General features: G+C 36.7%; 3 protein-coding genes, 1 long non-coding RNA gene, 1 other non-coding gene and 2 pseudogenes across 5 annotated transcripts; 6 read left to right on the top strand and 1 right to left on the bottom strand.

Annotated features, from left to right (window-relative positions):
* Nucleotides 1–6,784: 6,784 nt before the first annotated feature.
* LOC132615197 (uncharacterized) lies at nt 6,785–11,732 on the top strand. The gene is made up of 2 exons (XR_009572613.1): nt 6,785–7,456; nt 11,436–11,732. It is a non-coding gene; the product is annotated as an uncharacterized LOC132615197 (long non-coding RNA).
* Nucleotides 11,733–12,474: 742 nt separating this feature from the next.
* Nucleotides 12,475–12,580, top strand: LOC132616294 (small nucleolar RNA R71). The gene has a single exon (XR_009573085.1). It is a non-coding gene; the product is annotated as a small nucleolar RNA R71 (small nucleolar RNA).
* Nucleotides 12,581–27,532: 14,952 nt separating this feature from the next.
* LOC132615610 (alkane hydroxylase MAH1-like) lies at nt 27,533–29,318 on the top strand. Its single transcript, XM_060330220.1, has one exon. The coding sequence runs from the start codon at nt 27,643–27,645 to the stop codon at nt 29,155–29,157; it is 1,515 nt and encodes a 504-aa protein (XP_060186203.1). The 5' UTR covers nt 27,533–27,642; the 3' UTR covers nt 29,158–29,318.
* LOC132613328 (alkane hydroxylase MAH1-like) lies at nt 27,811–29,157 on the top strand. Its single transcript, XM_060327345.1, has one exon. The coding sequence runs from the start codon at nt 27,811–27,813 to the stop codon at nt 29,155–29,157; it is 1,347 nt and encodes a 448-aa protein (XP_060183328.1).
* A 719-nt stretch (nt 29,319–30,037) lies between the features above and the next one.
* LOC132616077 (alkane hydroxylase MAH1-like) lies at nt 30,038–31,582 on the bottom strand (annotated as a pseudogene).
* A 3,802-nt stretch (nt 31,583–35,384) lies between these two features.
* LOC132615611 (alkane hydroxylase MAH1-like) lies at nt 35,385–37,310 on the top strand (annotated as a pseudogene).
* Nucleotides 37,311–68,120: 30,810 nt separating this feature from the next.
* Nucleotides 68,121–71,913, top strand: LOC132615153 (uncharacterized). The gene is made up of 6 exons (XM_060329735.1): nt 68,121–68,667; nt 69,103–69,173; nt 69,426–70,152; nt 70,456–70,541; nt 71,367–71,579; nt 71,878–71,913. Exons 1-6 carry the CDS (start codon nt 68,121–68,123, stop codon nt 71,911–71,913), a joined length of 1,680 nt encoding a protein of 559 aa, XP_060185718.1.
* The last annotated feature ends 176 nt before the right edge of the window (nt 71,914–72,089 follow it).

Here is a 72,089-nt window from a genome sequence, read left to right on the forward strand (position 1 = left end):
ATATCGGTTTCCCTGATTCTCACCTGATGGTAACCCGATCGCAAATCTATCTTGGAAAACCATTTAGCACCTTGCAGTTGATCAAATAAATCATCGATTCTGGGAAGAGGGTATCTATTCTTTACTGTCACCTTATTCAATTGCCTGTAGTCAATACACATTCGCAGAGATCCATCTTTCTTCTTTACGAACAAGACTGGTGCTCCCCACGGCGATGAACTAGGCCTTATAAACCCCTTCTCGAGTAGATCCTTCAACTGTACCTTTAATTCCTTCAGCTCTGCTGGTGCCATTCGGTACGGAGGAATAGAAATGGGCTCGGTGTCGGGTAATACATCGATAGCGAAATCAATCTCCCTTTCTGGAGGAAGACCTGGGAGTTCATCTGGGAATACATCTGGAAATTCATTTACCACCGGCACTGTTTGAAAAGTTGGCGGCTCTGCCTCGATATCATGAACTCGAACTAGATGAGAAATATAACCTTTTGCTATCATCTTCCTCGCCTTGAGGTAGGAAATAAACCTACCCTTAGGAGATGCAGTGTTACCTTTCCATTCAAGTGCGGGTTCTCCCAGGAACTGGAATCGGACCACTTTCGTCCGGCAATCAACATTAGCATAGCATGACGCCAACCAGTCCATACCCATAATTACATCGAAATCAACCATTTCTAACTCAATCAAATCGGCTTTAGTCTGGCGGTCACACATAACAACGACACAATTTTTGTATACTTGTCTTGCTATCACGGGTTCACCAACCGGAGTAAGTACCTCGAAGGGCTTAATTGACTCGGGCTTCACCCCAATGCAACCAGCAACATACGGAGTAATATAAGAGAAAGTAGAGCCTGGATCGATCAAAGCATACACGTCACGGGAAAATATAGTCAATGTACCTGTGACAACATTTGGGGAAGACTCAAGATCCTGACGCCCGGCCAAGGCATATACGCGGGGCTGAGCAGTACCTGAAGTAGATACTCCCCCTCTACCTCTGCCTCTACCTGCTGTAGTCTGAAAAGTCTGTACTGTCGGGCGTACCGAAGAAGAACCCACTGCTGAACCGGTGGGCTGAGTCCCCGCTCTACCTCTCGCGGAAGGACAATCTCTCATAATGTGACCAACCTGCCCGTAGGCATAACATGCATCTGAATCCTGACGACACTGCCTGGAATGCAACTTACCGCACTGACTGCACCGCGGTACCGGAGGTCTCCGCTGACTGAAATCTCCCCTGAACTGGGAATCTGAGGCTCTCGAACTCTGGCCCTGTCCTGGCTGAAAAGAACGATCACCCCTTCTATCTGGAAACCTAGGAGGTGCACTGGTCGCTGACTGACCTGAGTGCCTAGAATGCATCTGCCTCGACCCCCCTCTATATTCACTACTTGCTCCCATCGATCTAGCCCTTTTTCCTTGTCTCCTGTCACTGTCATAATCACCTCTCTGTAATTGTTGTCATTCCTCAAGATTCTGTGCATGGGCCTGTATTCGGGAAATATCCATCCCGTCTTGCAAAGAGGCCGTCAAACATTCTCTGAACAAATGTGGCCCCAAACCACTCACGAACCTGTGTACACGATCGCCCATGTCGGCCACTACACTCGGAGCATACCTTTACAGAGAATTGAATTGCATACTATACTCTCGGGCACTCATGTTCCCTTGTTTCAAATTCAGGAACCTGTCCGCTCTAGCTCGGCGAGTCTCGGGTGGCAAGTAATGACGAACAAAGGCATCCACAAATTCTTGCCAAACCGGAGGGGATGCATTTTCTCCCCTTGATGTCATCCAGTTGTTATACCATAGCACCGCCACATCGCGGAGTCTATAAGAAACCAACTCCACGGATTCTGTCTCAGAAGCATGAATAAGCTTTAGGGTTCTCAACATCTCATCAATGAAGTTTTGCGGGTCTTCATCCGGCTTGGATCCAAAGAACTCCGGGGGATTTAGGGTCATGAAATCACGGGCTCTTGTACTAGTTGAACGATCACTCGGGCCCGCACTTTGCCATTGTGCCTGGGCGGCAACCAGCTGAGTCAATAAGTGTATGGCCTCGGTCACTTGTTGACCCAAAGCAACTGGTGGAGGAACCGGAGCCGAGGCTCCTCCTTGCCCTTCTTCATTAGGCAATGCCTTATTTTGGGATTCACCCTCTTCCACATTCGTCGGAGGCTCTCTTTCTGCTCGATTCTTTGTCGTAGCTTTGCCCTTCTGGGCAGCTGTAGCTTTCCCCTTTGGCGGCATTCTGAAATCATAACGCACTTTTAGAAGAGAATAAAATCCTACACACAGCTCTATCGCACGAACTATGGAAAGAAGGATGGTCATTTTCCTAAATGCCCTGTAGCCTCTTGTTTATTGATGTGGCGCGCTACACACCATAAACAAGACTCTACTAGACACGGCTCGTAGACACTTCCTAGGACTGAACCTGGCTCTGATACCACTTTTGTCACGACCCGGCTAGGGCCGCGACGGGTACCCGGGGCAAACCGCCGAGCACCGCTCTTCTTAATACTTATTTCACTCAATAAATACTCTTTCCATAATTTATAGACAAGATATATGAGAATCATACTTTACAAAGAACATACTTGCTTTATATACATTGGCCATACAGTTATCAAAATAGTATATGCATGTAATAATAATATTTTGTGGAACCATCTAACCCACACTACGCATCTACGAGCCTCTACTGACATACTGTACACTGGACGGAACAAGACTCCGTCATGCCCAAAATGGATATATATATATATATATATATACGTACACAAAAGAGATCACAAGCACCTCCGGACAATGGAGTGCTCCCAACAGCTGACTGCCACTATGGATCTGGATCTAGCTCGTCTCCCTGTCTACCTGTGGGCATGAACACAGCGTCCAAAGAAAAGGACGTCAGTACGAACATTGTACTGAGTATGAGAGGCATAAATAATGAAGAGAGAGACAATAGCAACATAAGGAACGTCAATTGAACATGTGAGACTGAATCATAATCATAGGAAGGATGATGCATGTTGTCTTACTCATACCCTTTATCGTATCATGTATACATATCATGCAAACTGCCCGTCCATGTCGGAACGGTGTGATCATCAATAATATAAGCCCGCGTCCAGGCCTCCCGCGTCCGGGGTACCATCTCATGCCGCCCACTAGTGGTGTCTGCCCATGCCCGAGAGGGTCATGGTGTATCCGTATCGCCGCCCGCCGAAGCGGTGTCTGCCCGGCCAACTAGGCACGGTGTAAATGCAATCATGACATGCTTAACATAAAATACTTATCATCATATACTTTAAAAATATGCTTATCTCATCATAATACATGCATAGGCTCATGATCACCTGTACTCTATCGGGGTGACGTAAGGTCGTGATCCCCCGATCTCTTTATGGAGAAATTTCTGACATTCTGCCTCACCTCGAAGGAATTAGTACATGAGGTGAGTGTAGACAATGAGGACATAATCATCACTTTAGCATTATCATATCATATACCTTAGCTCATATAGATGGACATAAATATAGGCTTTTAAATCTTCGGAGTATAAGAGCTCTTGGAAAGAAAAGGATTTTATACTATGGGATTCATGCCATTTGAAGAAAAGGACTAGCCTCACATACCTTGGTTGCTTAGCTAAAGTATCGTCCACCTGCTCTCCTTTAATATCGCGTCGTTACCTTCATAATAGAATTCGAATCGTCATTAGTTAATGGACTATAAGAACGCATCGCTATTCCTAAAGAAAATTGGGCAGCACTTCCGTTTTTTATTCTAATTTTCCCATCGTCTATACCAATTCCCAACATTCACCATAATATCCACAACATTACAATCAACAACCATCATTCATGTCAACTCACCATATTCCACCATTTTCCTCCAATTTTCCCACATTTATTCATATAGCTTATTATCGTGTTTTCGCACCTTTAATACTTATTTCATGGTAAAATCATCATTTCTAGCATATGCATAACCTTAACACTTCAACTCATATGATTCGATTCCATCATCACTCAATAGTGGCACTATTCACCCATTCAAGACCCATTTTTCTATGTCTTTCTACAATTCAAGCTTTCTTATACTTTTAACACTTAAATAACTTAATAAGGTCATGAAACATACCTTGGATGGTGATTGAACAACCCTTGAGTTGAATTACTTCACTCCAACAAAACCCTAGTTCCTCCTTCTAGGAGATTCTTGACTCAAATAATCCCTTTTTGATGTGTTCTTGCACTAGGTTATGATGAATTTGATCTTTGATCTCTACTTGTGTTCTTGGTTTGGAAGTGTGTAGAATATTCTAGAGAGAGAGAGAGAGAGAGAGAGTCGTGTAGTAGAAAATGGGAAATGAAAAATGAGACTTGGATCATATTTTATAAAATTCAACTTCAGTCCCGATGCCATTATACGGCTCGTTATACGGTCCGTATAACTGACCGTAAAAATGGGCTCAGTGATCACCCCTCTCTGTGACCATTTGACGGTCCATTTGTCGGGCCGTATAACTGTTATACGGTCCGTATAATTCACCGTAAAATTGATCTTCCCTCAACCTCATTCTGTGACACTTTGACGGTTCGTTTTACGAACCGTCAAACCATTATACGGTCCGTATAGTACACCGTAAAACTCACCCTTCAGTCAGTGTCTTCTGTGACGCTTCTACGGTCCGTATAATGGACCGTAAAACACTTTTACGGTCCGTATAATGGACCGTATACTCCCAGTTCACTGAATCTTATTTTCTTGACTTTGCTTCATTTCCGATCCTTATGGAACCTTCTTAAAAGTTGTTCAACTCCTCGATACCAATCTACGGGACCTTATTACTCGCCTTCAAAATACCACACACACATTTTATCCTTATTAGCCTATTTTGCACATGCTAACGGAAAATTTCCGAGGTGTAACATCTTTCTCGTCATCATCTCCACCGCCCTGGACGGAATCCATGGCCAATCGGCCATATCTTCTCAGATCTGAGTGTATTTTCAGCGGATTTATTGTATTCTCCATTTTTAAATACAATATATTTTGTATTTTCATCAGAAATTTTGATCGGATACGACTGTATTTTGTATTTTCGCCAAAGGTTTGATGGGATTTGAGTGTAAATATAATGTATTTACTATATGCGTTGATTGATTGATCTATATACATATGTATTCGACTGTATTTGAATATATTTCAATAAAATTTCAGATGCAAAATTTCAAATACACTGTATTTACTCGAAAAATTGTATACCAACACACATATATATATATATAGATTGTTGTAATTCAATTTCTTAAAGCTTGTACTAAGAATAGGTGGCAGAAGCAACACATTCTATGACTTTACAAGATCTTACGAGTTGGTACGGGGTTGACTAACAATTCCTACTTTGTTGGATACAACTAAACAGTGTATTCAAATACATTGAAATACAGTTAAATACAGCGAAAATGCCTAAATGTAGCTACGAATTGTAAATAGCAAAAAGGTAGCTACAAATTGAAAGCAAGCATTAAAAGGTAGATATTTATGTAAGTTGCCCCATATATATACTAGTGATATTTGGCCCGGGCTTGCCGACATTAAAAGTTAAATTGTTAATTATTTTTTGGTTCATTCTTTGTGGCATTAAGTTATCAAATATAAACTCCTAAAAATTAATCATACAAAAGTAGGGAGTTAAAAAGAACATTCTTCTTATTTTAGAGTTTTTTCATTTTATTTCGAACAAATGCAACTGTATGATATAATATTCTTCAATAATTCGACTTGAGCTTTACTATATGCAGGATTAATCATTTCTTCTGAACTAAATCAGTATTGATTAATCAACTTGTCATAGAAAGATATTTTGATATTCAAGAATAATTGAAACGATACCACACTAAGCAGGATTGTTTGACGAAGCTAATCATTTTTTTAACAAGGTTTCTTCTTTATTTTGCTTTACTGATTTGGGTATTTTTATTTCTATTGAAATTATCTCTCAAGTCCCAACTAATTATAAAGCTCGGAATCAGGCAATGGCGGAGTCAGGATTTTCACTAAGGGAGTTCAAAATATGAAAAAGTAAACACATGAAGAAGCCAAAGGGGGTTCAACGTCTACTATATGTTGACACCCGATTTTGTCCCGCCTTTCTTCCACAATATTTATTTACGCTTCTAATATTTGAACAACTTAAGAACAGTTATTTATATCGTCGTTTTCCATTATTCAACTATAGTCATTAACTATTATCAGTGTCATTATTGCTATTACTATTACTGTATTTTTATTTATTTATTAATTATTATTATTATTATTTATTATTATTATTATTATTATTATTATTATTATTATTATTATTATTATTATTATTATTATTATTATCGTTATTACTTTCATTACACTGCTCTCACTTAATATCATAATCGCCCTGATCGCTTTTAACATCTTACGCATCGCGTTCATTTTATATATATTTAGACGATAGCTTTTACTTACTTTTAAACTTTAAAAATATTATCACGCGGCTATTACAATATCGTATAATTTTATTTGAGTACTAATAAATATATTTTTATATTGAGTAATATTTAGCACGCGTTAATATATAATTAACTAAAGAGTGTCTTTCATCTTTATTTTTTTTTTTGGGGGGGGGGGGGGGGGGGGGGCAAATAAATATAAGAAAGAAAGCATATTAAGTCCAAGATAAAAGACCTCATACTAGCCTAATTTATATAAAAATCTGATCCTTAATTTGGCCACTAATGACCCAAAATAAAGCCCAAATTCGTCCATTTAGCATGGCCCTAAAGTTTCAGCCCATCCATCCCAAATAACCCTAAACATTTGCAAACCTAATCTCTACTCAAAAAAATCAGCCGCACCCTTCCTTTCTTATCTTTTTCCTCTTCTACACAAAGATACATCTCTCTCCAACCATGGTCAAAACAACGCACACCTTGTTTTGGAATTTTTTTTTTTTTTTCAAACCAGAAAGTATAGGGACATACATTGCTTTCACTCTTGATTTTCAAATCTTGCCTTTTTTTTCGACCATCTGACCTGCAAATCTGTCCAAAATCTGAACGTTTGGATTTCAAATGGAGTTTTGACCAAGAAATCCCGCCCAAAATCTTGGAACCCTAGCAAACCCTAAGCTCGTCCTATAAATACTATCGTTTGGTTTCATTTAGGGCGAAGGCTTGGCTGCTATTGTCCCTCTCTAAACATCCAAAAAAAAAATACTCTCCGTGTCATACTATTTTTTTTTCCAAACCGAGATTCATTGCACGTTTTCCCTCTACATAGATCTTTGTCGACTCCTAGCTGCGGCAAATATTTCTTTCATTTTTTTAATTGTGTTGCTTTGTTCCTGAGCGAGTTCGGACTACGTCGTATCTAAGACCCCGCACCCGAGTTCACTGCACCCACAAAAGGTAATATTCGATGCCTTTCTGTTTTGTCCTCTTTTATTCAGTTGTGTCGTATTGAAAATCACGCTTTAGGCTCGCAGTGGTATTTAAATGTGCTCACAAATTTTGATAAAGATGTCTTTTAAAAAATTATGTTATTGGGAACTCATTTTATGTTCGAAGAGGACACAAAGTTGCAGTAGTAACTTTAATTATTCGAGTTTATAATTTTTGTATGAATCTGGATATATGCTCCTATGTTTGCTATATTTTGTTACACACTTTCGATCTTGGGCGATACGGCTGTTGTGTTTCTTTCTCATTACCCACTTTAGATGTACTGGTTTAAGGTTACCTCTAGATATTCATATATCTGCCATTGTTTTGGATGAAATTTTAAAATCTGAATTTGTGCTTCCGTATATGCTTAGTTTAAGTCAGTAATATGAAAGCCCGATTCTATAAGTTATGAATCTGCCATGCCATGTTAAAATAAGTGACTCTTCCTCTTATTATAAGTAGCAGTAACTGTTTGGGCTTATATAAAATACAACAAAATGTAGACAACACGTTAGAGTTACTTTCTGTTTTACTAGATCGATATTTAACCATGAAGTTGAACATATGGTGTGTTGATGTTCTTGCACTAAAAGTCCTACCTACGTACTAATCTCTCTGTTAATAAAAGTACACATCTTGCTTGGGAAATATAAATATAGCTTAGGGAGCGAGAAGTGAAAAAAAAGTGGAAAAAAAAACTCTACTGTTAAGTATCAATGTACTCAAAGTACTTAGATATTTTAATTATTCATAGGACTTGAATGTCTCGTTTGTAAAATAGATTGAGACGAGAGAGTATGTCATCATCTATTGTGTTCTATGCTTTAATACTTCTTGGAATTGCTATTTAAATGTCTAAAACTCTTTCATGCTTTATGGATGCTTGTTCTAAAGAACTGAACCGAATGTGCGTATGATTCGCTTTTTTTTTTCCACATTTTGTTATTGTTTTAAAAATCACATTTTCTAATCCTTTTCATCTTTTCCTTTTGTTTACATGAATACCGGAGCCGAAGAGTCTCGGGTTGAGACTCGACGTCATCGCAAGATCTTAACGTGCATCCACTATACCACTCATATCTCTCGTTCTTTTTCGAAACTCATCCGAACAGAAGAAAACGAAGAGGAGTGAAAGGAAATGATAAACAATCGAATATACTCTTCCATTAACGTCATATTTGATAGCTTTTATTTTTTTTCTTTAGTTGTTACCATGTATACTTGTTGGTTTGTTTTGGTGATTTGTTTGAAGCTCGAGGCATTATGAAGTTAACTGAACTCAGGTCTAGACATCTAGGGAAACACCTAGTTATTAATCAAGTCATTTGGCATATAGGATCATCACTTCTAGATAATATTTACTCATTCTATCATATGAAACATAGTATCTAGCTATAAGGACTTTGAATCTATGGTTAAATTAGAGTAGGAGCGGACATAACTTCATTTCTGTTATCCCAAGTTATTCAGAAAGATTTTATATTGTTTTTCCTATGCCAAAAAGTAGCTATAAGCTAAGAATTGATTTTTTTTTCTTTAATCTAGCTCAGTTCATGAGATATTTTATGTATCCAAATGATTTCATAAAAACCAGATTTTCAAAGAGTCCAAATGATTCCTCTAAATTTGAGTTTGAGCTTCTGCCTGTATTAAAAATTTTGATACCATAACATTTTCCATGTTCTCAATTTTCCTTAACGTCAAAGGCATTAAAGTCAGAATTTTCTATTTAATAGAGTAAGTCAACTATTGAAAATTGTTATTTAATGCTAAACCCATTTTATCAACTTTAAGTCCAAACCTTTTCTGTATGTAAATGTCTTTATCTAGTCTAATAACAGATTCAACTTTTTCTTGCTTCGGAAAATGATGCTTTCAAACTTTTTCAAATTATTATTATCTTTGTTTTTTTTTTTTTTTTGAAGTATCCAACTTGAGAGTCTAGTCTTTAAATTTAAAAAGCTGAGTTTTCCAAACACCGTGCAATTTCACTACTTAATTTCAACAAAATGCATTAGCACTTGGTTTTAATTACATTTTTTAAGCTTAGTTAATTCACTTAAGTTTGATTGGTAACCGTAATTAACGGATTCTAATGGATGCCTAAGACCTTCCCATTAGGATATTTAGAACCCTTACCTAGAATTTATTAGGTTAGTAAGACCTTTAAGATTGGAGTTTTAGGCATTTACCTAGTCAAAATAGGTGTCTTAATTCACCGTTAAATTAATTAGGTGGCGACTCCTTAAGTTAAATAATTAGGAATCATCAATATGTTGTATTCCGCTTTGACCCGTTAAAATGGGGTATAACACTATATATATATATATATATATATATATATATATATATATATATATAAAATAATTTTAACCATAAATAAACAGTATAATTATCCACCGAAGGGGGTTCTGATGAATCCCCTTTGGCCCTTCCTTCACCCGCCCCTGGAACCAGGTATGTTTGTTCAACGATTTTTAGTTGAAATCAATAAACAACACAAAACTACATTCACAACTCTAATCTATATATAATATAAAGCTAGGCATAGACAATCCTAGGTGGCATCTCTTTATGACCTTCATTGGCATTTATCTTTTTTTTTTTCTCTTTTTTTTTGACATTTTTTTTGTATTTTCCTTGCTTTTTGTTCCAAATATGCAAAAGAAGTGTGCTACCTTTTTCCTTCTACTGTCTGTACTTAATTGCCCATTCAATTATGGTATTAAATACTCTATATCATCAATATACACACCAATAAAACCTGAAGAATTTGGAGGAAAGAAATAAGGCTTATTAACTTAAAAGTTGGTAACGGAAAATATAATGCTTATTGGCACATTAAAATCTTTATTACTATTATTATTTTACCTCTTCAATTTAACATCAGTTACAAATCAATATAATCATTATACCTATAAATTATCACCTTCAAACATTTTCTTCCTACCTACATGGTTATCTTTTCTCCATATCCACATCACACAAACTTAAAACCTTGGCAAATTATATTTGTGGTAGATTTGGTATTGTGTTGATTGTGAGTCCTTGCCCCCGTCATCAACAATGTAAAAGAAAAAGAAATGTTAGTTGAATAGGGATTTCACACAAAAAATTGGTGAGTTTCGTTTTATTTCTCATAGTTTCACACTTCCACTCTTTGTAACTGATTAATTCTTTTCCTTCTTCCTTTTTAATCTACTTGTGTAATCTTTCTCTCAAGTGTCAAAAGTGTTGGTGTTTTGAAATGGTAATAGTAAATATTAGGAGAAAGAAGTAGATTTTTTAAAATTTTGCAGTATAAAATTGGAGGTGTAGATTTTGAAATGGGGCGTTATTAGAATGAAAAATCAAAAGCGAAGAACATACAAAAAGCTTAAAAGCCATAACAAAAAGAGGTATAGGGAGGTGCTACAGAAACCTATTTCCTATGTATTTTTACGGACTAAATATATATTATGTCCTATTTAATATGTGCACACTCTTATGTAGATATTAAGGTAACATAGGTGACAATTGGCATGGTAACATATAATATATATCATGTATCAAATTACGAATAAAGGTTGGATATGTATATGTTACTTATGAAATAGATATAGGTAAACATCTCTCTTAAGTCATATCTTTTTCTTCCTTTTTTTATTTACTTTTCTCTATATATTTTTTAATTTGTCTTATTTTAAAAAATTTACCTTCATAATATATACAATTCTCTCCATAAATTCTACACTTAATATTGTCCATAAATCTTATTTCTTAAATCTCCATAATTTTTATATTTAATATTATTCTTATTTTTCAAGCATTTTATCTTCATAACCCCCAAATTTAAATATGTAAGTTATTATTGGTGTTCTTTCATTTATGCCTATATAAATAATTCAGAGAATTGAGTTTGTCTTTTTATTTTTGGATACGGATATTATATTTCATAATTCAGGATCAGAAGTTAAGAGAGACATATCAAGATGACACCTAAATTATGAAGGATGGTGATGTCAAGCTGTTTATGGAGCGGCAGCCAGTGATAAATTCGAAGTGGTCAAGGTGGAGTGTAAAAGTAATTAATTCAGTTTTTTATGGATGGAATGTTTCCTCCTCTTTGCTTTTAGGAGTGATATCCTCAACACAAAATATTACATTATTTACTATTTATTAATATTCATTAGTGATTGTCATTAATGATTTCATTGAATTTGGATAGTTGGCTGGATTATACAATATCAGTTGATTACAATGTAGTATTACTCCTAAAAATTTATTTAGACCAAGAGCATTAAGGAATTAAGAATGTCAATATGATGTAATACAGAATAAAAAATATGCTTAAAACCTAATAGTACTCTATATTAAATCCAATAAGTTCCTCATGTTATTAATATTTGATAGAACTAACACTTCTAACACGACAAAGTAAATATGAAAGAAAATCTAATCAAAAACCAAAAGTTAGAGGCGATATTTGAGATAGCGGGACGTCATACGTAATAACAAATGATAAAGCAGAGAAAAGTCAAAGTCAATTAACAACATGATAGTTTTGTCGTTGATAACCCCCTTGCGAGTTATTGACATAATTAGCATCCTCATATTGTGGCTTCCCTTCTAGATAAGTTTCGTCAGAGACTTGGTACATTCCGGGCGCATGAGGTGGCATCTCGTCGACAACATTTACCCCTTTGGCTTCTTTCTCCATAAGCCTTTTCGATAATAAATCCACGGTGGTTTGCAATTGAGCGAATGCATGATCTCGCTCATGATTTTCTTTGGCCACCGCGGCAGCAGAGGGACTACCATATGATAGAACTTCGCTATCACTCGAATGCCAGGCTTGATTGTGGGTAGTAAGCTTGTCGAGCAACCTGGTGATGTTGACAAAGGATTTGTCCATGAAGCATCCCCCAGCTGCAGTATTGACAGCTATTTGATTCATGGTATCTAGCCCCTTGTAGAACTTCTCGGTGAGGATTGCATCCGGAAATTCATGAGTCGGAGATTGAGCTAGATAATATTTGAAACGCTCCCATGCTGCATATAACTGTTCCCCCGGAAGTTGTTTGAACCCAAAGATCTTGTCCCGAAGCTCAGCCTTTTTGCTTGGTGGGAACCATTTTTTTAAAAATATATTGGCCAACTCGTTCCAGGTGTGAATAGTATTGCTGGGTAGCTTTTCATACAATTACCTCGCTTGGCCAGCCAAGGAATATTTGAAAACCCGTAATCGCAGTGCATCAACAAGAACAGCACCTTGAGATTGTTGAGAACATGCATGCACGAAATTCTTCAGGTGTCGAAGTGGACAGTCCTCCGAAGAATTTCGGAAATAGCCTTCAAGTTTCAATAGCTGATAGATAGAACTATCAATTTTGAAATTTGCATTTCCTGTTCTAGGCGGAACTACGGCTGAAGCATAATCAGCTTCGTCGATGAATTCCGCAAATACATTCTCATCCTCCCCTTCTTCTGGTGCAGGATGGTTCACTTGGATTCCCCCTTGGTTTCCTTGATTGCGATGGGGTCTTCCTGCCATGTTCACCTGGTTCACTAAAACAGCAAACGAGGTGTGATGGAATAGAAAAAGTTTTAAAGAATAGTACACAACAATTAGTAATTTCTAAACCGTATTCCCCGACAACGGCGCCAAAATTTGATACGCTCAAATTACACCTATTAATGGCGTAAAGCGAACGTTGTCAAATATAGTAACCCAACAAGGTTGGGGTCGAATCCCACAGGGAATATGGAGAGAAAAGAGTACTAATCGTATGCGATACCAGTCTTTAAATGCTTTAATCCTATTCCGGATAGTTTGAATTGATTGTTGAATAATGTAATTGAATACTTTGACTTAAAATGTAATTAATGTGAGAGAGAGACTAAGATTGTGTTCCCCAATTTGATTAGATATTATGCTTCAGGTTTCAAAGTGATATACTTCTAATGGTTGTTCTATGAATATGCACTTGGTCTCTTAAAGACTTCTTAATGTTTCCCAACAGTTAAGCAGTATTTCCTCTTTATGATTCTTCCGAATATAAAAGAGTTACAATCGAAGAGCGACCAATAATGCCAATTTAGACTTATTCTTATTCCTAAGTTAGTCTATTAAACGAGGGTTAACGCCTCGAGTCATTGTTATTCAATCTTACCAATATTGACTCTCTTTCCCAAGAAAAGTCAATATAATGGCTTCGGCTAATGCTTGCAATCATTACCCAACGTTACAACTCAAAGATAGAATAAATAACAACAACCATTATGCATATATCAATAATAGAACCCATTCACATAATACCCATCATGGGATTCACAACCTTAGAATTGAAATTAGCTACTCATAATGTTTCTTGACAGAAAAAGCTTAAAGATTAACATAATACACTTACAATGCTAATACAAGATGGAATGAGAGTGAAGTTGTTGCCTTAAATGCTCCAACCACTTCAATATTAAAGACCTAGGGTTTGTGCCTCTAAAATAAAATCTGAATAATGAATTAAAACCCTACATTATGTATTTATAGAGCCAAAAATCGCGCTAAGTTTCTGGACAAAAATGCCCTTACGCCGCATTGTTATGGACCGTAACTCAGGTTACGGTCCGTCCATCATTTCGTCATTTGATCACTTGTTGTTACGGCCACAATGCGACGGACCGTACCCTGTGTTACGGTCCGTCCTTCTGAGGCGTCACTTGTGACTTTACTTGGGAACTCTCTGGAAATTTAGGCCCTGTTACGGTGACATGTTACGGACCATAACATGAGTTACGGACTGTAACACTACACCGTAACACTGATGGTTTCATTGAAAACTCTCTGGAAATTTAGCTCCTGTTACGGTGACATGTTACGGACCGTAACATGAGTTACGGACCGTAACATGAGTTACGGACCGTAACACTACACCGTAACACTGATGGTTTCAATGAAAACTTTTTCTGGAAATTTAGGCCCTGTTACGGTTCAATGGTACGAACCGTAAAATCAGTTACGGACACCGTTACGATCCTTAACATGAGCTACGGACACTGTTACGGTCCGTAACATGAGTTACTGACTGTCGCTTAGCTCCACTTTGTCCGTTTTTTCAGCATTACTTCTCATTTCCGATCCTTAGTTAATCAACCCTATAAAACACAAAAATAACATAAGAAACAATATAAAAACACTTAAAATAAAGCAACATTTCTAGTTACAAAGGCATAAAATGTGCCAAAATTCACGGCACATCAAGGCCTCTACAAATCCCTTAACGATTTTAGTTCCACTTTCCATGATATTAGATTTGTTTTTCTCCCCCTCATTTAGAGTCTTCAAGATCTACACAGGGCTCATAGAGTCCTTTATCTGTTCTCGAATGATCGATGGATGTGGGGCTTGCCAGAGTCAGACTATATTTGGGATCTAGTAGTGATATAGTGGGGTTGAGATTCTGGCTAGCGATGAAGGATGATTCAGATTTCAGATATGGTAATTTTTTAGCAAGATCTGAAGAGGAATGGTTTTCTTTTGAGGTATGAAGAGGTTCGGGATGGACAGACATTTAAAGGGCTCAAATCGGAATAGGAAGCGGAACAGTCTTAATGACATGGCATTCTACACAGTTCTAGACATATTAAGCACTGAAGAGACTACTAACTTGAGTCATGGACACTAGGTCCCTTATCAATTTTGAAGACCAGGCAAGAGTTCTGAGATGTGCAATGTCACTTATGCTTGTACTGTCCTGACCCTGCCACGTGTGTGTACTTGTAACGGTACAAGAGTGAGTTAGATGCTTCTAAAAAACACCTTTTAACCTTGTACCTTTCCTCTGAACAAAGCTAAGCCTGAAGAAGTTTGAGGAAGGGCAACAAGTTAAGCTCGATCAAACCCATCTTCTATAGATTGTTGATCCCTGCTTAGTGCCTTGGTGAAGATGTCTGCTACCTGGTCCTCTATCTTGCAGAATCAGCTTTCAGCAAGTGGAGTGATAGAGGGACCAGGTTCCTCTGTGCCACATTTTCAGTTCATGGGAGGATGTCTTACCAATTTGTGCCACGGCCAAGAATGCGACCTTTCTTGCCATTTCCACAAGACACACTCTTTCATTGGTAGGACTTGATTGAAAGGAAATCATCCACTCTTTCAATTATATGTCTTGAGCAATCACTATCCAAGTTAACATTATTAAAGTAATTTTTGACTGCTTCCTTTCACTTCAGCCTTCTTCATTTTTCGAAACTAGGTCGATCAAAGTTATACCTTCTCCCTTTCCACCATCCATGATATTCTCTGTTGGATCTTGGTGGTCTTATGATAGATTCTCCGTTATCTAGGCTTGATGAACTAGCCATGATGAAGATCCTCTCTAGGTGTTAACTTTTTAGAAAGAACCTGCTCTAATACCAGTTTTTACAGGTCGTGCGTCCACCAAACAATATATGAGGGACCTAGTCGCGTACCAGTTCCCTTATGCAATGCAGTACGAGAATTAACACAATATTTTTATGTGGAAAACTCCTTGCTAAAGGGATTAAAATCCACGACCTACCTCTGTTGGATTTCAACTCCACTAACCTAGTAACTCAGGTTACAACTCTATCATAAGCTAGGAATTAACTCCCATAATCTCTCACCCTTATAATAACGCTTATGCAACCCTCACACTTGACTACCTCTAGCCAAGCACACTAATACACCTAGACTCACCCCAACCTGGTGTACCACTCAAAGGCACTCTTTGAGAATTCCAGCATAATGACTAACTCTAGCCACACACTAATACAACTAAGCTACCTTTAGCCTAGTGTACCACTTAAGAGCTTTTGGAAGCAACTTTGAAAATTTAGGACACCTACAAATAGCTTCTTTTTATGGAAGAGTAGGTTTATAGTTTAAGAACAAAAAACAAAGACTGAACAAACTAAGGACCTAAAATATCTTCAGTTTTGGACCTGGTCCTTCGGGTTGTTGTGGCTCTGTTCTTTAGGAACACCTTGAAAGATGGAGACTTGCACTTTGGATGGAGAAAATTTTGGATGGTGCAAGAATGAGTCTTCTCTTGGAAGATGATGTTTTTATATGCACACACAGAGAGAGAAAGAGAGAGTAGAGATGACCACTTATGAAATCTGGACGGTTAATCAATCGGCCTTAATGAGGTACTGTTGTACAGTTGTATTGTACTTTTCATCCGCTCACTTTACAGCAGCATTGTACTTTTTAATCGCTCACTTTACAGCTGCGGATTTGGACTTTCAGATTCAGTGACCAGAACCTTTAATTGGAGGAACCTAGTTCCTCATCTGTTCTTCGAACACGTTGTAAGTACTGGACACACTGTCAATAGCTCTACAGCTGCATTGTTAGCTGAGCAGGCTAGAGACCTGATCCCATCTGGTCCTTTGAATCAACATATCTGGTCTCTCATATATGAGCAATCCCTGCATGCATCTGATCCTTCAAAGAGCATGTTAAACAAGCAGCATATAAGATATCATAAGGTTAACTAATTTCAGACAGATGGACGTAATTGCATCTGGTTCCTTAGAGTTTGTCATGTCATCAAAACATATCTTTCTTATCACACATGTTGTTTTGATTGAGAAGCTTGTCAACTACAACACAATATTAGAGAAATCTGAGGAGTTATCTATATAAGCATGTATAGCTAGTGGCTTTTTAAATTTCCTTTTGAGATATATAGCTAACAATCTCAATACCAGAAAGCTGGAGCCCAAGACGTTCCAAGAAGCAAAATAATATTTGGCAGTGATTGCAAAATAACTAACATTTTAGCCAAATCGATTTGATCAGAAATAAGAGTCAGCTTTAGGAAAATTAGAAGACATTAATTGCCATCAATGCGTATAATCTGGGGGTATAAGAGGGACTCTTTCACACTATAGTTGTTGGTTCAATTCTCACTATCCGTCTATTCCCCTTTCCTTTCTCTCATGTAATAGAAAACAAACTTGACAAAAATACAAGGAAGAACAAGGAGAAGAAGAACAAATTAAATCATTTTTTAAAAGATACCCTTGCTACAATACTAGAATTTATCTTAATCCTCGAATTGCTAGTAGGGGCGGAGCTACAGTTGTGGAAGGGTGGTCAGATGAACACCCTTCGTCAGAAAATTATACCACGTATATAAGCTAAATATTACGTTTTGGCATAATATATCTGCGTTTGAACATCCTTGAGACGAGTAATGGACTTGGTCCAGCGGTGTTGATTGCTGGCAGGAAGGTCGTGCGTTCGACCCGTCATTTATGTATTTTTTTCGTAGTCTTTTGTTTTTAAAGGATTCTTTCAAAAAAAAATAAAAAAAATAAAGCAGACCCAAAAAAATATTTTAAATCTTAAAAGAGCCCAAACATCTGAGCTCTGCTTTCTCTCTCTGCTCTTGAAACTATCTTCCGTTCTGGCTTTTTTTTTTTTTTTTTTTTTTTTTTTTTTTTTTTTTTATTACCAATCAAAAATCAAATGGGAAGATTTCAATTTAAATTCCAAAATATTTTTAGCTCCAAACTTAACCTTCCATGATAATAGAAATTCAAAATTGGACTTAGCAGTTTCCCTAAATGCGACTAAAGAAATTATTTGGGTAATTATAATTTGAAAAAAAGTTAATCCACTAATAACGAATCCTATTAGTTTAATTTTTATAATCGAGAGATCTTTGAGTACCAATAATACATGGTTCGAAACGTAACAGCCAATGACTTTTACATTCTTTTGATGTAAATAAGTAGAGTGCATTTATTTTTTTAACCTTATGTTTAGTATGATATTAAGTTAAACTGGAATCTTTCAATTTTTTTTTTCTTTCCCCCCTAAGACATGTTTATTTTATCCTATGAATGACAGGATGTTTGTAAATGAATCTCGCTTTTTAAAAAGAAATTTTCTTATCAGTGCACCCATTTATTAATTTTTCTTTTGTTCGATGCACCCACTAACTTGGATTTTTTTTTCTTCTTCGAAGTTTGAACACCCTTGATGAAATTGCTGGCTCCGCCACTCATTGTTAGCACATATATTCTTTATGTTTCTTTTGGTAGAAAAAGAGTTATGGATTTATTAAAATCAGACAACAGAAAGTTTTGTTTTTAAACGAAAAATCAATCACATATATGTCATTATATAATATAGAGTTTAATGTGGGATTATTTGTTCTTGTATACTAAAATAAATGACCCCTAAATAGTTACCCCGGCAAGATCTTTAAAATTTTGTCATTTAAACCTCCATGTTTTAACTCCAAGTATTCCATAGCCACCAATAATATGATCTAGGAAGATCAAAATAAATGACCCCTAAATAGTTAACCTAGTGAAAATCAATATTTTGTCTGCCAATTAAGGAAGATCAAAAGTGTTCTTTCACCGTCAAGTATAAAATAAAAAGAAAAAGTAAAAAAGAAGCTTCTATTAAACAACTGAACACTAAAATAAAATATAAAGAACATTGACTTGTTCATGAAATCTTAGGTCCAGCTTCTCTAACGAACACATTCTAAGCAGAATTAATTATGAAAATGACCACTCAGGGAAAAAAAAAAAAAAAGAGATGTCATGTTCGTCACATAAGCGGAGCCAGGATTTGAACCAACGTGGCCTCAAGTACTAGAAGTTGGGTTTCTGTACATATTTAGTACTCCCTCCGTCTTAATTTATGTGACACTTTTTTTTTAGAGTCAATTTGACTAAATTTTGAAGTTAGATGATCAATACTTTAACATTAAAATTAATGTATTTGAAAACTACATGAAAAATACTATAAGTTACAACTTTTCGCATATCAATTTGGTAAAAATATACATCTTATAATGTTGATAAAAATTCATGCAGTTTGAATCTCGAAAAGCAAAAACTATCACATAAATTGGGACAGAGAAAATACTTTTTAATACATATTCTTGGACTAGCTACTGAATTCTATGGAACCTATATGATATATGCTACCTCCGCCCCTGGTTAGCGAGGATCGTAATATGGAGGTTGCAAAGAATGGAACTAGTGAGTGGTGACCATGAAGTTCAGCTATATATTTCAAAACAGAGTGGAAGTATTGTATTGGAATTGTCTTGTAATACTTTTTTTTATGCGGATTGCCCTTCAAATGCACCGGTCTTTATTTTTTGCCGCTCAAATTAGTGGTCTTTAATTTTTACCCTTCGCCTAACATCATGAGGTTTGAGTTCGAACCTTGGCTCCATTAAAAAAAAATCGCAAAACAGAGTTTCCTAGTAAAGTTAGGCCTTAAGGCAGAGTTTTGCAAAATTTCAACCGAGTAAAAAAAAATTGCCTTAATGTAAACCTCTATCTTAAGGTAGAGTTTGCAGTCAAACTCTACTTGATCAGACAAAGTTTGACTCAAACTCAAACTCTGCCTGATAGTTCAAACTCTACCTGAAGGCCTAACTTTGGCCCGAATAGGCCTGACTTTGCTACGTAACTCTACCTTGCGAATTTTTCTTTTTTAATTTTTAACTGAGCCGGGGTTTGAACCCGCAACCAAAGGGTTTTAATGAAGGGCAAAAATTAAAGACCACCAATTTGAGGGGCAAATATTAAAGACCACCGAATAAGGGCAATTGTGCAAATTGCCCCTTATAATATGACATTATTAAGGCAGAATGGCTTGGGACCCCCCCTGAACTTGTTATCTTTTATTTAGTGCACGCCTAAACTATGCGTTGACTGAATTACCCCCTTGAACTTAGTAATATGATAGCCTCGACCCCCCTAGATGCTGATGTGGCAAAGAGCGTGGATACACTCTCTTTTAGGCGCGTGGAAGGGTTAAAAATTGAAAAATCAGCTTCCAAATGGGGTATTTTTCAACTATTAATTGCCACATAATCAATATAATGATTTATTTGATCCAATTGTATTTCTTTTTTATTTTTCTTAATATACATTGCATATTTTATCCCAATTGTGTTTTTGCCTTTTTCGATATGATGATTATTTATTTTAGCTATGCATTTTTTTTTGGGGGGATCCAAATCTAAATAACTTAGTTGAAAGTTTCAACTTGAAACTCTATTTATTTTAGCCAAATAAAAATAAGGTTTAGCAAAAGTAAGGAGTTTAGACGGTGTATTTTCTACAAAAATATTGTGTATTTTTCTTTTCATGCAATTACTATTTATTCAACTGTGAATTATTTTTTTGGGGTCAAATTTGTAAAATTTCTGTTTAATATTTTATTTGATTTCTTTTTTAGATGCAATGATTATTTGTTCAACCATGTATTTCTTCTTTTCCTGGCCAAATATATAAAAATAACTTGATTAGAATATCATTATCTTTAGGTAAATTAAAAAATTATAGTCAAAATGTTTTCAAGTTCTTTTTTTACATATTTGGCCCGAAAAAGATGATTTAAATAATTGTTGAACTTAAAAAGGTAAAAAAAATATATTTTATCCTTTAAAAACTGCCATATGGACAAAAAAACCCATGTGGCAGCGCGTATGTCACACTTCCATGGGTTGTCAGCGTCCGGGGGGGGGGGGGGGTCGTGCCTATCATATTTTCAAGTTGAGGGAGGTAATTAGGCCAATGTAAAGTTTAGGAGTACACTGAATAAAAAACGACAAGTTCAAGGGGGTCCCGATCTATTTTGCCTATTATTAATTACACTGCATATCAATTCGGTCCCAATTACAACGAAATTGGGCCCATATTTGAGGTTCGTTTTTAAAATGGCCCACTGTCTATGTAAAGTTAAAATTACTTTGCATCCGTTAACCCACATTAAGACTTCAACATTTTCATCGCTCACAATATAGTTTCTTTGTTCTTTCTTCTTCTCTGATTTCAACTTCAACAATTATATCTCCATTATCCCTTACACCCATTCGAATCGAATTTGTTGAATAGAATCTATTGGAGAATGTTGTTTGAAGTTGAAAAATGTGGTCATCCAGTGATTTAAGGCTGAGAACTTGAACAGGAAGTATAAACTCCATAGAATGGCCATTGTTGAAGCTCGATGTTTCAAAGTTTGAAAATCGGGTTTCCGCAAATAAGTTCTGTTTTGAGTGGCTATTGTTGCAAAAGATCGGGTACGTATTGAGGAGCCTAAATCTGAATTTTCGGGTGTGGTTTGATGTAGTATTTGAGGTGTTTTGTATGAATTTGGTGCTTGTATTCAACGAAGAAGACGAAGTCTATCTTTGTATAATAGTGTATAATATTGTATACTAGCGCATATGGGTGTATAAACACCTCTTATACACTATTATACAAGATTGATATATTGTTTACAGGTATCTGGTGGATTTGTCACTACTACTACTATTACTATTACTTCTACTATAGCGATTTAGTGTTGAAATTGAGGTGTAATGGTGGCTAAAAGGTATTTTCTATTGTATACATGTATTATCATTATTTTATACACAACTATACAATGTAGATACATCTTTAAATATTGTATATATAAGTGTATATATTTGTATAATTGTATATAATTGTGTATAATTTCGTATGATTGTGTATATACCAGGGTTCAAGAATTTATAAAGGTAAATTTGAACTTTTTGTGTTGTCAATGTTCAAGGAGAGCACAAGAAGAAACTTGATTTTTTCTCTAAGAGGTTTAATTTAAACCTATTGTTTTTTGCCAAAGCTTCGCAATGTAAGTTATGGGTTGTATTGTTACAATGTAAGTCAACCAATTGTATGTTCCTGAAATTTCTTCATATTTAAATTCTCAATTAATTTTAAATGCATAAGTTTTTTAGGTTTTAACTTATTATCAGTATGATACAACTAATTATGGATTTATTAGTAATTTATTAGTGTTTTCTGTTTTTAATTAATGATAAATGAAAATTAATTGAGATTTTAAAATTAACAAGTATATTTTTTTCGTTCATATGTAACATAAAGAGTACAGAAAATACTTGTTTGCGTATTTTTGTTTATAACAGTTTAATGAGATCTAAATATCAAATGTCACCATACATACATAATAACAACTTATTATAGCAGCCAAGGAATTTTCGAACGAATGCTGCCATTACGGAGAAGTTTGATTTGTACGTAGAAACAACACTAATATGTTGGTTGTTAGACGTTGGTTTCTACTCCTTCCAATTTCTAAGAGTTAGACTCCAACCAGTTTCTTTTTTTAAAGTTCCACTAGTTGGTAGTTAGCTGACAATAAGCTAGACCTAGGAAGTAACATGACATGATATATAGTTTATGTCTTATTTCGTGCACACTTCTTATCTATATAGTCTGTCCATCTTTATATTTAAAAAATACTAACTTTCAATTTTATATAGTTTATGTCTTATTTCGTGCACACTTCTTATCTATATAGTCTGTCCATCTTTATATTTAAAAAATACTAACTTTCAATTTTATATTCACTCTTGATGACATGATTTATAGCCACACGAATGTCAATAGTTTATTTTATACCACAAATGTGAAAAATCTTTTCGTGTTTCTTAAATTTATAATCAAACATCATCACATCAAATGAGACAAAGCATGTTTATTTTTGTATGACCCCACAAATTAACAAGAAGTACCTGCACATTTCAATATCACCACGAGATTTTGACCAGAGTTGTATCAATCTTTAAGCTTAGCTACTTATTGGAATAACGGTAATAATTAATTAAACTTTGTATCACGAATTCATATATTAAAAACATCCATTATTTAAATTAAACTTCGAATAGTCAGAAACAAGGAGATGATCCACATTCCTAGTAGTAGTTGCTTATTAGATAGGTTAGTGACCAATACCTAAACATACGAGGTTAAGTAACAGAACCAACATTCCTATCATTAAATATATTTATTACTTGACTTAAATTCTGAAGTTAGTTGAATTAGTTAAACATAAAGTTTGAGTGAAGCATTCGTTAACATAAAGTTGGTTTCTTCCGCAGCTCATCATTGGGCCAACTGGTTTACTGTCAGTCGCGCGTACGCAGAATATTTTATAAGCAATATACATATTTAAAAAAGTAAAAAAAATATAACTATAAATGAATGACGGGAAAATTTTAGGAACATACAATTGGCTGACTTGTATTGCAAAATTATAATTCATAACTTACATTGCAAATCTTTGACCAAAAACAATAGATTTTAATTAAACCTCGTAGAGAGAAAATCAAATTTCTTCTTGTCCTCTCCTTGAACATTGACAACACAAAAGTTCAATTTTACCTTTATACATTCTTGTACCCTGGTATATACATAATTATACACAATTATATATAATTATACAAATATATAAACTTATATATACAATATTTAAAAATGTATCTACATTGTATAGGTGTGTTTAAAATAGCGATAATACATGTATACAATAGAAAATACCTTTTAGCCACCATTACACCTCAATTTTAACACTAAAATCACTATAGTAGAAGAAATAATAGTAGCAGTGAGAAATCCACCAAATACCTGTAAACAATATATCAATCTTGTATAATAGTGTATAAGAGGTGTTTATACACTCATATGCGCTAGTATATAATATTATACACTATTATACAAGGACGGACTTCGTCGTCTTCATTGAATCCAAGCACCAAATTCATACAAAACACCTCAAATGCTACATCAAATCACACACTAAAATTCAGATTTAGGCTCCTCAATACGTACCCAATCTTTTGCAATAATACCCAATCAAAACAGAGCTTATTTGCAGAAATCCAATTTTCAAACTTTGAAACATCGAGCTTCAACAATGGTCGCTCTATAGAGTTTCTGCTTCCTGTTCAAGTTCTCAGCCTTAAATTTCTGGATAACCATGTTTGCAGCTTCAAACAACATTTCCAGCAAATTCTATTCAAAAAATCCGATTCGAATGGGGGTAAGGAATAATGGAGAAATAATGCTGAAGTTGAAATTAGAGAAGAAGAAAGAACACAGGAACTGTACTGTGAGCGACGAAAACGTTTAAGTCTTAATGTGGGTTAACAAATGCAAAGTAATTTTAACTTTACATAGACAGTGGACCATTTTATAAAAGAACCTCAAATATGGGCTCAATTTGGTTGTAATTGGGCATGAACTGATATGCAGTGTAATTAATCCTTTAAATATTTTAAGTTTAACATAAGAATTCTACAATTGTTGGTTGTTTCGTAAATTTCAGTCTCTTACTGAGAATATAATGCTTGAATTGACGAAGATTTTTTAAATTTTCAGCAAAAGGGGATTTAATAGCTTTCCCTTGAAGACCATCTAAGAGCTTAACAGTTGACTCTTCTATCTCCACCCTGAGTAATAGTTGACTCTTAACAATAGCTTATATATATATATATATATATATATATATATATATATATATATATATATATATATATTATTACACAATATTTGAGTATGACTGTTATAGAGAGGTAATTTTACAAAGAGTGTACCGCTATAATGAATGTCACTGCTATTATAGGTACAATACTGTTATAGATAAGTAAAATATAACATGAAAAATCTGTTCCAGAGAAAATCAGGCTGTTATAATGAAATGTTGTTATAACAAATGATAATTATAAAGAGGTTTGACTGTATGGAAACCTATATATGCCACTTACGCTTACTCCCTCCATCTCAATTATGTGATTGTTTAACTGTGCATAAAGTTTAATAATGAAAGAAAGACTTTTGATTTTTATAGTAAAAAATAAATCATAGAAATTTATGTGCCTGTAAATGTCCATCACATTATTAAGGATAAAATGAGAAACTTAAATTTATTAATAATTAGATACTCCCTAGAAATGTGTCATTCTTTTGGACACAGACTAAAATAAAGAGGGTCACATAAATTGAGACATAGAGATTAGGTATCGTGTGGGAGCATGCATAGGTCCGATATGAAGCTCAATTCTTTTCATTTGTAACCCTAATCTAATTTCAAGAGATTCAGAATTTCAACACTTTAATTTTTTTTTTTTTGTCAAATGAATATATTCCATTTTCGAATTACATTATAATTGATTATGAATTAATAATATTGTCGATTCAATGTCTTACAGTTCGTTTGGTTTACGAAGAAATAAATATGCAAAGATCGATGTGTTATGATACAAAGATTATATAAGGTGAATAAAATTATATACTTGGTGTATTAAAATAAAAAGAACATATAAATATTAGGTCCAGCTTCTCTAACGATCACGTTCTAAGTGGAATCAATTAAAATAAAAAAAAAAAACAAAAAAAAAATCAGAAAGAGATTCTCATGTTATTGAGAATTTCGCAAAAGTCAAAGAGGAGACATCGTTTTGGATAGAGTTAGCTTCATTTTTACAAACTAACAACTACCAACCAAGAAATTTCTAAATTTTGTAAATGCCTTTAAGCACAAATTCTGCCTATGACCTCATAACACATCATACCTTATTGAAATTTATGTAGAGTGATGCATAGGGATACATTACGACTTGTCAGCGTTGAATATTTTATATGCCTACATTGAAATAATTCCAATGTAAAATTTGTACTATTAATCGTCATAATTGGACTTGTGTCACCACAATTTCAGGGTTATCATTCGACATAATGTCATAGAGTGAGATTGTCTTCTTTGGATTTTGTTTTTTTCAACGACGATTCCTTTTCCTTTATCGCCTGTTTTTCCATCACCTGCCATTATTTTATGGTTTTTGTGTTCTTTCTAGCGTGGCTCTGATATCATATTAAAATCGAGATAGGGACGAGAATTTAGAGAGACAAGAATAATGAAAGAGTTCTTTCTGCCTATCATTCATCATGATGACCTCCTTATTTACAAGTAAGGTTCTCCGTGCCCTAGTCTAATAAGGTAACCCTATTATAAAACAACTAAAATCCTATTTTACCATAATTACCAATTCCATATATAACTATTACAATTATACTAGGATAGGGTTCCTGCCGACTTAGGGTTTTCCCGACACACTGACGTGACCGGATAAACTAGTCCGGTCACATTCAGTCTCTATAATAATCCTCATTTTAGTATTCGTATTAATGATACCCATGTTAGTTATGTGATGATTCTTGAATTATTTTGTACCTAATTCAATATGGAAAATAGTACATGTATCATTAATAATGCGCAAGAATACATAAATATAAGGTGAGTTGCTAATATAACTATAGTTACATGACAATTTTATAGATATAGTAGCCTACTTTTGTTTTCGAGGAGAGATTTTTTCTCTTGTTTTTTATTTTATGTGATACATAGGCATACTTGAGTTATTTTATGTTACAACTTTTATGATTTTGACGCGATAACTGAATATTGAATGATTATTTGTCAAATTATGCCGCGTATTATAGTTCAAATATTATCATAGTAATTTATATGCAAATCAAAAGCTCAAGTGGACTTTCATATTTTTGAAACTCATATGATATCACCATGCCATATTCATTGATATAATGCAAATCATGATGTATACTTTTTGTTTATGTTTGAGAAAAGGACAACTTAATTGATAAATGTTAGATAGTAGAAGGCAGATCAACTAACTACAATCCAATGCGTGCAGTGTTTCAATTCTTTTTTTTCTCAAACAAACAAGGAGAAAATGAATAAAAAATAAAAAGAAAAAAACCAAGAACGAGGAAATCTCTGTAGAAAATTTTGTTCCCCAACTAAAACCATACTCCCTCCATCCCAAACTATATATCACTTTTCCTTTTTCGGAAGTCAATTTGACTAATATTCAAAACTAAGTTAGATTATATTCGGTCAATATTTTAAAAATAAAATTTGGATATTTGAAAATTATACGAAAGTACTATAAATTGCAATTCTTCTCATATTAATATGGTGGAAAAATATATTTTAAAATGTTGGTCAGAGTTCATATAGTTCGAATCTTGAGAAGCGAAAAATGACAAATATTTTAGGTCGGAGGAAGTATATCTTTTTGTGGCAGTTCAAAATAGGTAGTGTTCCCACTTGAAACCAGAAAAATTAGTTGGTGAAGAAAATTCCAAACATAAAAAAAATGAATGAGAGCTTTCACTCCCAGCTGCTTTGAGAATGTCTATAAAAGCAAGTTTAAGTTTATTTACAGTCACATTATTACAAACGCACACACAAACACACACAAAAACACACTCATATAGTGCCATTCCACGTTGAGATCTTACAACCTTAGCCAAACAAAATGGCACTAATAGGATTAGGTTACATTGAAATTCTCCTAGCTTTGTTCTGTTTTCTCTTGTTTTATTGCTTTAGGGACTCAAAATATCCAATAAATTGGCCAATTTTTGGTATGCTACCAGGCACACTTTACCACATACAACAAATCCATGAAAGGTGCACTATGACAATGAGGGCCACAGGGGGCACATTTTTATTCAAAGGTCCTTGGTTTGCAAACATGGACATATTATCAACAGTTGATCCAGCCAACGTGCACTACATCATGAGTGCAAATTTCATGAATTTTCCCAAAGGTCCCAAATTTAAAGAGATGTTCGATGTTTTAGGTAATGGGATTTTCAACGCAGACTTGGATATGTGGAAGGTTCAGAGGAAGACGACTCGTGCCCTCATCACTCACAATCAGTTTTACAAGTTTTTAGTCAAGACTAGTCGCGATAAGGTGGAGAAAGGGCTAATCCCGGTTCTTGATCATGTTTGCCAGAAGGGTTGTATAGTGGATTTGCAAGATTTGTTCCAAAGGTTCACTTTTGATACTACTTGTATTTTGGTCACGGGATATGATCCTGGATGTGTATCTATAGATTTCCCTGATGTTCCCTTCTCGAAAGCTATGGATGATGCTGAAGAAGCCATTCTTTTTCGCCATGCATTGCCCGAGATAATTTGGAAGTTACAAAGATGGCTTAAAATTGGAGAAGAAAAGAAGATGATTAGGGCTCGCAAAACATTGGACTATACTATAGACAAATACATATCCAAGAAGCGTGAAGAATTGAAGGAATTAGGCAACTTGAAAGAAAGTGAAGAGGGATTTGATCTTTTGACATTTTACCTCAAAGAAGAGAATTTGGGAGTTAAATGTGATGACAAGTTCTTGAGGGACACTATACTGAATCTTATGATAGCAGGGCGTGATACAACTAGCTCTGCTCTCACATGGTTCATTTGGCTTGTGTCGACTAATCCACAAGTGGAAAAAAAGATTAGGGACGAAATCAACTCTGTTATCCCCAATGAGGAAGTCGGAAAATTTAGGCCTTTCAATGTCCAAGAATTGAACAAGCTTGTTTACTTACACGGTGCATTGTGTGATTCTCTAAGGCTATATCCACCTGTGCCATTCCAACACAAGGAGCCTCTTGAGAAAGACGTACTCCCAAGTGGTCACAAAGTTCATCCAAAGATGAAGATCATGTTTTCATTGTATGCGATGGGGAGAATGGAGTCGATTTGGGGGGAAGATTGTTTGGAATTTAAGCCAGAGAGATGGATTTCGGAACGAGGGACGATTAAGCATGAGCCTTCATATAAGTTCTTGGCTTTTAATGCTGGACCAAGAACTTGTCTTGGTAAAGAAGTGGCTTTCACTCAAATGAAGGCTGTGGCTGCTGCTATTATTCACAATTATCAAGTTGAACTTGTTAAAGGGCACCCTGTTGAACCAAATGCTTCTATTATTCTCTATATGAGACATGGTTTTAAAGTTATGATTAATAGGAGGTGCCCATAATAATTAAGGGGATAATATGTTATGTATCAAGTATACGTATTTTTTGTTTGTTTGTTCAATTTGCTGCTATTAGTTTTTTTTGTTATTTTCACAGAAGGATGTAAAATTTCTTTAAAGAATTCTTTGTATGTTGGTGTGATATTTAATTTTACATGTAAGTTGGCAATATGTGGATCTCCCTATGATTAAGAAGCAGAATTATAGAAGAAAGGTTGAATGATATCATTCTAACAAGTATAGGTAATATAAACTTGATTTCATAGATGGTTACTCAACTTTTATTTTTTTGTATCAAAATCACTAGATCATTTTTTGTAACGTAAAAATCATCAACTTTACCAAAGTATCACGAAAGTCACTAAATATTTTTTGTAACCACAAAGTAACTCAACTTTGTCTAAATATCACATAAAGTCATTAGGAGGAAATAAAAGAGACATTTTATATGAGTTCAGGAAAAGTTGAATGACGACTTTTTGGTTAGAAAAAATAATTGTTGAGTGGCTTGCTGTAATATTCTTAAGCACATTTGACTGAATCTTTTGCTTACAAAAAATAATTTAGTGATACTTAAGTAAAATTGAGTGATTTTTATGTTACAAAATATACTCATTATTCAATGTTATTGGTGGAAGTTTTCCAATACCATGTCACAATTACATATCTCATACGACAAGCTAATTGTATTTCAAATAGTAAAGAACACAACAGAGTCAAAGACTTGTTCAATACGTATGATATGGTGTCCGTCACAATTGAGATGAGTCTTGACCGATACCATGTAAAAAATGAAACTTGAGCATAACTCAATCACAATAAACTAACTTATGAGATGTGCATTGTCCAAGATTGTATATGTAAACCATAAAATAAAAATATACTATGCCCACCTCTTCTTAACCCTAACCTTAAAACCATGTTTCATGTGGAGAATGATGGAGCAAGTGGGGTAAACCACATGACCTTTCACCATTTCAATGTGGTAATTATGGATGATAGCAGCAGCCACAGCTTTCATTTGAGTAAATGCAACTTCTTTCCCTAAGCAAGTCCTTGGCCCTGCATTGAAAGCCAAGAACTTGTAAGATGGCTCATGTTTGACCGTTCCCCGGTCCGAAATCCATCTCTCTGGCTTGAACTGTAATGCATCCTTTCCTCATATAGATTCCATCCTCCCCATTGCATACATATTAATCAGCACTTTCATCTTCGAATGAACACGGTGACCACTTGGGAGAATATCGGGTTCTTGTGGAGTCTTGTGTTGTAATGGAACAGGGGGATATAGCCTCATTGTTTCGCACAATGCAGCATGTAAATAAACCACATTTTTCAACTCGTCCACCGTAAAAAGCCTCTGCTTTTCGCCTTCTCCCATCGGGATGATCGCCTTAAGTTCTTCTCTTATAATCTTTTCGACCTCAGGGTGTGTGAAAACTAGCCAAATGATCCAAGCAAGGCAAGCACTAACTCCATCGCGCCCCGCGATCATGAAGTTTAATGTGGTATCTCTCAAGAACTTATCATCAAACTTCAACTCTGTTTTTGTTTCTCCATCATTAAGTGCAATGTATGATGTTAGTAAGTCGAAACCATCTTCATCTTCCTCAATTTTTGCTCCTCTGCTCAATTCGTCGCGTTTCATCGCTATAAACTTAACTATAACTTGGTCAATGACTTCCTCTGCGTTGCTTAGTTTCATTTCAGGCCCAATTCCTAGCCATTTTTGCAACTTCCAGACACTTTCGGGGTATACATGGCGTATGAGACCGACATAATTAATATCATCCATGACTTTCGAGAAGGGAATGTCAGGGAGTTCGAGAGAGAGGCAGCCAGGATCAAAGCCCATGACTAATTTACATGTTGTATCAAATGTGAATCTCTTGAAAACATCTTGCAAATCAACAATTCTGCCTTCTTTAGCCACAAATTCAAGAACTGGAATCAAACCATTTTCGACTTTGTCCCAACTAGTTTTTATCAAACACTTGTGAAATCTCTTATGAATGATCATTTCTCGCGCGAGCTTCCTCTGATCCTTCCACAAATCCAAGTCAGCATTGAAAATTCCATCGCCTAAAATGTCGAAAATCTTCTTGAATTCTGGCCCTTTTGGGAAATTAGCAAAATTTGCACTCATGATATAATGCACATTTGCAGGATCCACTGTGGCAAGAATGTCCATGTTAGTAAACCAAGGGCCTTTTAGCAAGAAAGTTCCTCCAGTTCTTGAAAGAACCTCTGTAGTTTTTTCATGGATATTGTGTATATGGAGAAGAAGGATTGGGAGCATTCCGAAAATCGGGTAATTCCTTGGCAGGACATTGTTATAATCTGCTAAAACCCAGAATACAAGAAAGAAAAAGATTGCCATAAATATTTCAAGATAGCCTACTGAGGACAATAGAGAAGTGAAAGCCATTATTTCTTCCATAATGTTTACTTTTTTTTTTTTGGTGTTTTCTACTTTGATGCTTATCTAATGACAACCCTCTATTCTAATTATAGGTTTACAAGATGGGGAATAAGCGCATAGCCATGTGGGATCGAGATTATAGTATTATCCTTCTTGCCTATATTTTTTGTAATGTCAACGGGGTAAAATTCATAAATAGCAACTTTTAGTCTTTGTAATTGAAATACAAATTACTGTGATGGAGTTAGAATATTACTATGGAGTTTCACATGTGAGTTTTGAAACTCCATATTAGTGATTATTTTTCAAAAAGAAAACAAAAAAAGAGAGACTGAAAAGTGGTTAATGAGACGCTATTTCTACGTAATATACACCGGATAAACAAGGAGCATTATTTATTTTTGTCTCTATATTATAGGGTAAAAATTTCCAGGTATACCCTATTTGGACATTGGTATTTAACATCTACCGATTTTTTAAAATTATTTAACATTTTTTGACGAATATCAGACAAAACATGTTGCGTCCTCCTTCTTTTGCTTAGTTGTTGTACAATAATATTTTCCGAATCTATAACAATTGAAGTATAATGCTTTGAATAAGTGAATCTTGAATTTTAATATGAAAGTGAGTTCAAATAAAGTGGTTATTGTTGGAAAAGCTTTGAACAATTGGCAAATTACGAATTGTTAGATTTGTTGTTCTGATGATAAGTTGATGATTGAAGTTTGTTCTTTATGATATTTGAAACTTATGTTACATATAAGCTCATTTGGAGTAGATTTGGACATTGAATCTAGTGTTGGATTGTTGAAATTCAAATAACAAGTTGTTTCTCAACAAAAGTTTGTTCAGCTGCATATCAGGCATAAATTCGCTCAGTCGTATATGTGACATATGACCGCCCACAACAGGCGTGTTAGCTTTACAACTTGATTTTGAAAAATATATGTATATGTGACGTACCAACTTCAGACAAAATTTGTAAGTTCATACACAATTTTTTGCAACTTTGAGTCCCGTATGTTTGAACTTTGAAGTTGTTTCGAACTGCATAAACTTACAAAATTTTATAAACGTAAGGCATGGCATAAACAATGGCCCAAAAATCGGCTATCTGTGCACTTATCCCTTTTATAGGAAACTACAACATGTAGCCAAGCCCTTATACGCTATAGAACTATGAAATTTTAGAAGTATTCTTATGGCAATAAATTTCATTGGTTAAGACTTGATAGTCACTTTAGTATTTAGTGCCAATTAATGATTCTTAGAATGAGGTTTCTTGTGGAATTAGCTAACTATCCCCTCATATTTTGGAACAGTAGGTTGGAAGTTGCTTACTTCATTGTACTCCTCTTAATTCTGGTTTACCAAAAGAAAAATATCAAAGACTGAAAAATATCAAATCTATCAAAACAAAAAATGAGGTTTTTCTGTGGCAACTTCATGTTTTTTAGTTGCTCCGAAAAGTAAGGATTTCATCTAATCCAAAACTTTGATAGTTAAGGGTCGTTGCTTCAAGATCTAATAAACCAATATTATTTTGATAGTTCACAATTAAGAACATGTCACTAATGAATCATGTGAGATAAGCTCTATTATTGTCAATAATAATGTTAAAAGGAAAGCCATACCCCATTAGTTTGACTTTGTTTGATACTATTTTCTTATTAGTTCGTTTAAAAAAAGAATGACACATTTCAGTATTTACATAAACATTTCAATATTTCCATAATGATAGACTTTTATAGCCACACAAACATAGCCAGTGGCAAAGTTAGGACTTTTTCTAAGAGTTTTCAAGATTTAATATATATGTCAAGCAATTTTTTACGTATTCAGTTAGTAATTCATCTTTATACACAATATATATAAATTTGTGATGAAGGATGTTCAACTGACCACCCTTTAATGTATGTGGCTATGCCACTACTTATAGCCATACACAAATATTAACACATGTTTAAGATCACAAATTTAAGTTTTGTTTACTTTGTTAAACTTGTTGCAACGGAGAGTGTACAAAAGAAAGACTGTTGTAATTAAAATGACAAGTCTTTCTTTCCTGTAAAATCCTTAGCAGAATGTAGTAGGGTCAATCAGTGGCGGAGCTAGAAGGGGGTTCGTGCGAACCTCCTTCGGCGAAAAATTACACTGTATATACAATGTGATTTTTTTTTTATGTATATATAGCAAACGTTGAACTCCCTTGGCTTCTTCGTTTGTCTGCTTCTTTATATTTTTGAACCCCCTTTGTTAAAATCCTGGCTCCGCTATTAGGGTCAACCATGTAGGATTGTTTCCAGCTAGCAATTAACTGGGTTATTTTTGGAACCCAACAAAGTAGGAAATATCAAAATATTCCAATTTCTCAATATAATGATTCTTACATTTACGACTAGTTGTAATTAATTGCCTTGTTTGAACTATATAGCTTATCTTCATTCTTCTAAAATTTTTCCATTCCTCCAACTCATTTAGTTTAGTTCAACAACTTGTCATCTACAACATATTTAATTGGCATTCCCTCCGTCTCAATTTGTTTGAAGGTTGACCAGTTTGGCGAGTCAAACAATTATTTCTTTAACTTAATTTTAAACATAGAGTCTTTAAGTATTTTATAATAAAATTTACATATTTGAAAACTACATGGAAAGTACTATAAATCTGCACAATTAATAATTCACAATATATGAAAAGAGTTGAATAAAATCATAGTTAAAGAAAGAGCAATTTGACTCCCTAAACTGATCAACCTTCAAACAAATTAGGACGGAGAGAGTAATACTTATTGTAAAAGACATTAATTTGTTAATTAACTTTTCAAGCTATCTTCTTCACTGATCATTACGAATTTGTGAACACTCTAAATGAAATTTTTGACTTTGCTAGTAATAGTGACAACTAAGGAAGATGAAGATGGTTGACTTACTAAAATCCTAAGAAAATTTTATACTGAAAGTGTATATTACTAAATACATACTAATATATTACAAGATAAACCTTATAGTCGACGTTGTTTGATCTATGGACTATCGACTGAGCTTAACTGGCCACGTGATATCTCACGATGTCGTTGAGTAAGGGACACAAATAGAAGCATTAATGTATGTGTGAAGATATTCAAGGATAAGGAAGGCTTAAAGATTTTAATAATTTTTTCAAACCAGATCCAGAAGAGGAGTAAAATGAGTTCCAAATTAAACAAACTGACGTGTTTAAGTACTTCGCTAAAATTTCATAGTTTTGCGCAAACAAGGCTTGGCTATATGTGGCAATGTCAACATATATAGGAGTCACACATTTTTCTTTTCAGTTTGTCAAAAAAAAAAAAATGATGGTTTTCGTTATTTAGAAACAATTTAGTTTTAAACTTCTCAATTTATCGGTGATTTATAGCCGTACAAATATCTATAACTTATTTTTAGATCACAAATTTTAATTTTTTCTTTTTTTTTTATTAAACTCTGTGCACAGTCAGATATGTCACATAAAATGGACCAAGAGAGTATTGCATAATAAGAGTATATTCCATGAGCACATCAAGATGGACTTCTCTAAATCTAAACCGTTACAAATGTAATTGTTGCTACCAGTGTCAGAAATAGAGTTTTCACCGAGAGAGTTCATCATCTACTATATATACGTAAGAAAACTTTTTTATCTTATATATATACGGTGTGATTTTCCGACGACCATGGGGTTCGAATGAACCGCCTCACATTCATTTAGCTCTAACCCTTGCTACTACCAAAGATAAGCAAAAAAGATTTTGAAATGGTTCTTGATATTCAATTCCACCAATGGCTATGCCATTTTGAAACCTTTTATATGAATAGAATAGAGGGTTGTCCATAAACCATATGAAGTAGAAGCTCCAAAGAGAAAATAAACATTATGCTAGAAATGACTTTTACTTCTCTATTGGCCCCAATGGGGTACCTTGAAATTTTTATAGCAATCTTTTTCTTTCTTGTATTCTGGGCATTAGCAGATAACAAAAATGGCCAACCAAAGAATAGCCCGATTTTCGGAATGTTCCCAAGCCTTCTTCTCCATATACACAGAATCCATGAAAGAAGTACAGAGGTTCTTTCAAGAGCTGGAGGTACTTTCTTGCAAAGGCCTTTGGTTTACTAATATGGACATTCTTGGCACAGTGGATCCAGCAAATATGAACTACATCATGAATTCGAATTTCCCAAATTTTCCAAAAGGGCCAGAACACAAGAAGATTTTTGATGTTTTAGGTGATGGAATTTTTAACGCGACTTGGATCTGTGGAAGAATCAGAGGAAACTCGCTAGAAAAATGATCATTCATCAAAGATTTCACAAGTGTCTGGTAAAAACCAATGTTGCAAGATTGAAAATGGCCTGATTCCGGTCCTCGAATTTGTGGCTAAATAAGACAGAGTTCTTGATTTACAAGATGTTTTCAAGAGGTTTACGTTTGATACAACATGTATACTACTCACAGGCTTTGATCCTGGCTGCCTCTCTCTTGAACTCGCGCACGTTCCCTTCTTGAAAGCCATGGATGATATTAAAGATGTATATTTCGTTCGCCATTTATTGCCCTGAAGTGTCTGGAAGTTGCAACAATGGCTTGGAATTGGGCCCGAAAAGAAACTAAGCAAAGCAAGGGAAGTCCTTGACCAGTATATATCGATGAAACGTGACAAATTGAGCAATGCAACATAATATAAGGAAGATGAAGAGGGTTATGATTTATTAACATCATACATAGTCAATGACGGAGAAATAACAAAGGGTTAAAGTTTGACGACAAGTTCTTAAGGGATACCATTCTAAACTCATGTTCACGGGGAGTGACACAGTTGACTCGGGCCTTACTTGGTTCATCTGGCTAGTTATCACGCACCCCGAGATTGAGAAGAATATAAGGGAGGAACTTAAGGCAATTGTTCTGGTTCAAGAAGCCGAAAAATGGAGGCCTTTTAAGCCGGATGATGTGAAAAATGTAGTATATTTACATGCTGCATTGTGCGAATCATTAAGGCTATATCCCCCTGTTGCATTCCAGCACAAGACTCCACAAGAACCTGATATTCTCCCTAGTGGACACCGTGTTCATCCGAATATGAAAGTGATGATTCCTTTATATACAATGGGGAGGATGAATTCCATTTGGGGAAAAGATGCATCGGAATTCAAGCCAGAGAGATGGATTTCAGATCATGGAAAGGTCAAACACGAGCCTTCTTACAAGTTCTTTTTTTTCAATGTAGGACCAAGGACTTGGCTTTTACTCAAATAAAAATTGTGGCTGCTACTATCATTCATAATTACCAAATTGAAATGGTGAAAGGCCATACAATTTGTCCCAATTTCTCTGTTATGCTTTACATGGAACATGGCTTCAAAGTTAGGATTAAGAGGAGGTGGGCATAGTACTTAATATTTCTCCTTTCATCCCCCTTTTTTTTTTTTTTTTTTTGGTTTTGATCTGCATGTGGAAGGATATAGTCCATCTTCATGAATCCCCAAGGTATAGGGTTACTTGTATTTCATTTTCAAATAATGTTAAGTTCATTAGCCTAAAAAGGAAAGAACAATAAACACATGTTTCCTATTTTCATGGTACGGTTGTGTTGGGATCGAAATAGCATGACATCATGCGGAAGCTAATAATTGCAAACCTTTAAGGCGATAAATCAGAAGACAAAGAACGTATACTAAAAAGCATAAAATTATAATATGATTTTAAGTGAACTACATGTAAACTACTATAAAAAGAAAATATTAAAACTATGAGAGAGTGAATCTCCCCCTAAACAAAACTCTTTTATTGACTACAATGTGGATGCTATGGTGTTCTCTAGTTGTGAGAAGTAGGTCTTCAATTTTCTAGATGTCCAAAACTTTTTCTCCAAGAAAGGGGCTACTCAAATATGGAAGATTTATATTTTCCTTTTGGAAAAAGTAAAATCAATTATGGTAAACTCTTTGCCCTTCCTTCAAGAAAAGGTAAAATCCAAATATGGTAAGAAAATCAGGGGAAAACCCTAACAAATCTCCCCTTTTGACGTGAATTTTCTTGATAAAACTTGATCCGACTTCTTCACGTAATCTTCATCACTGCTGCTTGTCATTGTTAAAAATAAGGTTAAAAATATTATGGGTTAAAAATTAGTTTAAAAATATTTTACTTTATTTTTAAAGATGCAGCGGATGTTGAAATTATGGTTGAAATTTATCTCCATATATAGCTGTTAAATTGCACGCACATTTCAGTTGACTTTTTGTGAAAATAAATAAATGCTTGCTTCATTGAAGTAGCAGCAACAGCTAAGAGAAAAAGAATAAATAAGAAGAGGGAGAAGAAAGAAAAGCTGCAGGAGCAGCAATAACAGGGAAATTGCATGCACGCTTCAGAAGCTTCAGTCGACTTTTTCGTGAAAATAAATGAAGGTGCTCGCTTCATTGAAGGAAAAAAAGCTGCAGGAGCAGCGACAAGAATATCAAATCAGAGAAAGAACGAAAAAAGCTGCAGAAGACATAACCATACCTGAAGAAATTGAGCGCATACTTCAGTCGACTTTTTTGTAAAAATAAATGAAGCGCTCGCTTCATTAAAGTAGCAGCAACAAATAAGAGAAGAAGAGAAAAGAAGAAGAGGAAGAAAAAAAAGCTGCACGAGCAGCAATAACAGAGAAACCGCGCGCACGCTTCAGTCGACTTTTTGGTGAAATAAATGAAGCGCTCGCTTCATCGAAGTAGCAGCAACTCAGAAGAGAAGAAGATAAAAGAAGAATAGAAAGCAAAAAATCTGCAGTATGAAGTTCACACTTGAGTCGTTTCAGAAAAAAAAAAAATCTACAGTCGAGTTTTTGATGAACACGCTTCAGTTGCTTCAGTTTACAACCAGCAAAATCAAGCCTTTTGCAACTAAGGAATTAGCCCACTAATCCCTCCCCTTACAATAACTCTATTGCAAGCACTCCCTTGACTAACTCTAGCTAAGAACCAACTGATTCATCTAACTCTAGCTGAACTTCAACTCATCATAACTAACTATAGTCAAGCGTTTACACAAAAAACTTAATAAATCAAAACACTTACAAAAGCCCTTCTTAAAAGAAGTGTAGGTTTACAATAATTAGATCAAAAAGACAAAGACTAAACAACCTAGGACTTAAGACATCTTCAGTCTTAGGATCTGGTCCTTGGAGCTAATTAGTCTTGATCTTGAAAGCTCAAGAAAATAGTGGAGGCTGCTCTTTTCAACAACAAGAAGAATATATTTTCAAGTGCTAGGTCAAACAAATGCCAACATGTTGTTTATATAGGGAACCAATGAGAGCATGTGAAGATCATATGAGTGGCATGTGATATGGATAGAGACGTTGCAATGATCCTTGTCTTTTACCCGACATGCAGCTACTGTATTTCCGCTGTGGCTCTGCAAGTCGGAACGGTGCCACAACTTTACAACTGTCGCGTTCGTACAATGCTGTAACACCTCAAACCTTTAACTTAAGCTTTGACCATAATTCTAGACTTAGAAAACCAGATTAAGAATATAGGAATTGGAAATTTCTCTTCAGTTGTCAGATGGGGATTTACGCCTCAGAATATGGACCGTATTTCAGTATACGACCCGTATTTCAGATCATAATTTGGCATCTAAATCACTGTGCATTCTGGAAATTGACTCAGGAAATTTTATAGTTAAATAGGGACCGTATTTTGAATTACGTGGCCCGTATTTGAGGATAGTATTTGGGAAGGAGGTGCTACAGTGTTTCTGTTTTGAAATATGCTTAATTACGATCCAGGTTTACGGACCGCAATTCAGAATACGGATCGTATTTTGGTCTGTATTTCCCACGTCACACCAGAAACTATAAATACCTCGTTTCAGTTCTAATTTTACTTTTACAAGTTCCTAAAACCCTAGCACGACTTATTTCTCCTCTCCAACCCCAAGAACTCTAAGGTAAGCAAGTTCTACCCATTCTAATCAAATTCTATCATGTATTTAGATAATCTAAGATAGAATTCATTGTTCTTAACCTAGGGTTTTCATGAAAACCCACATATAAGGTTTGAGACACAAGCTTTTGAGTTTTTCTCAGCATTTAGATTTTTTGGATTGAGGATTGTGAAACAAATAAGGTATGTGAGGCTAACCATCTACGTTAGCGAATGTTCATGATTCTCCCTACACCTTATTCTTCATGCTTATCAGTAAATTGACTCAGAATACAGTTTAGCCTTAGTTTATTGAATAGTTGTAGAACTGTTACCTTCTAGGCTTATAATTTCATAATTCGTTCATGGTGATTAATTTGAATATCATGAAACCAGTACATAATTAATATAGACTTGTGAATTGTATCTCATGAGTCTCAGTATGAATACTTAGAATTATTATGAACAGTTACCAATTTTATCTCCATAATTAGTAATCATCATTATGTTATTAGTTATATCTCAGTCTCAGTGCTTGTTATTGAATACCTGTATTAGGGCATCAGACCCACAGATATGGACCTAAGGTCACATATTATGTATACATATACTTAGGCATCATGCCACAAATTTTGCATGCATATTATTATTACTGGACCTAAGGTCACAGACAGTAAACAGGTTATTCATTATTCAGGATAGGGTGCATCTATATCTTTACTTCTCTGTTTCAGTCCAGTTATCAACATCTTAGTTCAGTTTCGGTTCAGCTTATTACAGTTGCTTTACATACCAGTACAATTCCTGTGTACTAATGTCCCATTTGCTGGGGGCCTGCATCTCATGATGCAGATACCGATATATAGGGTGCAGACGCAACTTGCTAGGAGGCTTTCAAATTTAGCTAGTCAGTGGTGAGCCTCAGTTCTTCGAGGCCCTACCTTTATCTTTATATTCAATCAGTTAGCAGACAGTATTTCAGTATTAAGGTATGCAGGGGCCTTGTCCCAGTAGTCAGTCAGTATTTACTTATTCAGTAGAGGCTTAATAGATTATAGTCAGTCAGATATTTTAGTATTTTGTTGTATTATTGAGTTAGCCCTTTGGCTATTACTTATTCAGTATTGCAGACTTTTAGTATTTCTTCCGCACAGTTATTTTTCAGTCAGTTATTCTTACTCGATTGGCATGTGTATATCATAATTAGATATCAGTATACCAGATCCAGCCAGCCAGTTGGTTTGCTCGGTTACATGCAAATAGGTACCGAGTGTCGTGTTATGCCCAGGCCATAGGTCGGAAAGTGACAAAGCTTGGTATCAGAACCTAGGTTCAAGAGACTTAAGGGGTCTATGAAGTCGTGTCTAGTGAGGTCTTGTTTATGTGTGTGTGTGCTCCACACATGTAAATAGTTGGCCACCAAGATATGCAGTATTGTTTCACTTATTTCATACTCTAGATCGTGTAGTTAGAACAGTACCTCAGGAAAGTCTTCTAACTTTGTGAAATTGCGTATTTCAGAAAAATGCCTGCCAAGAAAAAGTACACCAAAAAGACTGCAACTACTAGTCAGGAGGCTTTCACCGAAGCCGATCAAACTATAGATTCACAGGCTCGAGGGATGCGCACTAGGGCTCAGGATTCAGGCCTCCCAACTTAAGGGAACCCTCCAAGAGTTGTGCCCCCAACTACACCTCCCCAAGCGCCAGCTCAGATTCCCCGCTCTTCCGAGATGGGTGTTGGCGGAGCTATTCCCAGCGTCAGGGGTCATCAGGGTCCAGCTCTAAGACTCGGGAAATTTTGCGCATGAAGCCCAAGGAGTTCACAGGAATAGATCCAGATGCAGACCCTCAGAATTTTATCGATGAGTTGCAAAAGATTTTCAGGGTCATGCAAGCTACAGACAGGGAAGCAGTGGAGTTCGGTACCTTCCAACTCAAGGAGGATGCTTCTCATGCTACCTGGGAGGAGTTCGAGAACGCCTTCATTGACCATTTTCTGCCAGAGGAAGCTAGAGAGGCTAAAGCCTGGGAATTTGAGTGCTTGAGATAGGATAGCATAAGTGTGACCGACTATTATGTCAAGTTCTCATCACTGGCCAGGTATGCTCCTCACATGGTCAAAGACATGAGAGCCTGAGTCCGACGCTTTGTGTTGGGACTCAGTCCAGAGCTTTACGGTCCTGCAAAGTAGCGGCTCAGAACAAAGACAAGACAATGACTAAGATATTGACTTTTGTGAAAGAGAACGAAGATGATATGAAAGCAGTAGAGGTGAGACAGAAAGAACAATATAGAGAGTTCGCAAAAACGGCCAAGTCCGCAGGCCATTTCAGTCAGGGAGGTGGTGGCAGACCATTTCAGAAAGGTAAATCAGTAGGACCTGCCCCATCTACAGCCAGTGCCCCAGTCTCGAATTTCAGGAATAATCAAAAGAACAGGAATTCTGGAGCAGCAGGCTCCCAATCTCAATCTAGTGTGGGTAACAAGGGTTTTAGCACCCCGTCTGCAATAAGTGCAACAAAAAGTATCCGGGAGTTTATCGTTCAGGTATGGATGGTTGTTTCGGATGTGGGCAGCCAAGGTACTTCTTGAGAGACTGCCCATCAGCGAAGCAGGGCAGCGTAGCACAATCCATTAGTTCAGTAGCCCCTCGTGCTTCTCAGGCCCAGTTAGGGTGTGGTGCCGCTAAGTCTGGTAACACAGGCCGCATGTATGCTTTAGCCGATCATTAAGATATAGTGGCTCCTGCAAACGTAGTCACAGGTATTCTATCAGTCTTCAGTTTCAGTGTTTTTGCCCTTATAGACCCAGGCTCTACTCTTTCTTTCGTAACCCCTTTCGTTTCTAAAAAGTTTGGGGTAGAACCCGAAAAGTTGCATGAACCTTATGAAGCGTCTACTCCAATTGGAAAATTAGTTTTAGCCAGACACATCTATAGGGGCTACCTAGTCAGAGTTTATCATCGTCTTACCACATCAAATCTAGCAAACTAGAAATGGTAGACTTTGATGTAACCATGGGCATGGATTGGTTAGTATCCTGTTATGCCACAATAGATTGTAGAGCCAAAACAGTTTAGTTCAGATTTACTAACGAGTCAGTCTTAGAGTGGAGTGGTGTTTCAGTAACACCCAGGGGTAGATTTATTTCCTATCTTAGAGCCAAAAAGATGATTTCCAAGGGGTATATTTACCACTTAGTCCGAGTCAGGGACGCAGATGCCCAGACTCTACTCTTCAGTCAGTACCAGTTGTCAGTGAGTTTCCAGATGATCTACCCGGAGTCCTTCCCGATAGGGAAATTGACTTTGGGATTGACCTACTTTCCGACACTAAGCCGATATCTATTCTGCCGTATAGAATGGCCCCAGCAGAGTTAAAAGAGTTAAAAGTCCTATTGAAGGATCTTTTTGATAAGGGACTTATAAGGCCAAGTGTCTCACTTTAGGGCACACCGGTCTTGTTTGTCCGAAAGAAAGATGGGTCCTTACGTATGTTCATAGACTATCGCCAGTTGAACAAAGTCACCATTAAGAATGAGTATCCTCTTCCCAGAATAGAAAATTTATTTGATCAACTTCAGGGTGCTCAGTGTTTTTCCAAGATTGACCTCAGATCAGGTTACTATCAGTTAAAGGTTAAGGGAGTTGATATCTCGAAAATCGCTTTCAGAACCCGTTATGGTCATTTTGAGTTTCTTGTTATGTCCTTTAAGTTAACGAATGCACTAGCAACTTTCATGGATCTTATGAATAGGGTATTCAAGCCGTATCTTGATTTGTTTATCATTGTATTTATTGATGATATTCTGGTATACTCCCGTAGTGAGGCTGACCATGCAAAACACCTCAGAATAGTATTACAAACACTCAAGGATCGCGAACTTTATGCAAAATTCTCAAAGTGTGAGTTTTGGCTAAATCCAGTGGCATTCTTAGGCCACGAAATTTCAGGAGAGGGTGTTAAAGTCGATTCTCAGAAAATTGACGCTGTTAAAAATTTGCCCAGACCCACATCAGCATCAGATATCAGAAGTTTCTTGGGTCTGGCAGGCTACTACAGGTGTTTTGTAGAGAGTTTTTCCTCAATCTCAGCTCCGTTGACCAAGTTGACTCAGAAAAAAGATAAGTTTCAGTGGTCCGATGCATGCAACAGAGTTTTGAAGATTTGAAGGAAAGGTTGACTTCTACTCCAGTTTTGACGCTACCAGAGGGAACCGAAGGGTTCGTAGTTATCTGTGATGCTTCAGGAGTTGGCCTCGATTCTGTTTTAATACAGCGTGGTAAGGTTGTAGCTTACGCATCTAGATAGCTTAAAGTTCATGAAAAAAATTATCCGACTCATGATCTAGAATTGGCGGTAGTAGTCTTTGCACTGAAGATATGGTGTCATTATTTGTATGGAGTGCAAGTTGATATCTTCACCAATCATAAAAGTCTGCAGTATATCTTCAAGCAAAGAGAGTTGAATCTTAGACAGAGAAGATGGCACAAATTGCTTAAGGACTATAATGTAGATATTCTCTATCATCTAGGGAAAGCGAATGTTGTAGCCAATGCTTTCAGTCAACATTATATGGGAAGTTTAGCCCATGTTGATGCAGATAAGAGAATTATGACCAAGGAAGTTCACCGTTTGGCCAGTCTTGGGGTTTGACTTTTGGACTCCGAGGATGGTGGTATTGTTGTTAAAGATAGATCTCAATCCTCCTTAGTCGTTGAAGTGAAGGAGAAGCAGTTTCGTGATCCCTACCTGTTGCAGCTGAAGGAGTGGATTCATAAGCATAAAATGACTGCTTTTGAACAAGGGGGAGATGACGATACCCTGAGATATCGAGCCAGATTATGTGTTCCAGACGTTGATAGGCTCAGAGAGGGAATTATGTCAAAAGCTCACAACTCCAGGTATTCCATTCACCCAGTTTCCACTAAGATGTCGAAATTTATTGGTGGAACGACATGAAAAATAATGTAGCAAATTTTGTGGCTAAGTGTCCGAACTGTCAGCAAGTGAAAGCTGAACACCAGAGGCCTAGTGGCTTGGCTCAGAATATTGATATTCCTATCTGGAAATGGAAAATGATCAATTTGGACTTTGTATCAGGTCTACCTCGTTTAGCTAGGAGACATGACTCTATTTGGGTGATCGTTGACCGGCTTATTAAGTCGGCACACTTTTTGCCAGTCAAGACCACAAATTCAGTAGAAGATTACGCCAAATTGTATGTTACATGGGACCCCAATGTCTATTATTTCAGATCGTGGTGCTCAGTTCACATCGAACTTCTAGAAATCCTTCCAAAAAGGATTAGGTACCAAGGTTAATCTCAGCACAACTTTTCATCCGCAGACAGATGGTCAGACAGAGGTACCATTCAGACTCTTGAGGATATGTTGAGAGCTTATGTTCTTGATTTTAATGGTAATTGGGATGATCATTTGCCTCTCATTGAGTTTTCTTATAATAACAGGTATCATGATAGTATTGGGATGAAACCGTTTGAAGCTCTTTATGGGCGGAGGTGTAGATCACCAATTGGTTGGTTCAAAGTTAGTGAAGCAGAGTTGTTAGGACCAAATTTGGTGTATCAGGCTATGGAGAAGGTCAAGTTAATTCAAGAGAGTCTGAAAACGGCTCAGAGTCGCCAGAAGTCGTACACAAATGTGAGGCGGAGAGATCTAAAATTTAAAGTTAATAATTGGGTTTTCCTCAAAGTTTCACCTATGAAGGGTGTTATGAGATTTGGGAATAAAGGGAAGCTTAGTCCCAGATATATTGGACCATATAGAATCCTAAGAAGGGTTGGTCAAGTGGCTTATGAGCTTTAATTGCCACAGGATTTGATTTTTGTGCACCCAGTGTTTCATGTGTCCATGTTGAGAAAGTGTATGGGAGACCCGTGGTTGGTTGTCCTAACTGATAGCATTACAGTTAAGGATGGTTTGACTTATGAGGAAGTCCAGTAGAAATCCTTGATCTTCAGTTTCGCAAATGGAGAACTAAGGAAGTAGCATCAGTAAAGGTTTTGTGGAGAAGTCAGAAAATTGAAGAGGCTACATGTGAAATCGAAGAAGACATGAAGTCCAAATATCCCTATCTCTTTGAAGAGTTAGCAGAAACTGGTAAAGGTAACGTACTTTCTCATATCAAATTTATCCTTTTATAGTTTTCACGTTCTCAGTATTCTGCCGGTTAGATAGTCAGCTTAGTAGTTATTCAGTTCAACAGATAATTTAGTTCAGCCCCTTTAAGTTCAGTATGCATTAGGGCTGCATATCGGTCGGTTCGGTTCAGGTTTCAAAGTTATCGGTTCAACTTATCGGTTATCGGTTTGTAGACATGTTAAACCATTAAAGAACCGTTAAGATATCGGTTAATGGGTTATCGGTTAATCGGTTGTTGTTTGTTATCGGTTCGGTTATCGGTTTAACCGTTAAGATTTCACACAAAAAAAATTCAAGAACAAGGAACCCATCTTCAAAACTGAAAGTCGCTTCATCTCCTAAGACTATGCCGAACAAAAAAAATTCAAGAACGAAGAACTTTTTCTGCTAGGAAGTGATTTCCCTAATTTCCCAACCCCAACAAACACCCCAAAACAGAGAAATACAAAAACACATAAAAAGAGTGAGAATTGAAAGCAATGTAGAAGAAGTAAAAAATTGTTTAGTAAGTTTACGTTTTCAAGTCGGGCTTGCGTCTTGCGAGTTGGAGGAGAAGGGTTTCTGTTGTGATACGCCTCTTGAGAGACTGAGTTTATGAAGTGGAAATCAAGTGAACCCTAAATTTAGTCAAGTGACTTTATATATGGAACGGTATAATTATAATTAATAAATGGTTATCGGGTTATCGGTTCACCCGTTAACAAAAATGACCAAACCGTGACCCGACCCAATAAGCCAATAACCACAGGGCACCACCCGATACCCGAACCAGTAATCCATTAACCCGAACCATTAACCCAATAACCCATTAATTGGTTCGGGTTATTGGTTTAACCGTTAATATGCACAGCCCTAGTATGCATGTGCTCATGCCAGTTAGTGTGCACATGTTTCAGCAATTACTTTTAACCAAAATCTATCATTCGAGGACGAATGATCCCAAGGGGGGGATATTGTAACAAATCAGACCTTTAACTTAAGATTTGACCATGATTCTAGACGTAGAAAACCAGATTAAGAATATGGGAATTGGAAATTTCTCTTCAGTTGTCAGATGGGGATTTACGCCCCAGAATATGGACCGAATTTCAGTATACAGCCCGTATTTCAAATCATAATTTGGCATCTAAATCATTGTGTCACACCCCAGTTCCGCTGGGGTGTGATGGGCACCCGACCCCACATTCAGAGCCGAGCGAACCCACAGATCTTTGGGACACACAAATTCTTATTAGACTTTTAAATCAAATAAAAATAAAATACATAATATGCTCTCAAAATATTCTTTTCCGGTGCTTTCCAAATCAAACAAAATCTGTGATTATACAAAATTTAACACATAATACAGAAGGACGTATCGGATGATGAAGCCGCTTACACGACTGACATACTGTACCCACGACTCTGTCTGCAAAGTCTCTAACATCAATCCAGAAAGCATACATACAAACTCTGACTCGGCAGCGCTCCAGGAGCAAATGGAGCTTGGCAACTCTGCTGGAACATCCTCTATAACAACGTCACAACATCTGGGTGTACCTGCGCGGCATGAAACGCAGCCCCCGAAGAAAGGGGTCAGTACGGAATATGTACCGAGTATGTAAAGCATAAAGTACAATAAACAGAATCATAATCTTAACAAAGGGTACAAAATATAAATACAGTAACCGGAATGTCAAAATGCTTACTCACAGAACAGAGATAATACATGTCAGAGCATATGCCATATCCGACCCCCATTATGAGACTCGGTGAATAGAACGTGGTCGCCACCCCGTCACTGGCGCCACAACACAGCATACTCCAGAGTAGGGAATAGCTCCGTAACATATCATATCATATCAGAATGTGCACATATCAAACATATCAGATGGCCATATCATATCATATTATCATATATCATAATATGTGTACATGGCACAGCATACTCCACAACCCATGTACATGTATACCTGCCCCCTCACATCGAGGCACGGCGAACAATGCAGTGGAATACGCGTGATAACATATCCTGGCCCGGGCTCAGTGAAAGCAGCATTGAGTCATCCACGAATGGAGTAGTGAGAAACTAAATGCAATATAAAACATAATACATTTACAGAGACTCAATAGGACATATCGAATGACAAATCGTAATGATGAAATCGGACATAATCATAGTAAGTGTGTTTCGGAGGTCATAACGAGTTACGTAGAAATCATCTTTCTAGGATCGTTTCCATGTTCCAAAATAGTTTATAAGACTCAAGGGAATATTTAAAACAATTATTATTTAGTAGTTAGAAGAATGGTTAAAACATTCCTTTAATATTACTCGAAGATAAGACAATAATACAATAGGGGACAAATCGGGCATAGTGGGCCCACCTCGGGTCAACTGAAGCGATGGGCTCAAAGTACGTATATTAAGCCTATAGAGTCACCCATGGAGGTCCTAGGGAAATTCCCTAACTTTCTAGGCAATTTGTGAAAGCTTACACAATTCTTTCAACAAAACATGCATATAGGATTCAATTCTATTGAATGAAAAAGGGACATTTTAAAACTCGGATTTCTATGAACAGAATACTCCCCGAGGCTCAAATCCAACCCGAGTACACCTAGGACATGCCAAGAGAAGGAAAGGGACAACTTTACATACCTTATTCGCCTTTTACGTTTGTCTAAATTCAAATCCCGTTTCGTCCAAAATCTACAATTGGTCACATTTACCAAATATTAGTCATAAGGTTTTAAGAGTTCAATCTTAACCAATACTCGTCTACAGAAATTTGGGTAGCATCTCCCCTGTAAATTCAACATCCCCGAGATTTTAACTCGGCCAAAATAATCAACAACAACACCAGCAACATCAACAATCACTACAAAACACATTCTAGCACAAATAGGCTTCTTTCCAACATAGTGCGACAACTTCCAATTTAACTTCGCACTTCCAAACCAATCTCAATGTTTTCATATTCATTACTAATCAAGATCATTACAATACCATTCGGAAGCATTTCATATCATTTTACCAAATATTCACAAAATATACAAAAATTTCACCAAAACCATAATTCGTTCGAAACCTCTAATCTTCAACATAAATATTCATAACACATTTTCATCTTCCAATTTCATCAACAATAATCATAATTTGCACCTTAACACTTTCATTTTCATAATTACATAAATCTACCATAAAATCACAAAACTTCTTATAACAACTTACCAACCAATCTTTCATGCCAATATGGATTAGTATCCTTCCAAATTCACCAATCAACATAACAATACACATTTAGAACTCCACTTCCATAATTACATAAAAACTACATTAAAATCACATAAGTTCCTATAACCATTTTCAACAATTTTTCATGCCAACTTAAACCATTTTTCCTCCATTTCCATCACAAGGCTTCAACAACACAATTAATATAACAAATAAAATTTTAATCATCCCTTTCCATGCATACCATTTTCGGCCATACATATATATATATATATATATATATCCATAACACAAAATTTTCATACTCTACATTCCTTTCCACATTCCACAACACCTATATATATTTCTTCCAAGACAAAAGGAGTGAAATCTTACCTTTTTCTTCTTATCTTCTTCACTTGTCCAAAGTGTTAAATCGACGAAACAAGCGGTCTATCTTCCGAAACAACTATACCACGTTGTAGAGGACCCTTGAATTAGTAGAAATACCACAAGAAAATAATTTTTGGGACAAGATTTTAAGGGGTCAAATTTGGAGGGTCTTGGCCGTATGGCCTTCAACTCTTGCTCTCCACTCTTTTGTTTTTCTCTTCCAAGTTTTTCTTGAATCTTCTAAGGATAAAGACTCCTTATATTTAATTTGGCACATGGAAAAATTAATAAATTTTGTGGGCTTGGGCCATGCATGGCCGGCCACCCCTATCTATTAGGCCTTAATTTTCTCCCCTTTTTTTTGGGCCAACCCGGTTGGTCCCGAGTTGGGCCTAGCCCACTGCCCTTTCGACCTTAAAACGTCCGTATCTCCTTGTAGAGACGTCACCAGGGAACCAACGACCTATGGTTGGAAAGCTAATTCAATTATGTACAATTTCTATTTCTTGGTATTTTTCCAAAGTCCAAACTTATAATACCGTTTTTGCCCCTCAAAGTCAGGTCACCCGAAAACGTTTTCTTAAAAATATTTGTTTGGAGGACTTCCACTTTGATTTGGCCCAAGGGTCCTTCTTGAGTTGTGTTTAACTTCACATATGTGATTCATATGACTTTTTAGACGTTCCAAAAAAAAATCTCGATGTGTGGGCCCCACCTCAGCAAATAATCTGACGTTCAAAAATACGGGATATAACACATTGTGCATTCTGGAAATTGGTTCAGGAAATTTTATAGTTAAATAGGGACCGTATTTTGAAATACGGCCCGTATTTTGAAATACGGACCATATTTGAGGGTCGTATTTGGAAATGAGGTGCTACAGTGTTTCTATTTTGAAATATGCTTAATTACGGTCTAGGTTTTCGGACCGTAATTCAAAATACGAACCGTATTATGGTTCGTATTTCCCACGTCGCACCAGAAACTATAAATACTTGGTTTCAGTTCTAATTTTATTTTTACAAGTTCCTAAAACCCTAGCACTACTTATTTCTCCTCTCCAACCCCAAGAACTCTAAGGTAAGCAAGTTCTACCCATTCCAATCAAATTCTATCATGTATTTAGATAATCTGAAATAGAATTCATTGTTCTTAACCTAGGGCTTTCATGAAAACCCACAGACAAGGTTTGACACACAAGCTTTTGTGTTCCGCTCAGAATTCAGACTATTGGATTGAGGATTGTGAAGCAAATAAGGTATGTAAGGCTAACTACCTACGTTAGGGATTGTTCATGTTTCTCCCTACGCCTTATTCTTCATACTTATCCGTAAATTGACTCAGAATACAGTTTAGCCCTAGTTTATTGAATAGTTGTAGAATTGTTACCTTCTAGGCTTATAGTTTCAAAATTCATTCATAGTGATTAATTTAAATATCATGAACCCAGTACGTAATCAATATAGACTTGTGAATTGTATCTCATGAGTCTCAGTATGAATACTTAGAATTATTATGAACAATTACCAATTTTGTCTCCATAATTAGTAATCAGTATCATGTCATAAGTTATATCTCAGTCTCAGTGCTTGTTATTGAATACCATTATTAGGGCATCAGGCCCACAGATATGGACCTAAGGTCACAGATTATGTATACGTATACTTAGGCATCATGCCATAGATTTTGCATACATATTATTATTATTATTGGACCTAAGGTCACAGACTGTAAACAGGTTGTTCATTATTCAGGACAGGGAGTATCCATATCTTTACTTCCCTAATTCAGTCCAGTTATCAGCATTTCAGTTTAGTTTCGGTTCAACTTATTATTTCATTCAGTTGCTTTACATACCAGTACAATTCCAGTGTACTAACGTCCCATTTGCTTGGGGCCTGCATCTCATGATGCAGATACTGATATATAGGGTGCAGACGCAGCTCGCTAGGAGGCTTTCAGATTTAGCTAGTCAGTGGTGAGCCTCAGTTCTCCGAGGCCCTCCCTTTATCTTTATATTCAGTCAGTTAGCAGACAGTATTTCAGTATTAAGATATGCCTGGGGCTTTGTCCCGGTAGTCAGTCAGTATTTCCTTATTCAGTAGAGGCTTCATAGATTACAGTCAGTCAGATATTTCAGTATTTTGTTGGATTATTGAGTTAGCCCTTTGGCTACTACTTATTCAGAATTGCAGACTTTTAGTATTTCTTCCGCACAATTATATTTCAGTGAGTTATTATTACTCGATTAGCATCTGTTTATCATACTTAGATATCAGTATACCACATGTTGATCCGGCCAACCAGCTGATTCGCTCGGCACATGCAGACAGACACCGAGTGCCGTGTTACGCCTAGGCCATCGTTCGAGGCCTGACAAGTGCCCAGGGGACCTGATCAAGGACCTGGTCCTTGGTGTAACTGTCGATCATCAAAAATATGAAGTGTCATAACTTATCACATGATGATACTCCCAATGGACACATATCATAGTCACGATCTAATTTGACACATGGACATCTAATTTCATGCAATTCTTCTATTCTTCTAAAAGCATAATCCAAAAACTTCTGCACCCTGATTGAGTAGGCTCACCAAGTCAATTATCTACAAGTTGCATCCATTTCTTTCTTGGTGTCGTAACCTTGGAAGATATACAAAAATTAGATTTTTTTTTAAAAAAAAAAAGGATAACAAAAGTACTACAATGCACATAAATTTTACTTATTAAACTTGCTAACAAGTGGCGCTAACTATGGACAATCATGTATGCGAATCCCACTCATCCCGGTTTTACAATACCAGATATGACATGTGGCCTTCAACTAGATTATGATTGTGGGTGGGTTGGGTGTATGAGTCTGATTTTTTACTAATTTGGTATTTAAAATTGGCCTGGTTTAATTAAACGACGTAAACCTCTAATTGGAGGTCACGTGTCATATATGGTATTATAAAATTGGCCTTAATGAAAAATGGCATGAATGAGTCATTTTGGTAACGGGCGATGGATAAATGAGTCAAACTATTGATGAGTGGCATAAATGAACCATTTGCAATAGTTTGATGACATATATGAGCCAAACTATTGACGAATGGCATAAATAAGACATTTCTGATAGTTCGATGGCATATTTGAGCCTTTTCTGTTTTTTAGTTAAGCTACATCCCCGTGCTAGCAAAAGTGAATCACATTGAATACAAATTCTCTTAATAAGTTTATCTTACAAACATAAATCCAAGCATTTCCTAAATGAATAGCTGAAAGTTGCTGCTACGTAAATTAATATATAGCGCACATAAGCTCCAGAGGAAGAAATGGCTTGAAGGTAAATATTTAATCACCAATGCAAAGGTGAATCTAGGATTTCTAGAATATGGGTGCACCACCAAAAAGGGAGGGAAAATGGTATTTAGTGGGATTCGATCCATAATACTGGGGTGAATAACTTAGCATTCAACAAATTTCTCTATTCAGCACTTTTGGAGCATGGGTTGTTAGGTTTTAAGTGATAGATGAATGGGAAATGGAGGGAAGTAATATGGAGGGAAAATAAATTTTTTGAATTGTTCCTTTTTTTGCTTTTTGGATGAAGCATTTCTCCTACATTGATTGTGGAAAGGAAGGTTCTCGTACTTCTATGTAGAAGCACATCTTCTAGCTCATAAAGAGTTGAGAAGAGGACCTCCCCTCACGCCGTTGTCACTCGGCTCGGCTCGGATTTGGATTTGGTTTGATTGATTCATAATCTTTTTGGACCAAATTTAATTAATTTTAATTGTTTAATTATTAATTAATTATTCAAATCATGATCCGGTCTTCCATGGCTATATATAACCTGCAGATCTTCAAATATTCCTTACAAATTTTCTGATCTTCTCCTCTTTTCTTTTTTTTGCACATTAAATTTTTGTGTGATTTACAGCCTTCGAGTGAGTTAATTTCCTTAAGGACACACTGTGTATTCAGTGAGCTCGATTTAATTCTTATACATTTTCAGATACTGTTTTTCTAAAACTTTCAGTTTCTGGTTAAAGTATATTTTTGGATACAGGTTTATAGCAATCTTAAGGAAATTACTTTATATATTTTTTTATAATCTGTATTCTGTTTCTAAAGATTAAAAGCTTTCTTGTTTTCTACTCTGTTTGAATTATTCTATTCCGATTTGAAGAACATAAAAACTTCGTCGGATTATTAAAGTTCGTAATTGTGAAACGATTTAAAGAACATAAAAAGCTCATCTTTAACTTGTGAAACAGTTTGAACATATAAACCTTCATTGTTTACTATTCTATTTTTATTTGCCATTAATTGATTAAATTGTTTATCAACTATTGACAGTGAAAAAATGGCAATAGAAAAGGATGTCAATGTTTTTACCAGAATGGAGACTGTTGCGGCGACGACAGTTGCATCGTCAAGTCGTTCAACTGCTGCACATACAATAGTACTGGCAGAGAAACCAGGAAAATTTTCTGGAATTAACTTCAAAAGGATGATAGCAAGCAATGTTCTTTCAGTTGACCACTCTTGGTATGCAAAAGTTCACAAATGAAGATCCTCCTGTTCATGAAGAAGGAATGCCAGAAAATCAACACTTCATGGTTATTGAGGCTTGGAAGCATTCAGATTTCTTGTGCAAGGGTTACACCCTTAGTGCTTTAGAGGATGACCTATACAACATCTACAATGCTACGAAGACTTTAAAAGAATAGTGGATTGCACTTGAAAAGAAGTACAAAACTGAAGACGCAGTGCTTGAAAAAAATTATGGTTGCCAAGTTTCTAGACAATAAAATGATGGACAGTAAAACTGTTGGAACCTAAGTTCAAGAGCTCCAAGTTCTTATCCATGACCTAATTTTTGAAGGTATGGTAGCTAATGAGGCGTTTGAAGTGGCTTCGGTGATTGAAAAGTTGCCTACGTCATGGAGATATTTCAAGAACTGCCTAAAACACAGGCACAAAGAAATGATATTGATCTTGTGATTCGTCTAAAGATTGAGGAGGATAACAAATGTTAGGGTTCGCTTTTACGGTGGTGCATAAAAGCTACTAAGAGTTTGTGGACTCTATTCGGATTTTATGTTTTTAAATTCGTCACCTAATTTATTGGTAAACTGGGAAAACCCAGTAAAAAAAGGGTTTATTCAAACAAAGAAAATCCTTTTAAACCAGAGTTCGAGTTAAGGGTTCTGGTGATTCCCTAGGAAAGGTTTTAAGCACCCTAGTATTAAAGATCTGTAGAATATGATTGACCTTTTGTGGTAAGCCATCCTTATGGATATTGAAGCCTAGTCCTCTATGTAAGAAAAATATTGTGCTTGTAGTTCTTGCTGTCTTGCTTGCTATCTCCTTCTCCCTTAATATCCCTTAGTATCAGAGACAGTTCATCATTTTGGAAAGAGGAGCAGTTTAGTAAAAAAAAAATGTCTGAGTCAATTCCATCTTCGTCCAACCCTTGTAAACCCCTAGCGAAAATAAATATGTCCCGTACTCTTTATAAAACACTTTCTTGTAAATATGATTACCTTTATGAAGTAGATATCCTACCCGATGAAAATAAAGTGTCTCTAGCCGATCTACCCTTCATAAATCCATATTTCGCTTTTGTCAAAAAGACATTTTCCCCGTGGTCACAAATCCGTTCCCTGGTCCAACAAAAACCTTAAGGAGCTAAAGAATATGTCGGTGCCTCAAAACAAGACCAACACCCTATTCTTGCAACTTAAGAGGAATAATTTATCACCCTACAAATTCCAGATGATTTTCCTAGACAGTGGAAAAATCATGGTTTTACCCATATCCCTAATTGTCCATTACAACAACCTTTTCAAAAAGTTGGTATAAGCTATGTTTAAAAAATTCCAAAGCAAAATGTTATGCTGCCTACTGGAGAAAAGCCACCAACAAGTGATGTAGAAGCAACAATCAATTGACAATCTGAAAATGCTATCTGTCAAAATAAAGTATTAACGAATATTGGTGGTTCCATCAGAAATGTTGCTCACACATAAAATAAGATGATGAGCAGAGTTGAGAAAATTGAGAAAAAAGTGGAACAAGTATCCTCTCAACATGCTGGACTTATCAAAGCCCTGGAATTGAGATTGACAAACATACAGTATGAGATTTGTCCACCAGGCACTCACTTTTTCACTTTTTTCAACAACAGTAAAAGGAAATGGCTACCATTAGAGAACAAATACAACAACTGAAACATGATCACTTTGAACCACAAAGAACCAAAGGCTAGCCTACAAAACCCACATTTTCCCCATGTCATCACAAACTTACTCACCACCTAAATTAAACCACTCTTATATTACTTTCCCTTCCATTTCACAAGATCCAATGTCCTTTACTCACAAACAAAAAGATGAACCTGAGTTTAACATTGCAAAGATGGTGTGGGAAAAGAAGGACTCCATTGCAGCCCAAAAGCAGTCCAAATGAAACAAAGAACTTGGAGAAAGTTCAAAAGACCATGACCTGGAAAACTTGATGATCTCAGATCAAGAAGTTCCTAACCTCTATATGGACAAACCAAAAAATGGCATAAAGGAAGAGGATATCCAAGGATCCAGTGCTTAGGATTCATATGATAGTGATCCTACGGATGAAATCCTTGAGACAAGTGAGAATTCCTCACTAGACTCTTCTGAAGAAGACAACACACCAATATTCATGAATCAACCAAGAGGACTAGAAATTTCTGAAGTAGATGATATTCGTGACGGGATGACAGATGAGCCAATTTCAGAAAGTAGACCAGAACCAACAACAGCAAAAACTACCTGAAACACAAGTGCAACGAAATGTCGCTTAAAGATCTTATGATTCGCTTAAAGATCGAGGAGGAAAATAAAGTGGCCGAAAGGAAGTCGCGTGGAAATTCAATGATTATCAGAGCTAACATCGTTGAGGAAGTTGTTCCAAATAATAAGAAAAGGAAGAAGCCTTCAAGATAGAGGAAGGAACAAAAGAAGAAAAAATTCAAAGGCAACTACTATAATTGTGGGAAAGCTGGACATAAGGCTCCAGATTGTCGAGCCCCTAAGAAAAATAAGAAAACAAATCACGCAAACATGGTGAGAAAGAATGATGATATTGATGATCTATGTGTTATGCTCACGGAATTCAATTTAGTTGGAAACCCAAAAGAGTGGTGGATTGACTCTAGATCCACTTGATATGTTTGTGCTGTCAAAGAAGCATTTGCTATATATACTCTAGCGGGACCAGAAGAAGAACTTTCCATAGGAAATACTGCAACAGCCAAGATTGAAGGATATTGGAAGATATTCCTAAATATGACTTCCGGCAAGGTGTTGACGCTCAACAACGTTCTTCATGTTCCTACAATTACGAAGAACTTTGTTTCAACTTCACTATTAGTCAAGAATGGATTCAAATGTGTTGTTGTTTCTGATAAGGTTGTTGTTAGCAAAAATGATATGTATGTTAGAAAGAACTACCCCACAGAGGGCCTTTTCAAACTCAATGTAATGGTTGTTGACAATATTAATAAAATTCCAGCTTCGTCTTATTTATTGGAGTCAAGTTATTTAAGGCATATTCGTTTAGGACAAGTCAACTACAAAAACTTATGGAAATTGATTAATTTAGAAGTATTGCATAAATTCGAGTGTAATAAATTAAAATGTCAAATATATGTTGAATCTAAGTTTGTTAAACATCCTTATAAGTCTATTGAGAGGAATTCCAATCCTTTAGACTTAATTCATATAGATATTTGTGATATGATGCCAATACCATCTCACGGTGGGAAAAAGTATTTTATAACTTTTATTGACGATTGCACTCGACGTTGCTATGTTTATTTGCTTAATAGTAAAGATGAAGCAATTGAAGCATTTAAGCAATACAAAAATGAAGTTGAAAATTAATTGAATAAAAAAATAAAATGATAAAAAGTTATAGGGGTGGAGAGTATGAATAATCTTTTGCAGAGATATGTTTAGAATATGGAATTATTCATCAAATCACTGCCCCTTACACACCACAATCTAATAGAATTGCGGAAGGAAAAAGCGAACATTAAAGGAAATGATGAATTTTTTATTAATAAGTTATGGTTTGCCATAGAGCTTATGGGGGGAAGCCATCCTTAAAGCTAACCGAATACTCAACAGGGTGTCCCACAGCAAAACACAATCTATTCCATATGAAAATTGGAAAGGAAGAAAACCCAACTTGAAATATTTCAAAGTGTGGGGGTGCTTAGCTAAAGTGAAAGTTCCTATACTCAAAAGGATCAAAATAGGACCAAAAACTCAGGATTGTGTTTTTATTGGATATGCTACCAACAGTAAAGCATTTCGCTTTTTAGTTCACAAATCCGAAAATCCTGACATCCATGTTAATACAGTAATTGAGTGAGATAATGCTAAATTTTTTGAAAACATTTATCCATATAAAAATGAATGTGAGTCCTCAATTGAAAGATCTAAACGACCACGGGAAAAACCTAAGGAAAATACACCAAGTAAAGAGGATCCAAGGTGTAGCAAAGGACATCTTCTTCCTTTGGCCCGAATTTTGTGACAATATTGCTTGAAAATGAGCCAAAAAAATTTAAAGAAGCCATGTATTCTTCAGATTCACCATTTTGGAAAGAGGCAGTCAACAGTGAGATTGAATCAATCTTGAACGACCATACATGGGAATCGATTGATCTTCCTCCCGCAAATAAACCCTTAGGTTCGAAATGGATCTTTAAAAGGAAAATGAAAGTTGATGGCACTATTGACAAATATAACACAAGACTTGTTATTAAAGGTTATAGTAAAAACAAGGCCTTGATTATTTTGAAACATACTCGTCAGTAACAAGGATAACATCTATTCGGGTATTACTAGCATGGGCGGCCGTGTATGGTCTTGAAATTCATCAAATGGGTGTCAAGAAAACTTTCTTAAATGGAGAGTTAGAGGAAGAAATTACATGAAACAACCTGAGGGTTTCGTGGTTCCTGGTAAGGAAAGGAAAGTGTGAAAATTTGTTAAGTCACTTTATGGACTAAAACAAGCACCTAAACAATGGCATACAAAATTTGACCGAACAAAGTTGGCAAATGGATTTAAGATCAATAAGTGTGAAAATGTGTTTACATTAAAATACTCCAAATCATGAAGTCATTGTTTGTTTGTATGTTGATGACATGTTGATAATGAGTAGAGATATTATCAACATAAATGCTACTAAGAGTATGTTTGCTAGCAAATTTGACATGAAAGACTTAGGAATTGCTGATTTGATCTTAGGAGTTAGGATCCATAAAACTCCACAAGGTCTAGCATTATCACGGTCTCATTATATTGAAAGGGTACTTGACAAGTTCAAGTATTTGAATTTCAATGTTGCAAAGACTCCAATTAAGGTAAGTTTTGCACTTCAAAAGAATGAAGGTAAAAGTGATTCATAATTGGACTATGCATGAGTATTGGGAATTTAATGTATATCATGAACTGTACATGACCAGATATAGCAAGTGCTATTAGTAAAAAGAGTCAGTTCACAAGTAATCCTAATCAAACTCATTGGATGGAAATGAAATGAGTTTTGGGTATTTAAAACACACCTAAAAGTATGCTCTGCACTATTATAAATATCCCACAGTATTTGCGGGATATAGTTATGGAAATTGGATCACCGGATCATTTGAAGTTAAATCCATAAGTTATCACGCCCCGAACCATGGCTTGGGCGTAACACGACACTCGGTACCTTACTGCATGTGACCGATCGAACCAACTGACTGGCTGAATCAACATGTGATATCAAAACATATTTGAATATGGAAATAACATTAACACATGTTATTCTACTAAACTCTGACTGTGATATAATAAATGCAAAAATAATGAATAAGTCTGAAAGTCTGAATAAGGAGCTGACAAGGCTAAAACAAAAGCTGCTAAACATCTGACTGACTAAACTATAATCTACGAAGTCTCTAAAGAGTACTAAACTACTAACTATTTACTGGGACAAGGCCCCAAACAAACTTAACTGACTAGAAATACTGAAAAGACTGTAAAGTGTGACAACGCTCCGAGGGAACTAGGCCTCACCAAATAGCTGGTATGATAACCCTAGCGCTCTGAATCGTCAACCTGAAAATCGTTACTTGCATCATGAAATGCAGGCCCCCGGGCAATAAAAGGGACGTCAGGACATTTGAATTGCACTGGTATGTAAAGCAACTGAAAGAAAGAACTGTAAGTGGGGTGCTCGGGAAAAGGCTGTCCAAATCAATAAACATGTAAAAAGTGCTAAAACTAAAACTGATATCTGATAACTGAAATGAACAAAAGAAGTAAAGATATGAATACTCCCTGTTCTGAATGGGGAACCACATGTTTGACTGGAAATCATGGTATGTGGCCTGAGGCCCAGTATATAGGTACCTACATAATTTGTGGCCTTGTGCCTAAGAATAAGCATGCAAAATATGTGGCCTTGTGCCCATTTACAAGTATTCGACATTCAACAATTTGTATCAAGGAACTAAGGATTATGCTGTAATGCATAACTCTAAAATACTGAACATTACTATACTGAGACATGTATTCATGAACTGATTATGACACCTGAAGCTTTACTATTTATAAACATGCTGACTATATTCTAGACTGAGACTCATGGGTATCAAACACAAGTTTATATTGATTACGTACTAAGCTCACAACGTTTAGAATGAAAGTCATGAACGAATTACGAAACTAGAGAATAGAAGTTCTACAACTATTCAAGGAATTAAGCTCAACTATATTTCTGAGGCAATTAGTAATGTTGTAAAAGAACATGGCGTAGGGAGAATCATTAACATTCCCAAACGTAGAGAGTTAGCCTCACATACCTTAACTTTGGCCTTTGAGCGTAATACAACGTTTTTCAACCCCTTTCAACCTTAATCTATAACAATACAAGTCAAAGAGATTCAATATTAGCAAGTATACTCATGCTTTGGTCATCTATGCATTTTATCAAACATTTGGTTGGCATAAAGCTCCACAACCTTCGTTAATGGTGTTTCATCATCCAATTACCCAACCTCTTGCTTCTAAGTGATTCTACAACCTCAAATAGATATAATTAACATTATTATTCATCACCTATATGATTGTAACAACCCTAAGTCAACAATCCAAAACATACAATAGTTCATACGCTTCTTACTAACTAACCCATTAAATTATCTCTCAAGAACTTAGAGTCCATAATCACCAATTCAAAGCTATAATCGATTGAAAATAGGAAAGTATTAGATATCTTAATCGCTCCAAATCTTTTGGAGAAGAATCCCAAAAATATGAATTTGAATTCTTGAGAAGAGTTTTCTTGAGAACCTTAGGATTGTAGAGTAGAATCTTGTTAACAATCCGTATATGGGTGTTAATCCTTGCTAATATGATGGAATAATACTTGGGTTTGAGGAAAAATTCACCTTCGGAGGGTTTGGGGAAGTTCTAGGGTATTTTTCTCCTCTAAAAGTCGGTCAAAGATGAAGTAGAGTGGAGGTTTAAGAAAATTTCATGTTCTGGGGGTTTGGACGAGCAAGGCGCATGACACATCCCGTGAATCGTACGTTTGACTAGTGAAACATAGTCCTGATGCACGACGTGTTAGAGGGGCATGATTTTTGGTGTTCAATCCTGTGAAACGCGGGAAGAACCACAGGATGATCCTGCGAAATATAGGTTAGTAAAACGGTCATAACTTTTTACTCATAGGTTCATTTGGGCTCCACAATATACTGTTGGAAAGGTATTTCAAAGGGATACAACTTTTATGTTTTGATTTTTCTCAAATTCGCAAAGTATTTCCACGAAATCGGGATGGAAGATATATATATAGAAAACTTAGCCGATTCTACCGAATCTTAAGCGCCTCACTATTTGTCTTGATTCACAATCAACTATTTCGACCCAAACTCATACCTATGAGACTTCATATGGATAAAATGTCACGTTAACACTTATTTAACACATTCACGCCTAATCCAAATTTACGGAGTGTTACATTATTTCCCCCATGGGATCATTTGTCCTCGAATGATTATGTTGGTTGTAACTACGGCTAACTTTGGATCATAAACGTGACTTATGGAAACATGTGGACACTAAATTGACATGAACACATGAATATTGAACTGAATGAATGCTAAACTGAATAAATACTGAACTGAAGGACTACTAAACTGAATAAACACTAAGTTGACTGAATACTGATAGATATGGAGGTTATAATATAAGGTCTAAATGAAAAGGTTAGTTACCTTCAATATTTTCTGCTTGCTCTTCAAATAGATGGGGATATCTGGACTTCATGTCCTCTTCGGCCTCCTATGTACCCTCTTTAACTTTCTGATTTCTACATAGTACTTTCATTGAAGCAATATCTTTAGTTCTCAACTTGCGGATTTGACGATCAAGAATAGTCATTGGGAACTTCATAAGACAGGCTATCTTTAACCCTTGTGATTTCTGTAGGAACTACAAGAGACGGGTCTCCCATGAATTTCTTCAACATAGACACATGAAACATTGGGTGAACAGAAGCTAATTCTTGTGGCAATTCTAACTTATAAGCCACTTGGCCAATCCTTCACAGGATTCTGTATGGCCCAACATAGCGGGGACTAAGATTCCCCTTCTTCCCAAATCTCATGACGCCTTTCATAGGCGAAACTTTCAAAAACACCCAATCATTAATTTGGATCTCTAGGGCTCTATGCCACACGTCTGAATAGGACTTTTGGCCACTCTGAGCTATTTTTCAACCACTCCTGAATTAACTTGACTTTCTCCATAGCCTGATAAACCAAGTTGGTCCTAACAACTCTACTTTATCAACCTCAAACCAACCAATTGGTGACCTACATCTCTGCCCATACAAGGACTCAAACGGTGACATCTAGATACTAGAATGGTAGTTGTTATTATAATAAAACTCAATGAGGGGTAGATGATCATCCCAATTTACTTTTAAATCGATAACACAAGCCCTCAACATATCCTGATGAGTCTGAATGGTAGCTCTGCCTGGCCATCTGTCTGAGGATGAAAAGTTGTGCTGAGGTTCACCCTTGTGCCCAATCCTTTCTGAAATAATTTCCAAAAGTTTGTTGTAAACTGAGCACCATGATCGGAAATGATGGACAAAGGAGTCCCATGCTATCAGACGATTTCCTGAATATAAACCTTGGCATAATGCTCTGCTAAATCTGTAATCTTCACTAGCAAGAAGTGAGCTGACTTGGTAAGTCAATCTACAATCACCCAAATTGAATAATGCTTTCAAAAAGAGTGAGGTAAACCTGTTATCAAGTCCGTGTTTATCATCTCCCATTTCCAAACAAGAATTTCTATACTCTGAGCCAACCCACCAAGCCTCTGGTGTTCAGCTTTCACTTGTTGGAAATTTCAACACTTAGCCACAAAATCTGCTACGTTCTTTTTCACGTCGTTCCACCAATAAATCTCCTTAAGATCGTGATACATCTTTGTGGAACCTGGTGAATAGAATACTTGAAATTGTGGGCTTCAGATATAATCCGATCTCTGAGCCCATCTACGTTTGGAACGCATAGTCTGCCACTGTACCTCAAAGTACTATCATCTCCCCTTTGTTCAAAAGTTGTAGTCTTGAGTTTGTGAATCCCCTCCTTCAACTGCAACAAAGAGAGATCACTAAACTTCTTCTCCTTCACTCCAGCTACTAAGGAGGATTCAATCCTGTTCTGAACAACAACTCTAACATCCTCGGTTTCTAAACAACCTTCCTTATATTCTGCAATTCTTTGCACTTTACGTCACTGACGACTCATATTTCAACTCACTTCTGAGCAATCTTTCTTACTAGAAAAAAAACTAAGTAATATACATAAACGGAAACTTAATGTATTCGCAACTAAAATATACTCTTAATGACTTAACTTTACTCACACTGTCAATATCAGGGAAACCCTTTTTCGATAACTCTTAAAGGCTATTCATCTGTATTTTGCTGTCGTACGGCTAGGCTGATTTCTTCTTCCACTAATCACTATACTTCGAACTTAACTTAAACCCTTGGGTTCGAACAGGCATCTGGTGTATTCAAACTGTTACTTACTCACTAGCGTTAACTTGACTAAGTAAATCAAATCGTACTTCTACTAACCTTGCTGAAAATTGCTAATTCATTGTATCTATTCAAAACTTACTTACTATTCTTTTGCTAATCACCTGTTAGCATCATATTTTCTTATTCTGCTCTGAATACTATAGTTAAGCATAAGGTTATTTCTAATTCCCTCATTATCCGACGCTATTCTACGGTCGTATACTATCTTTTCTGAACTACAAACATGGATCACACTTAGGGAAATTTCATATGTTTTAGGCAAGAAATTAGAACAACTAACCCCAAATTTCTATGCACTTCAAAATCGTATCAGACTATAACCATATGGGGTAAATACTTAGTCACATAACCTAAGAGGGAACTGTTATATCTTTTATCTCAAAGTAATATCTGCTTCTTGTAGTAACTTACTATCGAATTACTTTCTAGTTCTAATCTGAATAAACTTGAACAAATTAAACTTATTCAATATCATCTCCTCTTGGTTCCCATTTCGTACGCTATATCTTCTTAGTCATAGGTATGAGTCTTATGAAAAAAACTTATCTTTGTAAAACGTGTCAGACTCCTATGTATTCTGCCTTAGGCTCCATTCAGAACCATGGTAATCAATTTATGCCCGACGTGGCTAAGATCAGAACATGTTTCCCTATAGGGTCTGACATTAGAGTTATCATCATCATACTTGTGGAGAAATCTCGGAAAGCTTCTGAGTACTGATGACCTGCTAAAGCATATAATTAAGTGGTTCTGACCTCTGTCTATATTACCAGCCTTAGCTGTACTATGCCCTTCTTAGGATTATGACTTACGGAGGACTATTGAATTTATGGACTGAGCCACATTACCTCTGGAGCATTGTCTCACTGATCGGCAGTCCCTCAGATAGTGACCCTGCTGGCCACACCCAAAACACTCATCCATTCCTGAGCGACATACCTTTACACTTGCTGTAGATAGGATTCTGAAAACCCTTTTTCCCACCCTAACCTGTGACTTGGAACTTGGTGCCCTGAGATTCTGTTTTAGGCTAGACTGACCTTTTCGATCATACTTGAACTTTTGAGCTGGTGCACTAGCGGTAAATGGAGCAGGCCCTGATGTACTCCTATTAAAGAATTGTACACCTCCACCTTCTTGAGATCCTTCAGGGTGAACGTTACCTATAGAGTTAGCTCTTTTGCTGAACTCTCCAACCCTGGAACTGACCCACCACTCATGCGCATCAATGTTTGGAGCCGCTTGTAACACCTCGTAACTTCGGACGAAAGTTGACTCATAAGATGATAATATAATGGAACCAATATGAGGGTTATAGGAAGTTTTTTGAAAATCAATTAAGTCATAAGAAATATCTTTGGGCAAAGAAAAGTTAGAAGCCACTCTACGGGGCATGTTTGCAAGTGAGTTTATGGAAGGTCTTACTTCCAACGACCATAACCCCTCTATTAATTTGAATTTTGGGAAAACCTCCTTGATAACAGTTGTATCCCCTTGAAATATCTTTCCAACGGTATATTATGGCCCTCAAACAGACATCTGTACAAAGAGTTATGTCTATTATACGACAAACTGTCCGAGCAGAAAGTTTCGACGGACCATTTGACGGTCCGTAGAACATTTTGACGGTCCGTAAAACAATTATATGGTCCGTCAAATGGTCATAGAAAACCATATTTTGCTAGGAAGTTTTACGGTTCATTTTGACGGTCCGTAAAACAATTATACGGTCCGTCAAATTGACTTAGGCCAGCGTAAAATGGTCACAGAAAACCATATTTTTGCTGGGCAGTTTTACGGTTCATTTTGACGGTCCGAAAAACAATTATACGGTCCGTCAAATTGACTCAAGCCAGCGTAAAATGGTCACAGAAACCCAATTTTTGCTGGGTATTTTTACGGACCATTTTGACGGTCCGACAAACAGTTTGACGGTCCGTAAAAATGGGCGTAGAATTGCCCGATGGGTCAGATTTTAAGATATTAATAAGAGACCCAAACTCATTTTTTTCATTCCCATTTCTCCTACATGACTCAAGGTTTCTCTAGAGCCATCCAAACACTTCATATGCAAGAATCCAAGTGAAACTAAAGATCCACTTCATCAATCCACAAAACTAAGTGTGAGAAACACATCAAATCCATTCAAGTCAAGAAATTCCATGGAAGGTAGAACTAGGGTTTTGTTCAAGTGAAGCATTTCAACTCAAGGATTATTCCTACAATAACTAAGGTAAGTTTTATGATGTTTCATGATGATTAAAGTGTTGATAAGTTCTTGGGAGAATAGTAAATGGATTTGATAAAGAGAATTATATGAACTATGCTAGAGTTTTTGGATTGTTGACTTGGGATTGTTGTATTCATATGGGTGATGAAGAATGATGTTAATTACATCTAATTAAGATTGTAGAATCACCTAGAAGTAACAGAATGGGAATTGGGTGAAGAAATCACCATTGATGGAGACTGTGGAGCTTCATGCCCACTAAGTGTTTGATAAAATGCTTAGATGACCAAAGCATGAATATTATTGCTAATATAGAATCCCTTTGACTTGTATTGATATAGATCAAAGTTGAAAGGGTTGACGAACATTGTATTACGCTCAAATGTTGTAATTAAGGTATGTGAGGCTAACTATCTACGTTAGGGAATATTCATGATTCTCCCTACGCCTCATTCTTTATACTTGTCCGCAATTTGACTCAGAGTATAGTTTAGCCCTATTTTCATGATATGACATAGAACTGTTATCTTCTAGGGTTGCAGTTACAGAATTCGTTCATGGTTGTCACTTTGAACATCATGAACTCAGCACGTAATCTTTATAGACTTATGCATTGTTATCACATGAGTCTCAGTCAGCGTATAACCAGTTATTTGTATAAGTCCTATAATCAGAAACAGTTATCATGCTATCAGCTATAGCCAGTCTCAGTCTTGTAAATTGTTAACATTGAACACCTGTATATGTACTTTTGGGCCCTAGGCCACAATTTATGCATACGTATTTCTTGGGCCAGAGGCCACAGGTTTTGTGTACAATATTTAGGCCCTAGGCCACAGTTATATTTACAGTTTTACAGGTGATTCTTCATCCAGAACAGGGAGTACTTCAGCTTCTTGCTTTCCTGTTTAGTTCAGTTTCAGTTTTCAGTTTTAGTTTCAGTTCCAGTATTTTATTGCTTCAGTTGCTTTACATACCAGTACAATTCAAATGTACTGATGTCCCTTTTTATTGCTCGGGGGCCTGCATCTCGCGATGCAGGTAACGATACACAGGTTGACGACTCAGCTAATTAGGAGTGCACGTATCAGCTACTGGTAAGCCCCACATTCCTTCGGGGCGTTGTCAACTATCCAGTTATTTCAGTTTATAGACAGCTCTATCATTCAGTACTCTTAGAGGCTTCATAGACACAGTCCACACAGTCAAATATTTATTATGTTAGCCTTGTTGGCAGTTGTTCAATCGTTTTGTTTAGCCATGTTGGCTGCTGTCAGATATATTTCAGATTGTCTAAGTATTTCAGCATTATGATTTCAGTTAGACCTTTAGTATATCATCATGTGTTTGGTTGTTTCCACATTCAGTTATGTTTTGATATCACATGTTGATTCAATCAGCCAGTTGGTTCGCTCGGTCACGTGCTGTCAGGCACCGAGTGTCGTGTTACGTCCAGACCTAGGTTCGGGGCGTGACAAAGCTTGGTATCAGAGCCCTAGGTTCAAGTGTCTTAGGGAGTCTATGAAGCTGTGTCCAGTGGGGTCTCTTTTATATGTGTGCGGGCGCCACACATATAAGCAGTTGACCACCAAGACATTCAGGATTTGTTTCACTTCTTTCATACTCTAGGTTGTGTAAGATAGAGTAATGCTTTTAGGAATTCTTCTAACTCGTGCGAATTACGTATTTCAGAAATGGCTCCAAAAAGGAAGTACAATAAGAAAAATACGGCAACTAGCCAGAGGGCTACCGTTGACGCAGCAACAGAAGGGGGCACTCAGGCCCAGGCAGCCGCCACAGCTAATGTCGATGCTACGCCTTCCAATACTTCTGATGCAGATGTTGGAGGAGCTATTCAGCTACTCACTCAAATTTTGGCAAATCAGGCCCAGTGACAGGAAATGACCCCTAGCTCAGGCGCTAGTAGTGGGTCAAACAGTTCTAGGACTCAGGAGTTTATGCGGATGAAGCCGCCATTGTTCACAGGGTTAAAGAAGGAGGAAGACCCCCAGAATTTCATTGATGGACTCCAGAAAAAATTTCGTGTGATACATGCTACTGATTCAGAGGCAGCAGAATTCGGGGCTTTCCAGCTGCAAGATGTGGCCCATATTTGGTATGAGACATGGGAACAGTCCCGAGGGGAGGATGCACCTTCTGCTACTTGGGACGAATTTGCAGACGCTTTTATTGAACATTTCATGCCAATTGAGGTTAGAGAAGCCAAAGCTATAGAGTTTGAGAATCTAAGGCAAAAGGACATGACTGTTCAGGACTATTACCTCAAGTTCGTGTCATTGTCCAGACATGCTCCTCACATGGTTCCTGATATGAGAGCCGTGGTTAGGAGATTTGTACTTGGGCTTAAACCCGAGTTGCACAGGGATGCCAACACAGCTGCTCAGAACGACAAGATGACTATTTCCAAGGTACTGGCATTCGTGCAAGGTAACGAGACAAGAATGAAGGAAGAAGAAGCCCTACAGAAGCAAAAAGATAGAGAGTTTAGTAAGAGGGCTAAGTCTGCTGGTAATTTCAGTCATGGGGGATCTCAAGGTGATGGCAACCGTCAGTTTTTTAAGAATAGGTCATCAAGACCTACTCCCTCAACAGCTAGTGCTCCATTTCAAAGGTCCAAGTTTAACCAGAAAGACCGGAACTTCGGAACGACAGGCTCACATTCACATGCCAGCGTGATCAACCGAGGTTTTCAACACCCTACATGCAACACTTGTGGTAAGAAACATTCAGAAGTATGTTGTTTGGGCATGGATAGTTGTTTTGGGTGTGGTCAGCCGGGTCATTTTCTGCGGGATTTTTCGTCCGCAAGACGGAATACCGGAGGTAACAATAATGTAGCTCAGTCTACAAATTCAGCAGCTCCCCGAAATTTCCAAGCCCAGCAGGGGCACGGAGCAGCAAAGCCCGGTAATACGGGCGGTGATCAGAATTGTCTGTATGCACTGTCAAGTCGCCAGTATACAGAGGCTCGTAGAGATGTTGTCACAGGTATGCTAACAGTCTTCACCTTCGATGTATTTGCTCTTATGGACCTAGGATCCACTCTATATTATGTAACCCCATATATTGCTAAGAAATTTGGGATAGAACCCGAAAAGTTGCAAGAACCTTTCGAAGTATCCACACCGGTTGGGGAATCAGTTATAGCTAGGCGTATCTATAGAGGTTGTCCAGTGTTAATCTACCATCGCAGCACCATAGCAGACTTAATAGAATTAGAGATGGTAGATTTTGACGTGATTATGGGCATGGATTGGTTAGAGTCCTGTTATGCCTCTGTGGGTTGTAGAACCAAAACTGTGACATTTGATTTTCCCGATGAACTTATAGAATGGAAAGGTAATTCAGTAGCACCTAGGGGTAGATTTATTTCCTACCTTAGATCCAGCAAGATGATCTCCAAGGGGTATATTTATCACTTAGTTCGAGTCAGGGATGCAGATGCCCACACTCCAGCTCTTCATTCAGTACCAGTTGTCAGTGAATTTCCAGAAGTCTTTCCAAATGACCTACCCGGAGTCTTTCCCGATAGGGAAATTGATTTTGGAATTGACCTACTTCCCGACACTAAGCCGATATCTATTCCACCGTATAGGATGGCCCCAACAGAGTTAAAGGAGTTAAAATTTCAGTTGAAAGATCTTCTTGATAAGGGATTTATAAGGCCAAGTGTCTCACCTTGGGGCGCACCGGTCTTGTTTGTCCGAAAGAAGGATGGATCCTTGCGTATGTGTATAGACTACCGCCAGTTGAACAAGGTCACCATTAAAAATAAGTACCCTCTTCCCAGAATAGACGACCTATTTGATCAACTTCAGGGTACTCAGTGTTATTCCAAGATTGACCTCAGATCAGGCTACCATCAGTTAAAGGTTAAGGAAGTTGACATTTCGAAGACCGCTTTCAGAACCCGTTATGGTCATTTTGAATGTCTTGTCATCTCGTTTGGGTTGACGAATGCACCAGCAGCTTTCATGGATCTTATGAACAGAGTATTCAAGCCTTATCTTGATTTATTCGTCATTGTGTTTATTGATGACATATTGGTGTATTCCCGTAGTGAGACAGATCATGTAGACCATCTCAGAATAGTGTTGCAGACTCTCAAGGATCGTGAGCTTTATGCAAAATTCTCAAAGTGCGAGTTTTGGCTCAAGTCAGTGGCATTTCTAGGCCATGTAATTTCAGGTGAAGGTGTTAAGGTGGACCTTCAGAAAATTGATGCTGTCAAGAACTGGCCCAGACCCACCTCAGCATCAGACATCAGAAGTTTCTTGGGTCTGGCAGGTTATTATAGGCGTTTTGTTGAGGGATTTTCCTCTATCTCAGCTCCGCTAACTAAGCTGACTCAGAAGAAAGTCAAATTCCAATGGTCAGAGGTATGTGAGCAGAGTTTCGAAGAGTTGAAGAAGAGATTGACTTCTGCTCCAGTTTTGACGCTGCCAGAGGGAACTGAAGGGTTCGTGAATTATTGTGATGCTTCGGGAGTTGGTCTCGGATGGGTCTTAATGCAGCATGGTAAGGCTATAGCTTATGCATCTCATCAGCTCAAGGTTCACGAAAAGAATTATCCGAATCATGACTTAGAGTTAGCAGCTGTAATTTTTGCACTCAAGATATGGCGGCACTACTTATATAGACTGCATGTGGATATTTTCACCGATCATAAAAGCCTGCAATATATTTTCAAGCAAAGAGAGTTGAATCTTAGGCAGAGAAGATGGCTCGAATTGCTTAAGGATTATGATGTGGATATTCTCTATCATCTGGGGAAAGCGAATGCTGTAGCTGATGCTCTTAGTCGGCGTTCCATGGGAAGTTTAGCCCACTTGGACGTAGGTAAGAGAGTTTTGATAAAGGAAGTTCACCGTTTGGCCAATCTTGGAGTTCGACTTTTGGACTCCGAGAATGGTGGTGTGGTTGTTCAGAACAGGGCTCTTTCCTCTTTAGTCGTGGAAGTCAAGGAGAAACAGTTTAATGATCCCTACTTGTTGCAGCTAAAAGAGGGAATTCACAAGCATAAGACAACGGCTTTCGAACAGGGGGGAGATGATGGTACCTTGAGGTACCGAGGTAGATTGTGTGTTCCAGATGTAGATGGGCTCCGAGAGCGAATCATGTCAGAAGCTCACAATTCCAGGTATTCCATTCACCCAGGTTCCACTAAGATGTATCATGATCTTAAGGAGATTTACTGGTGGAACAATATGAAGAAGAATGTGGCAGATTTTGTAGCTAAGTGCCCGAATTCTCAGCAAGTGAAAGCCGAACACCAGAGGCCTGGTGGCTTAGCGCAGAACATTGATATTCCTGTCTGTAAATGGGAAATGATCAATATGGACTTTGTATCAGGTCTACCTCGTTCAGCTAGGAGACATGACTCTATTTGGGTGATCGTTGACCGGCTTACTAAGTTAGCGCACTTTTTGCCAGTCAAGACCACAGATTCAGCAGAAGATTATGCCAAGTTGTATGTTAATGAGATTGTCAGATTGCATGGGACACCAGTGTCCATTATTTCATATCATGGTGCTCAGTTTACAGCGAACTTCTGGAAATCTTTTCAGAAAGGATTGGGAACCAAGGTGAACCTCAGCACAACTTTTCATCCACAAACAGATGGCCAGGCAGAGCATACTATTCAGACTCTGGAGGACATGTTAAGAGCATGCGTTTTGGATTTCAAGGGTAATTGGGATGATCACTTGCATCTTATTGAGTTTTCCTATAATAATAGTTATCATGCTAGCATTGGGATGGCACCGTTTGAAGCTCTCTATGGGCGAAGGTATAGATCACCAATTGGTTGGTTCGAAGTAGGTGAACCAGAGTTGTTAGGACCAGACTTGGTTTATCAAGCTATGGAGAAAGTCAAGTTAATACAGGAACGTTTGAAAACTGTTCAGAGTCGCCAAAAATCTTACACAGATGTGAGGCGAAGGGACTTAGAATTTTCAGTTGACGATTGGGTGTTCCTTAAATTCTCACCTATGAAGGGTGTTATGCGATTTGGCAAGAAAGGGAAGCTCAGTCCCAGATATATTGGACCTTATAGAATTTTATGAAAGGTCGGTCTAGTAGCTTATGGACTTGAGTTGCCACGAGAGTTAGCTGCTATTCATCCAGTGTTTCATGTATCCATGCTGAAGAAGTGTGTGGGAGACCCTTCGTTGGTTGTTCCTGCTGATGCTATAACAGTTAAGGATGACCTCACCTATGTGGAGATCCCCGTAGCCATTCTTGATCGTCAAGTTCGCAAGTTGAGAACTAAGGAAGTAGCCTCAGTGAAAGTCCTGTGGAGGAGTCAGAAAGTTGAGGAAGCTACATGGGAAGCCGAGGAGGATATGAAATCCAGGTACCCAGACTTGTTTTAGCCCGCAGAAGAGATTTATGATGAAGCACCAAGATTT

The sequence above is a fragment of the Lycium barbarum genome, chromosome 10 (genome assembly GCF_019175385.1).
Source record: "Lycium barbarum isolate Lr01 chromosome 10, ASM1917538v2, whole genome shotgun sequence".
Classification (NCBI taxonomy): domain Eukaryota; kingdom Viridiplantae; phylum Streptophyta; class Magnoliopsida; order Solanales; family Solanaceae; genus Lycium; species Lycium barbarum.

Bases quoted from the DNA above. Each gene is read 5' to 3' on its own strand.
- LOC132615153 (XM_060329735.1), top strand. From the start codon at position 68,121: ATGAAGGAAGAAGAAGCCCTACAGAAGCAAAAAGATAGAGAGTTTAGT. The intron at 69,174-69,425 runs GTCTTTCCAAAT...ATAGACTACCGC, and splicing joins TTGTCAGTGAATTTCCAGAA to CAGTTGAACAAGGTCACCAT. The intron at 70,542-71,366 runs GTTCACCGTTTG...TTGGATTTCAAG, and splicing joins AGAGAGTTTTGATAAAGGAA to GGTAATTGGGATGATCACTT.
- LOC132613328 (XM_060327345.1), top strand. From the start codon at position 27,811: ATGAGGGCCACAGGGGGCACATTTTTATTCAAAGGTCCTTGGTTTGCA.
- LOC132615610 (XM_060330220.1), top strand. From the start codon at position 27,643: ATGGCACTAATAGGATTAGGTTACATTGAAATTCTCCTAGCTTTGTTC.